The 72,089-nt window shown below is 45.0% G+C and overlaps 4 non-coding genes across 4 annotated transcripts in view; 1 reads left to right on the top strand and 3 right to left on the bottom strand.

Annotated features, from left to right (window-relative positions):
* The window catches only part of trnam-cau (transfer RNA methionine (anticodon CAU)), a 73-nt gene extending 47 nt beyond the window's left edge, over positions 1-26 (bottom strand). Inside the window, exon 1 of the tRNA in view lies at positions 1-26. This exon is cut by the window's left edge and continues 47 nt beyond it. This is a non-coding gene — a tRNA (tRNA-Met).
* A 36,422-nt stretch (positions 27-36,448) lies between these two features.
* On the top strand, positions 36,449-36,521 carry trnav-aac (transfer RNA valine (anticodon AAC)). Its single transcript has one exon. It is a non-coding gene; the product is annotated as a tRNA-Val (tRNA).
* Positions 36,522-38,951: 2,430 nt separating this feature from the next.
* trnal-cag (transfer RNA leucine (anticodon CAG)) lies at positions 38,952-39,034 on the bottom strand. The gene has a single exon. It is a non-coding gene; the product is annotated as a tRNA-Leu (tRNA).
* A 78-nt stretch (positions 39,035-39,112) lies between these two features.
* On the bottom strand, positions 39,113-39,185 carry trnak-cuu (transfer RNA lysine (anticodon CUU)). The gene has a single exon. It is a non-coding gene; the product is annotated as a tRNA-Lys (tRNA).
* Between the last annotated feature and the right edge of the window lie 32,904 nt (positions 39,186-72,089).

Genomic DNA, 72,089 nt, shown 5'->3' with positions numbered 1-72,089 from the left:
CGCGCTGCCAACTGCGCTAAGAAGGCACTTGATGTATAATGATCCAGGCAGCACTATCAAGTAGGACAGTTTGCAAGGTGTAAAATCATAAACTAATCGGCAGTTTGCAAAAACTCTCCATCCAGGTGGAAATCGAACCAACAATCTTCTGAATTTTGGTCAGACACGTTCCCCATTGCTCGACTGGCCAAAGGTGTGTCGAGTAAGTCGGAGCTCACACGCTCACAGCGCTGCGGTATGAGCAGGTACCGAGTCAGTCTCGGTCATGCCCACGCGACTCCACGAGTCCGGGAGTGTCAAAAGGCACACGGTGAACAATCATCAAAGAGAGGGACCTTTGCTGCTTCCCTTCGATAGCTCAGCTGGTAGCGTGGAAAACTTGTGGAGATTAAAACTTAAAAGCAAAATCACTCTTAAATCGTTGGTTTAATTCTGGCTCAAAATAGTGAACGTGCATTCGGAGTAAGCGGTATTGAGCTCAAGGCCGCTCTCTTAACTTTACAGACTGCTTGCTGCTTAAAATGTTGGCACTTTTCCTTTCTCAAACCTGAAAGCTGTTTTACTCGAACATTTGCTTCTGCTCACCAGCAGGGAGCGCGTTTGAGCAACAACACGTCAAACCGGACTCACTTTCAGGCAAAAAAGACTTCTGTCAGTCTTTCGGACAGGTCTCTCGCTGATCAAAGGAGTGCCGTTGAACAGCATTTTTTTAATTTTCAAAATATACATTATTTCATAAAATTTAATGATACGTAAAGTTCAGGGTTAAAGTTCGCAATTTCAATTCAAAACAATACAAAACAGATCGCACACGCTATGATCCCATTATTTCAATACAATACACAGTGTATGTCTTACAATACATTCTGTATAATAAAAGGTGGGATGGCTTTACACGGTGCTCTTTCCCCATAGAGCCCTTGTATAGGCCGCACCGTGCCTCAGTGCGTCCCGCAGCACATTCCCCTGGACCTTGGAGTGTGTCAGTCGGCAACACTCGCTCCTGCACCGCTCCTTCAGCTGGGAGACCAGCAGGTTTCGGGAGGACCAAAGGGCCTCCTTCACCGAGTTGATGGCCTTCCAGCAGCTGTTGATATCTGTCTCGGTGTCGGTCCCGGGGAACAGCCCGTAGAGCACAGCGTCCTGTGTGACCGAGTTGTTGGGGATGAATGGGGACAGAGACCAACGCATCTCTCTCCACTTATTCTGCGTGAAGGACCAGTCCATCAGGAGACAGGCGATGGTCTCATCCCCGTTGCAGCCTTTAAGGCAGCTCGAGGTGGTGCTGAGAATTTGTCCATGTTGGAATGCCCACACTGGGAGCGCGGATCTCACCACCCTCCAGACCACATCCTGGTGCCTGTTGGTCAGTTCCGGCGACGAGATGTTCTGCCAAATGGCATCGACCGTCTGGTCGGGGAACTGCCCGATCGGATTCATCCTCTCCTTTTCCTGCAGGAACCCCAGAACATTCCTCGTCGACCACTGTCTGACGGCCTTGTGGTCGAAGTGGTTTCTCCTCAGGATCTTCTGCACCTGTGACAGGTAGGGTGGGGTCGTCGAGCTGGACGGGACGTCATCCGTCTCCTCGGCTAGCATGGCCAGACCCAGTTTTCTCAATGTTTTGGACAGGTAGCAGCTCAGCACGAAGAGACACTTGATGTTTGTGTACCGGGGCTCTACACACACCCTGAGGCAGCCACACACAAAGCTGGCCATCAGGAATGGGGCAGCATTGGTGACGCTTCTGCCCCCTTTGTCTGGAGGTTTGTACATGGTGTCCCTGTGGGCGCGTTCTACCTTGGATCTCCAGACAAAGTGGAAGATAGCTCGGGTGACTGTGGTGACGGAGTTGTGGGGAATGGGCCAGACCTGGGCCACATAGAGCAACACCGCGAGTACCTCACACCTTCTCACCAGGTTCCTGCCCGTTATTGAGAGAGACAGCGTCCCCCCAACATACCAAGCTTCTGTTTCGCTTTGGCGAACCGCTCCTCCCATTTCTTGGTGGAGGCCTGGGGCCCCCTGAACCAGCTCGCAAGTACCATCAGTTAGTCGGACCTGACGGTGAAGGGGACAAAGGATCGGGTCTCCCACCTGCCATAGAACATGGCCTCACCCTTACGATAGTTCACTCTGGACACCGAGGCTAGTTCGAAACGATCGCAGATGCCCATCAATCTGTGGACCGACTGCTGATCGGAGCAAAAGGCAGTGACGTCATCCATGTACAGGGCGGCCGTCACCTGAGAGCCTCCGCTGCCTGGGATCGTCATCCCCCTGATACTTGTGTCCTTCCTGACGGACGGGGCAAACGGCTCGATACCACATATGAACAAGACCATGGAGAGAGGACAGCCCTGCCTGACTCCAAATCTGATCAGAAAACTCTCCGACACCCGCCCATTGATTGGGACTGCGCTATGGATGTCCGCGTGGAGCAGTCAGGTCCAATTGGACATTTCCTCCCCAAAGCCCATTTTGGACAGCACGTCCATCATGTATGTGTGGGATATTCTGTCAAAGGCCATCTCCTGGTCCAGGCTGATGAGGCAGGTGTTCACCCCTCTTTCCTACATATAGATGATCGTATCCCTGGGCAGTACAAGGCTATCAGAGTCCTTCCTGCCGAGTACAGTACAGGTCTGATCCGGGTGGATCACCTGCTCTAGAGCGGACTCGAGCCTGTTGGCAATGGCCTTCGACAGAATCTTGTAGTTGACATTTAGCAAGGAAATGGGTCGCCAATTTCTGATTTCCCCCTCTCCCTCTTCTGCTTGTAGATGACAGTGATGATGCCTTTCCTCATGGACTCTGAAATGCTGCCTGCCAGAAGCATACCCCCGTACACATCCAGTAGCTCTTGGCCAGTCCAATCACACAGAGCCGAGTACAACTCAACCGGTAAGCCATCGCTCCCCGGAGTTCTACTCTTCTCCAAAGACCGGACGGCCTTTGTCAGCTTCTCCAAGGTCAATGGCCGATCCAGGCGCTCCTGTTCGCTGTCCTCTAAGACCTCCGTAATAGAGGACAGGAAGGGTTGGGAGGCCGTGGTGTCTCTGGGCTTTGCGTCATACAGACCGGCATATAAAGATTTTCTGATACTCAGTATGTCGGTCTGTCAAGGCGTCACCGAGCCGTCTTCCTCCTTCAGGCTGCTGATCACCAGAGGTCTCTCTGTGCAGCTTCTGGACGAAGAAACGCGAACACTTCTCGCCCTGCTGCACGGAGTGGACTCTGGACCGAAAGGTGATCTTCGAGGCCTCGGAGGTGAAGATCGAGACTTGCTGGCCCTTCAACTCCCTGAATCCTTTCCCGACATCGATCCCCATCGACTGCAGCTGGAGCAGATCCTGCATGCTTTTCTGGATCTGGGACAATTTCCTCTGTCTCTCTCTCGTCCCTTTAACTGGACGGGTCAAACCGTGAGATCAGAGGGTGAGGCCCCTTTAACTGGACATGTCAAACCGTGAGATCAGAGGGTGAGGCTCATTTAACTGGACGGGTCAAACCGTGAGATCAGAGGGTGAAGCCTCTTTAACTGGACGGGTCACACCGTGAGATCATAGCGTGCGGCCCCTTAAACTGGAGGTGTCACACCGTGAGATCACAGGGTGAAGCCTCTTGAACCGGACGGGTCACACGGTGAGATCTCAGGGTGAGACTGCTTTAACTGGACGAGTCACAACGTCAGATCTCAGGGTGAGGTCCATTAAACTGGACGAGTCACAACGTTAGATCTCAGGGTGAGGCCCCTTTAACTGAATGGGTCACCCCGTGAGATCTCAGGGTGAGACCGCTTGAACTGGATGTGTCACACCGTGAGATCATGAGGTGAAGTCCCTTTAGCTGGATGTGTCACAACGTTAGATCTCAGAATGAGGCCCCTTTAACAGGACGGGTCACACCGTGAGATGACAGGGTGATGCCCCTTTAAATGGACAGGTCACACCGAGCGATATTCGGATAAGGCTCTGTGATTCGAGGTGGTATTTCCTAGCTCGGCTAATTTAAATATGTGAGGTGACGAGAGTGTTGGAGAAATGAAGGCTTGAGATGGCAGAAGCACAGGGTCTCAGCAGCAGTGGGACCAGGACTGTACTTTGTAACTGGTGCAGGGAAACAGCAGTGGGAACGGAAATCACAAAATCACAAGAGACTTCGAGGTCCATGTGTATGGATCATTAAAATATTATGGACAGGGACAGAAAATAATCAATAAAGGATAATGGAATGCTGGCCTTTATATATAGAGGACCAGAATACAATGGGGTAGAAGTTATACTACAAATATACAAAGCCCTCGTTAGACCACACCTGGAGTACTGTGTTCAGTTGTGGGTACCACACTTTAGGAAGGTCACATTGGCCTTGGGAGTGCAACGCAGATTTACTGGAATGTTACCTGGACACTGAGTGGGGAAATTGGATAGGACCTGTTTTTGGGCGGGAGCAGCACGATCCGCTATTACGCCGCGCCCAATGGGCCCTGTGCAGGCAGGACGAGATTTTCGTCAGCCCTGAGGACTCACCTGCAATCTGTGTTGGCAATCAGCGTTGAACGAGGATTCCATGCAATTCGCACTTTCCACCAGCAGGGGGAAGCTCCTATCTCTTAATGGCAGGCTGTCTGTTGGAAATCTCTCAAAGGTAGCGAGTACCTGTTATTTGCTGAATATAACAGACTGCTGTCTGCACGGAGTCTGAATGGAGATCAGACTTCGCACATATAAAGCACAGAAGCATGTCCCATCCCTATTTTTAAATACAGATGAGTTAATTTAAAATATTGAATAAAGGTTGCACACCACTAAATCCCACATCCTCCAATCTGCAGGCCAGACCTCACCAATGTGCCGGCCTGAGACTCCGTGCACCAAGGTTCTCTGCTGATGCACCAGAGGCCTTGGTGTAAGAGGTGGACTGAAGGAGGGACATCCCATATCCGCAGTGGGCAAGATGTCCTCCATACATACACCCAAAAGGTAGTGGGAGGCAGTCGGGGATGAGGTCAATGCCAGGTGCACAGTATCATGAACATGGATGCAGTACAGGAAGAAATTCAATGCTTTGACATGAGTGGTCAAGATGAGTGAGGTCAACTGTCAAGTAGCGCCTCCTTACAAATACACCACCAGCCGCACCCATTGCTCCATGCACTACACCCCCCATCACCCACATAGCAACAAACTCTTTCCTTCAGTACTCAACCCTCTCACCCTTACACATTATCACCGTTGCAAGCAGCACACCCACAACTCACAGGCCACACACACTGGCAGCTATTCAACAATGATAGGAACATCACCCGCTTTCTTGCAGGAGAAGCTGACACATATCAGGAGACAGCGAGTGGCGGTGGCATTTTGCCCCTCGAGGCTTTTCTGCCACTCGATCAGATCAGGGTGGACCTGTAATCTGACTCCATATACCCGCCTTAGCCCCATATCCCTTAATATCCTTGGTTCACAGGAATCCATCAATCTCAGATTTAGAATTCTCGATTGAGCTAACATCAACTGCCGTTTGCAGAGGAGTATTCCAAACTTCTCCTACCCTTTGTGCGTAGAAGGATTTCTTAATTTGACTCCTGCACGTCCTGGCTCTAAATATTATGCTAACTCCCTGCGTCCTAGCTGAGGTACTAAATGAGTACTTTGCCTGTGTCGTTACCAAGGAAGAAGATGCTGCCAAGTTACAGAAAAAGGGAGGTAGTTGAGATACTGGATAGGCTAAAAATTGATAGAGGAATTACAAGAAAGGCTGGCTGTACTTATATAAATAAGTCACCCGGTCCGGCTGGGATGCATCCAAGATTGCTGAGGGAAGTAAGGGTGGAAATTGCACAGGTTCTGGCCATAATCTTCCAATCATCCTTAGATATGGGGGTGGTGCCCGAGGACCGGAGAATAGCAAATGTTACGCCATTATTCAAAAAAGGGTGTAAGGATAAACCCGGCAACCACTGGCCAGTCAGTTTAAGATCGGTGGTGGGGAAGCTTTTAGAAACGATAATCCGAGACAACATTAATGGTCACTTGGAAAAGTGTGGAGTAATAAAGGAAAGCCAGCACGAATTTGTTAAAGGCAAATCGTGTTTAACTAACTCGACTGAGTTTTTTGATGAGGTAACAGAGGGTTGATGAAGGCAATGCAGTTGATGTGGTGTATATGGGTTTTTAAAAGTTGTTTGATAATGTTTCACATAAAGGCTTGCCAGCAGAATTGAAGCCCAAGGAATTAAAGGTGCAGTGGGAGCATGGATACGAAATTGACTCAGTGACAGTAAACAGAGAGTAGTGGTGAACGGTTGATCTTCAGACTGGAGGAAGTGTTCCCCGGGGGTCGGTGCTGGGACCACTGCTTTTCTTGATACATATCAATGACTTGGAATTGGGTGCACAGTGCACAATTTCAAAATTTGCAGCTGGCTCAAAAATTGGAAGTGCAGCGAACAGTGAGGAGGATAGTGATAGATTTCAAGAGGACATAGACAGGCTGGTGGAATGGGCGGACACGTGGCAGATGAAATTAACGCAGAGAAGTGCGAAGTGATACATTTTGGCAGGAAGAGGAGAAGCAATGTAAACTAAATGGTACAATTCTAAAGGAGATGCAGGAACAGAGAGACCTGGCAGTATATGTGCACAAATCTTTGAAGGTGGCAGGATAGTTTGAGAAATCGGTTAAAAAAGCATGTGGCGTCAAGGGCTTTAAAAATACAGACATGGAGGACAAAAGCAAGGATGTTATGTGGAACCTTTATAAAGCATTGGTTCTACCACAACTGGAGTATTGTGTCCACTTCTGGGCACCAGACTTTAGGAATGATGTGATGAAGATAGAGAGGGTGCAGAAAAGATTTACTACAATGGTTCCAGGGATGAGGGACTTCAGTTACGTGGAGAGTCTGAAGAAGCTGAGGTTGTTCTCCTTGGAGCAGAGAAGGTTAAGAGGTGATTTGATAGAAGCGTTCAAAATCATTTCAGGTGATTGGCAAAATAACAAAAGGCGACATGAGGAAAAACTTTTTTTTACACAGCGAGTTGTTATGATCTGGAATGCGCTGCCTGACAGGGTGGTGGAAGCAGATTCAATCATTGCCTTCAAAAAGGAATTGGATAAATACGTGAAGTGAAAAACTTTGCAGGGCTATGGGGTAAAGCGGGGGATTGGGACTAATTGGATTGCTCTTACAAAGAGCCGGCACGGGCTCGATAGGCCGAATGGCCTCCTCCTGTGCTGTAACCATTCTATTATTCTCTGATTTTGAAGTGTAGTCATTGTGGTAATGTTGGAAATGCTGCAGCCAATTTGTACACAGCAAGATCCCGCATACTGCAATGAGATGAATAACCAGAAAATCGGTCTTAGTGATGTTTGGAGAGGGGTAAATATTGCCCAGTTCACCGGGGAGAACTCGCCTGTACTTTTTCGAATCGTGCCGTGGGATCTTTTACATCTACCTGGGAAGGCAGATGGGGCTTCGGTTTAACGTCTCGTCTGCAAGGCGGCATCCACAACAGTGCAGCACTTCCTCGATGCTACCCTTCGACAGTGCAGCGCTCCTTCACTACTGACCCTCCGACAGTGCAGCACTTCCTCAATACTACTTCTTCGACAGTACAGCACTCCTTCACTACTGACCCTCCGACAGTGCAGCACTTCCTCACTACTACCCCTTCGACAGTACAGCGCTCCTTCACTACTGACCCTCCGACAGTGCAGCACTTCCTCAATACTGCCCCTTCGACAGTTCAGCACTCCGAAACTACTGACCCTCCAACAGTGCAGCACTTCCTCAATACTGCCCCTTCAACAGTGCAGCACTCCCTCAATACTACCCCTTCGACAGTGCAGTGCTCCCTCAGTACTGACAATCTGACAGTGCAGTGTTGCCTCAGTACTGCCGCACCGACAGTTCAGCACTCCCTCAGTACTGCCCCTCCGACAGTGCAGCACAACCTCAATACTGCCTCTTCGACAGTACAGCGCTCCCACCGTACTGGTCCTCCGACAGTACAGTGCTCCCTCAGCACTGACCCTCTGACAGTGCAGCGTTGCCTAAGTACTGCCCCTCCGGCAGTGCAGCACTCCCTCACTACTGACTCTATGATAGTGTAGCACTCCTGCAGTACTGCCCCTCTGACAGTGCAGCACTCCGTCCATACAGCCCTTCCGGCAATGCAGCCCTCCCTTAGTACTGACCCTGCGACAGTGCAACACTCACTCAGTACTGACCCTCCGACAGCACTGAGCTCCCTCAGTACTGATCGTCCATCAGTAGTGTGTTCCCTCAGTCCAGCACTCCATCAGTACTGCCCCTCCGACAGTGCAGCACTCCCTCAGTACTTACCCTCCAACAGTACAGTGCTCCCTCAGAATGGCACTGTGGTGTCTGCCCGGATTATGTGTTCAAGTCTCTGGAGTTGGACTTGAATTCACAACCTTCTAAATTAGAGGCGAGACTGCGACCACTGAGCCACGTCGGACACCTGAAAGGGGGAGAGGCAGATGGAGGAGCTCAGGTTGTGCTTTCTGGAACGTGGATATGGCTGTAGGCACGGCCGTCAAAATTGCGGCAAATGGACTGCGGATGCACAAGCGACCACAGGTGGAGGAGCAGAGTGTTTGGGAAGGGGTGTCGGACTGGAGGAGGTAACAGAGATAGGGAAGGGTGAGGCCCTGATAGATTTAAATGTAAGAAGGAACAAAAATATACTACAGGCTTTGGAGGTTGGAATCCAATGCAGGTTAGTAAGGGCTTTGGTGATTGGTTAGCCGCTCACCAATCAAAAAGCAAGGGGTAGGGATGGAATCTGTGGCAAGGATGTGGAGATTTGGGGGCCAAAGTTCATGACTTCCCAATTTTTACCTGCAGGAAATTGAGGCTCATCTAAAACAGAAAGTGGGTCTGACAACGCAAAGATATTGGAAGGGTCAAGAGAGGCGGTGGTTTTGTCAGCGTCCATCTGAAAGCTGGTCCATGTCTGCGGACTGTGTCACCAAAGGGCAGCATGTCGACGAGGAAGAGGAGGAAGCCACGGATTGAACCTTTAGAAACATCAGAGAAAACGGTGATAGGGTGGGAAGAGAAGCTTCTTCTGGCTCTGATCAGATAGGTGAATGGGACCAAGCGAGGGTAGTCCCAGCAAAAGACGCCAATGGCCAATGAATGAGGAGGTGACCGGTGGGTTGTGTGTAGGTTTGAAGATGTGCAGTAGTGGGCCATGGGGGGTTTTAAACCCAAGGATGAGTAATTTAAATTTAAGGGATATGGAACTGGGAGCCAGTGAGGGTGAGTGAGGCCGAGCAGGACCTGGTGCTTTTTGGACACGGACAACAGAGTTTTTGACGAGCTCACGTTTATGGAAGGTGGATGTTGGGTGTCCGGCCAGGAGTGCATTGGAGGAATGGAGTCTGGAGGGGACAGAGGCATTGATGAGGGTTTCAATGGCAATGGGCTGAGGAAGGAATGGAGGCGGGTGAGGGAATCACAGGGCCTTTGTGATGGACGTCAAATTGGGTCATGAGATGAGCTCGGTGTTACACGGGACCAATTTTACTGGAGCCGTTAACCAATGTGGAATAAACGGGTAAACATCTGCAGTAAAATAGCGGAGAGAGGAATGTCAAAGGGACACGTTCAGTCTCCGTCCCCTAATATCACCCACAGTCATTTCTAGGCTGCAATCCTCAACCTGCCCTTTAACTGTCCTCGTATCAGAGACTCGCAATTCATATTTTAACCGGGAAACAGCAGGAACAGAGTGAAACGGGTCTGCTTGTGTCCCTGGATTCAGTCTGCACTGCGGAGAATCGGTAACATTTATAAATGAATCACCAGGAGTGAACATGGTCAATACAATTATATAAAAACTGTAAATGGACCCGTTCATTATTATTGGATCAGTCCTGCATGAGAACAGATTTAAACTTTATTCCTGAGAGAGATTTGATTAAGATAATAAGCTGGGCTTTGAGATCTTTGTCTTTTATTCACCACATTATTTACATCGGAGTCAAAGCTGCTGATATAATGTGTTTGTTAAACTGACTGTAACTAATAGCAATGATCAGGAGTATAACCGTGTCAGTGGAGACGTATCCCCTGTATAAATCAGGGCTTGTTGGAATGGATCAGCTCAGAGTGCCTGCCGAAGCTGTGGTTTCCCGGCCAACAGAAGTCAGTGCTTCTCACAGAAATGGAATATCCAGTAATAATTCGGATAGAACGTATTTATTATCCTGTTCTTGCAGCCATTGCTGTTCCGGGTAAGCCGTTATCTCAGCTGTTAAAGGTATAAATCGGTGTTAACTCTGCTGCTGTACTTGGCAACTTGTTTTTTGTCCCTACATATTTTACACAGTCATTTGTTCTGTTGTAATGGTTGAATTATAGAATGTGTTAAGTCTCTGCTCTTTCGGTATTGAAGCGCTGCATTAAATCTGTCATGAATTTGTCTATCCAACCCTGGCAATGCTACTGCATTATTCTCTGTACTGAATGTATTGGGCTAAGAGTTGGTATCAGACCATCAGGAGATGATAACAGTTTCTTGTTGTGGAACTACCCTGTCCTGGAATATGTTTTCATCAATGTGTTTGCAGTGATTGATAATGAGACAGCTCACGGTCTCAGTGTTACAAGGAGGCAGTGCAGTGTCTTCCCTCCCCAATAATATGCTTCAGTTTAACTGGGATTTCAATGTATTTATTGGTGATCACTGTTATGAAATATTATTTCATTATGTGTGTATCTGACGCCGCCTCAGATGTCTGGTTACTGAACTGAGTTTGCTGCTGACTCTTTCACATCTCCTTCTCTGCTTCACTGTGGATGAATTCACTGACTGTCACTGGACTTCACTGTGAAATGAAATGTTTTGATGTTTTGTGGTCTCAATTTGCACTGTCCCTGTTGGAATCAGCAGCCCTTCTATGTACCTGTAGGTTATAAGTGTGATGTTGGCGTTTTGATAATTGAACAGTCCCGCCATCTATCCCTGTACCCTATAATTACTGGAGAAGGAATCTCAATTATTGTGAGATCTGCCTGGGACAGGGATTCGATTCTGTTTATTCCATGATTTGTAGATGAAGAGAACAGTGTTGGTGGACAGGTGGAGAATTGGATGATCTGTAGAAACATTAAACTATGCCACAGAGGCTTCACTATTTAGCAAACTAACACTGATAATAGGATCGGTGGAACACGGGGCTGGTGAACAGAATGCAGGCACAGGATGATAGGATTTAATCGGATATGAAAATGGACTTGAGAAAGAGAGTGAAGTGAGTGATAGAGAGGGAGACTGAGAGCGAAAGCGAGAGGCTGTGGTGTAAATAATTCATCAGAATGAACTGCTGAAACTTCCAGTACAATTAAACAGAGAAAAAATGACTTGAATATGTTATTATGATGTGGTCAGTTTGGGTGAGTTTTTATTGTGGGACTCGCTCCTCATGTTTCTATCCCTGTCAGGTCCTCAGTCTGTTTTTGTGAATGTTCTTTGTTTTCCAACTTAACACTAAACATAATTAAAATTTGCTGAAAAAAATATAATCAGAAATATCTTGATCGTAATGAATTGTTCAGATACAGTACGTTGAAGTTAGGTGAATTCAATAAACAACGAGGTGGATTTAATTAATACTTTTAAATTTAATTTCAAGTGAATTACAAAGTAAATTTATTGTACACATTGTATAACTACACAGGTTCCGTGATATCAATAACCACAGAAATGAACTATTGAATGTAATAGTTGGATTGTGTTAGTGGGACCTATAGATTAGATTTCGTCTAACATTCTGCTGCAGTCTCTCCTCATGCATCCCAGCCTCTCCTCTCACTGCATTGAATCCTCTGTCTCCTCATCCGTTGCTTCAATTTGTTCGCTTTCCCAAACCATCTGCTCCTGACTCCCGTTCAGCTCCTACATGTCCTTTTACTTGTCTCCCTCCCAATCTCACTCACTGGCTCGGGCTCCAACTGCCTTTCCCATTTAGTGCCAGCCGCTGTCGGCTCACTTAACCCAGAGCAAGAAACCAACTGTACCTCCCCCTGTACCCTCACATTCCCCACCCTTCCCCCTTTTTCCCATCAGTCTGGAACCCAAATCCGGCTTTAATCAGCTGGATTCCGGGTGTGCAAAACCCCTTCTCCATTCCCCACCGGCACTGTGCCCTCACCCAGCCCTTCCAGTGGATCCGGTGCTCACTTTATTCACTTTCTGTATCCATCTCTTAATTCATTACTGATCATTGTGTTTAAAAATATCCCTTTGACCGAAAGTGCTGCCCAGGTCAATCAATCACTTTCCACCGTTTGATGCAGCAACAAAGCTGGAAATTTCACCTCAGATCCTCTCAAAGTGCTGCTTTCACTCCAGGTCAGATCAATAATTTCTCTGCTTCCTTTTCTCTCTCTTACAGTTAACTTGGTGGCGATTGTGATCCTGTCCCGAGGAAAGTGCGGTCTCTCCAAATGTATCAGTAACTACCTGGTGGGAATGGCAGTGGCCGATCTTCTGGTCGTTATCACTGATCCGATATTGAGTCAGATTACTTCGATTTATTTCACAATGTCATTCCTGGACATCACTCCCGTGTGTAGTTTTATTATAGTCTTGAGTTTTGTAACCACGAATGTTTCTGTCTGGTTCACGGTCGCTTTCACCTTTGATCGATTTGTGGCCATTTGTTGTGAGAAGCTGAAAGCTAAATATTGCACCGAGAGAACGGCGTCTGTGGTTCTGGGAACAGTGAGTGTGCTGGGCTGTTTGGTGAATGTCCCCTGGTACTTTACCAATGAACCTTTATATATAATTGATAATGCTCCCTGGTTTTGTGTGAGTAAACTGAGCTTCCGTACTTCCCCCGCATGGGCCGCATTTGACATGTTTCACCTCATTTTAACCCCTTGTCTCCCGTTCTGTTTGATTTTTCTGCTCAATGTTCTGACGATCAGGCGTATTTTAATGTCCAGTCGAGTCCGCAGGGGACTCCGGGGCCGCAGCAATGGAGAGAATCGGAGTGATCCAGAGATGGAGAACCGAAAGAAGTCCATCATTTTGCTCTTCAGTATCTCGGGTAGTTTTATACTGTTGTGGCTGACATATGTTGTATTTTTCATTTATGTGCGAATTGCAGACATTCGGTCTTATTACTCCTTCACTGACCCTGGTTATATCTCAGAACAGACATCAAAGATGCTGCGGCTTCTCAGTTCCTGCACAAACACGTGTATTTATGTCCTGACCCAGACTAAATTCAGAGAGGAGCTGAAGAACGCGGTGAAATACCCATTCAATCAAATTGTTAATTTAGTGAAATCATCGAAAGCGCTGAAGGGTTTCAAGCACGAGAACTAAATCCCATTTCATTCTCCATCCCCTACACTTCCCGGGGGATGGAAAGTACATTTTATATTAGCAGCACAGAGCCCTGAAATGATCTTAAATCTGATTCTGAGATTATATTTTATTGATAATCTCACCTATTGAGGCGGGCTTTGCTTTGCAGACAACACGTGAATTGTTGTTCAAAACGACGGCACCAAAGAGCTCAGCTGGACTTTAATTAACTGACCGCAAGACAAAATGGGCAAAGCTGGAAATCAAAGTCACTTCTGTGGACCTGATCAGGATGTGTGTACTTCACATAAATGGTGAGAGAGAGGGAGAGAGGAAGGGAGAGAGGAAGGGAGACAGAGGCAGAGAGAGAGAGGGACAGAGAGAGAGAGGGAGGGGGTGAACGGGAGACAGAGAGAGAGTGAGAAAGAAGGAGTGAGGGAGCGAGAAAGAGGGAGAGAAAGGGAGAGGCAATTAGAGAGAGACAGAGACAGAGAGAGGGAGACAGAGAGAATGAGAGAGGGAGAGTCAGAGACAAAGAGAGATTTGGAGAGAGACAGAGAAAGAGAGACAGAGAAAGAGAGACAAAGGGGAAGAGAGAGGGAAAGGGCGAGAGAGGGTGGGAGAGAGAGATGGAGAGAAAGAAGGAGAGGCAGAGAGACAGAGAGGGAGATATAGAGAGAGGGAAGCGAGGGAAAGAGAAAGACAGAGAGAGAGAGACAGAGAGAGTGGCACATAGATGGACCGAGAGAGAGACAGAGAGAGAGACCAGGAGAAAGACAAAGAGAGAGGCAGGGAGAGAGAGACACAGAGAGAATGAGAGACAGAGAGGGCAGAGAAAGGGAAATAAACAGATAGATAGAGAGGCAGAGGGAGAGAGACGAGAGACAGAGAGAAGGATAAACAGAGAGAGAACACAAGGACAACATAAATGTACCAATTAGAAAAGTGCAGAAATAAAGTGAGGCAGAGACAGAGTTATTCAGAGACGGAGAGAAATAAAGAGTAAGTTATTAAGACAAGAGAGAAAAATAAAGAGAGAAAGAAAGTATATATATATACATATATATATATTTATACTTTCTTTCTCTATATATAATGAGAGAGAGACACTGCCAAATAATTACAAAGGAGAGGAGAGGTTAATAGACAGAAGAAATCAATTCAAAATAACTAGAGACTGAGCAAGATTCAGAGCAAGAGAGTGTCAGACATAAAACGACAAAGAGAAAGAGAAAAAGAGGAACAGAAAGCAGGGAGAAAATGGAAAACAGGAGAGATGGGGAGAAATACAAATATTAAAACAGAGACTGAGAGAGATGGAATGAAATACAGAAACAGATGCAAAGAAGAGTTCGAGAATTCAAATCGAAACAGAGAGAAAGAAGTAGACAGAAGCAGTGCTGGAGAGAGTGAGAAGCAAACAGAATGATATAAAGACAGATGGAAAGGGAAGGAGGAAGAGACAGATAGAAGGAAGGAAAACGGAAAAGTAGATCCACAGAGAGAAACAAAGAGAGAGGTGATGCCGGGAGGCTGCACAACAAAGTCACCCAGCCTTGTGTACCTGACCCTGACCATTACTTACTGCAGGAGTTTCCCAGCTGCTCTGTGTCGTAAAAAAATCATCTGATAAACGAAAGCCTGAGATTAAATCGGCTTCAGCATGTCTGAAGGAAAAGGACGATTAAAAGGAGAAAGGGCTGTTAGAAGGATTGTTAATGACACGTTGTGAAAGATCACACAGCAGAGGATAGATCACCAGAGCAATAATAACGATTCCAGAAGGGCTGGAGATGGTTTGAACTCCTGCCGGCTTGACTTGGTAACGTTGTGGACACTGAGAGAAAACGAGTGAAGTGTCAATCAATCATGGGTTGTATTTGTAGGAAACTATTTTTGATAATCTAACGCCCCAGAGGTGTGGTTCTATGTTACAAAGAAGCTGGGCAGAAGTTGAGTGGGGAGAGACGCAGATCCACCACTGCTGCTCCAAACTCACATTTCGCTTCCTGGCAGCACCACCTCACCTGGAATCTTCATGACTGCTCGCAACCTCCCAGCTTGATGCCTCGATGCTGGTTTACAGGTTGCCTGTGAAGCAGATGACCTGGATGCCAGAGTAAGGTAGGCGACACTACAACAGGATCCATCAAAACGCCTGGAATCTTCCAGGCAAGCTTGAGTCAACCATAAGGATATAACTTTCGTTATCAGCTTAGTCGAAGATAGATATTGGATTTCCAAACGGTTATGCATTTTGGGAATTCAGAATGTGTAGTTTCATTGGTGTTAAAGCAATTCTAAATCGGGTATAATCCCAAGATGTTGATTAAATTCAAATGTAAAATTTTCTAGTGCATTAAGAATAATAAATGATTGTTTTGTTCATAAAGCCATGGTTTGTGCCTGAAGTTTCTTGAGGAGAAAGAGCCCATTATTTAAATATAAATTTTAACCTTTTGGAGATAAAAAGGCACTGCCCCAAATTAAAGTGTAAAATCACTTTGCACATTTTTATTCCTCCATCTGTACCATGTGTAACTTTCCCAGTGAGCTGCTGGGACTCTGTAATAAATCATAATGTACTCTTACCCCTTCTGCTGTCTTACTAAACTGGGCAGAGTCCCGCAGCGCTCTCCTGTTATGTTACTGTTACAAGTCCGGTTATTGTTTCAGATTAAAGAAAAATATGAATAATGGAGAAATGAACCAAATCCTAGATCAGAACTGCATTCAGATTGAGACCAATTTTACTCTGATTTATTTAATAGAAGCTAGAATTGCAAACACGACACAAAATGACTCATTTGACCTTTCCTCCGAATGTCTGGTCTTTCCTTCTCCAGGACCATTCCGTCCAAATAACCAAATGTTAATCCATTTTTTTGCAGATGTTCACATTTTGGTCCTTGATTTCCTCACCGCTCCGCTGTCTTTGTGTTAAACACCAGCTGGTGCCAGTCTCACTCCGTTTGTATCTTTAACTATCGTTCAACAGTGATTTAACAGGAACAGCAAATGAACCCTCTCCGGGTCTCACAACACAGCTCGCTTCATCTTGCCCCTCAGTAAGATGGCTGCCTTATTGGTGGCCATTAGGTTTCAGGATCAAGGCGCCCAATTTGTTTAAGCTTCATGGCGGCCAATTTGTTCAATATGACCATCTTGTCCCCCAGTAATTTGGCCGCCTTGCCCCTCAGTTAAATGGCCGCCTTGCTCCTCAGTTAAATTGCTGCCTTGCCCCTCAGTATGATGTCCAGCTTGCCCCTCAGTAAGATGACTGCCTTACTGGTGTCCATTTTGTTTCAGGTTCATGACATTGAAGTTGTTGTTCATCGATTTAAGGTTTCATGGTAGCTATGGCACAAGAGGAGGCCTTTCGCCCCACTGTGCCTGTGCCAGCTCTTTGAAAGGGCTGTCGAATTCGTCCCATTTCCCCCTTTGCTCTTTCCCCACATCCTTTATGGAGGCTTTGTAATAGTAGTTGTATTATGCAAATACATATATATGTAATAATGCAAATTGATGTTGTAGTAGTTGCTGTAAGAAATAAATACAAGTTGTTATCGATTAAGATTGTCTCTCAATCTTTTACGACTTAGATTCTTCTCCTTTATAAACTGGGCTTTGTTTCTGTGTAATTGAATGTTGCTGAGAGATTGTCCCTGTAATTGATGAGGGATCTTGCCGTGCGTTCGGTTTTTTAAAAAGCTTTTTGCTTTGACTCTTTTGAATGTCATGAATTTGTTTGAACTCGTTGGCTGATTGGAAAAAGCCACAAACTGTAAGTTAACCACAAACTACAGGCTTTCTCTCCACAGGGCACTGACCGAGGCCTTTAACACAGGCTGCACCCAATGGGACTCACGTGAGTTTTGTCTGGGTCACTGTGGGATCAATGGGAGCACTGTGGGATCACAGGTTGCTGTGGGATCACTGGGACACTTCAGGTTCACTGGGGTATTTTGGGATCACCGGGACACTGTGGGATCAGTGGGACACTGTGGAATCATTGGGTTAATGTGGGAGCACTGGGACACTGGCGACCACTTTGTTTAAGTTGACCGCCTTAATGGCCGCCATTTCAATTCAGCTTCATGGTGTTACAGGAGGAATTTAATTACCCATTCTATGTAATATGAAATATATATATATAAAACACGTTATTTCATAAGCACAAGTTGTTGTATGTAAAGAAAGTCTCTCCAACGTTTACACAAATGCAGTTTGGATACTGGTACCTCTGGGTGCACCGTGGAATCACTGGGTGCACGGTGGGGACACTGGGGGCACCGTGGAATCACTGGGTCACGCTGCGTGCACTGTGGGATCACTGGGTGCACTGTGGATCACTGGGACACTGTGTATGACTGGGGCAATATCACGAATGCACTGTGGTATCAATGGGTCACTCTGCAATCACTGTGGGACCACTGGGTGCACTTTAGATCACTGGGATACTGTGGATCAATGGGACACCATCACTGGGTGCACTGTGGGATCACGTGGTCACTGTGCGAACACTGTGGGATATTTAATTACCCAGGTGGGCCGAATGGCCTGTTTCGGTGACGTGCTGAATTCTATGTAATATATATATAAAGATATATTGTATTGTATTTTATATAAAGAAGTGGTGTTGTAAAACAGAAATAGTAGTCAGGCCGAATGGACACTGTACTGTGCAGTACTGTACATTCGATGTTAAATATACATACATATAATATTTGATTATATATTGTATTATATTTTCTACTCCAGAAGTTGTTGTCAAATAAGAAATTCAGAGGAACTTCTTTACCCAGATGGGCTGAATGGACTGTTTCTGTGCCGTGCTGTATTCTATGTAAAATATATATACAGATATGTACGGGGTTAAATTCGATAACCCCCAGAATCCGGGCGCGGGGGTCGATTAACCCCCACGTCATTAACCTGCACCCGGTCATTGAGATGAAGACAGTCCGTGAGATTGGTGCTGCCTGGTGATTTCCTTGATTCCTGCGAGCAGTCAGGCCTGGCTGCGCTGTTGAGCGGCTTCTCACCAGCAGGGGGCCACGATATTGCGTAAGTGGCCAGCACCTCTGAAAGGCAGGCTGCACCTCTTAAAGGCAGGCTGCACCTCTTAAAGGCAGCCTGACCTCACAAAGTCAAACATTTGATTCAGATACAAACCTCCGGGGTCATTTCTTCTCCTCCAGTTCTGATTGGAAGCTTCAGTTGAATTAAACAGACCATTGCTTAAAATGACTGGCGCCCAGTCACTGTTTTGAAACCATTTGTCAGCCTGTCTTTTTCAAACTGGTGAGTCTGTTTGGAATCTCTGAGAATGTTCATCAAGTCGTCAGTTTCCATAGTTAGTGAAAAAATGACAACAAAGAAACCAGGATGTTCGAAAGTTCGCTCACAGTTTCGTACAGTATTTGTGAATTATTTATTATTTTCTTTTCCAGTAAGGATCTCGTTGAACTTTACAGTAAAACTGTTGTCTTGCTGCTACTATTTGTTTGTTCTCTTATTGTTTCATCAATTTGTTTGGCAGTTCAAGTCTAAAACAAGATCTAGTGTAATGTGAATCTTTCACCCTCTGAAGAGCAGGCACTATTAGGCACTGGATAGAACGAGTGGGCTGAGATAATCTGAAGTGGTTTCACTGTTCATTACCTGGAGCCCTTCAAATGTTACATTGATATCAGGACAAGCGTAAACGCTGATAAATTGGGAGTGAAGCCTCAACTAACAGAGGAGCTGCTTTTTCAAGCTTAGAAATACAGCTGATTTGAAATCAGCAAAATCTCACTTCATGAAAGTCGGCAAAAAGGCAACTATCTCTGAACTGTCGCCACGATTTGAAAAACAAGGACATTTTACTGATCGGGGAACAATGATCTTGTTCAAACCATACAAATTAAAAATCAATCCTAATTTTTTTAAAATAACGATCTGATATAAATCATTCTCCAACCAAACATTCCCAGGACATTGAGAGATTAAGTGAGTGGGTAAAACTGTGGCAAATGGAGTTCAATGAGGGGAAATGTGAGGTCATCCACTTCGGATCTGAGAAAGATAGATCAGAGAGTTTTCTAAATGGTGAGGAGGTCGGAACTGTGGAGGAGCAGAGAAATTTAGGGTCCAACTACAGAAATCATTAAAATCTAGTGGACAGTTACAGAAATAATTAAAAAGACTAATAGAATGTCGGCCTTTATTTCTCGAGGGCTGGAATATAAAGGGGTGGAAGTTATGTTCCAGCTGTACAGAGCTCTGGTTAGAGCCCATCTGGAGGACTGCATTCAGTTCTGGGCACTGCACCTCAGGAAGGATATATTTGGCTTGGAAGGGCTGCAGCGCAGATTCACCAGAATTATACCGGAGCTGAAAGGGTTAAATTATGAGGACAGGTTGAATAGACAAGGCTTGTATCCCCCTGACTATAGAAGATTATGGGATGATCTAATTGAGGTGTTTAGGATGATTAAAGGAATTAATAGGGTAGATAGAGAAAAAAACTATTTCCTCTGGTGGGGAATCGACAACAATGGTGCATAACCTTGAAATTAGAGGTCGGCCGTGCAGGGTTGATGTCAGGAATCACTTATTCACACAAAGGGTAGTGGGAATCTGGAACTCCCTCCCACAAAAGTCGATAGAGGCGGGGGGTCAATACGAAATTTCGAAACATAGATTGCTAGATTTTTGTTCGGCAAAAGTATTACGGATTTAGGAACCAAGGCGGTTGAATGAAGTTAAGATACAGATCTAATTAAATGGCGGAACAGGCTCAAGGAGCTGAATGGTGTATTCCTGTTCCTATGTAACTTTCTCGAGGGGCTGAATGGCCTCCACCTGTTCCAATGTAACAGGATCGAGGGACTGATTGGCCTCCTCCTGTTCCTACCTAACATGCTCGAGGGGCTGAATTTCGTCCAATTCCTGTATAACAGGCTCGAGCTGCTGAACGGCCTCCGCCTGTCGCTATGTAACAGGCTTGAGGGGCTGATTGGCCTTCAGTTCCTGTGAAACAGGCTCGAGGGACACAATGTAACAGGACCATGATTCTGAATGGCCTTCAGTTCCCGTATAACAGTATCGAGGGGCTGAATGGCCTCCTCCTGTTGCTATCCGACAGGCTCGAGAGGTTGATTGGCCTCCAGTTCCTGGAAAGAAGGGCTGAATGGCCTCCTCCTTTTCCTGTGTAACAGCCTTGAGGTGCTGAATGTTCTCCAGAATCAGGAACTGTCGCTCTCGATTGGAAAATTGCACATATCACTCCGCTTTTTAAGAAAGGAGAGAGAGGGAAACCTGGGAATTATCAACCAGTTAGCCTAAGATCTGTTGTGGGGAAAATGCTGGAGTCTATAATTAAGGATAGGGTGACTGAACACCTCGAGAATTTTCAGTTAATCAGAGAGAGCCAGCATGGATTTGTGAAAGGTAGATCGTGCCTGACAAATCTGAATGAATTTTTTGAAGAGGTGACTAAAGTAGTGGTCAGGGGAATGTCAATGGATGTTAATTATATGGACTTCCAGAAGGCATTTGATAAGGTCCCAAATAAGAGACTGTTAGCTAACATAGAAGCCCATGGAATCGAGGGAAAAGTACGGACTTGGTTCGGAAGTTGGCTGAGCGAAAAGCGACAGAGAGTAGGGATAATGGGTAGGTCCTCACATTGACAGGATGTGACTCGTGGAGTCCCGCAGGGATCTGTCTTGGGGCCTCAATTATTTACAATATTTATTAACGACTTAGATGACGGCATAGAAAGTCTCCTATCTAAGTTTGCCGATGACACAAAGATTGGTGGCATTGTAAGCAGTGTAGATGAAAACATAAAATTATAAAGCGATTTTGATAGATTAGGTGAATGGGCAAAACTGTGGCAAATGGAATTCAGTGTAGACAAATGTGAGGTCATCCATTTTGGATCAAAAAAGGATGGAACAGGGCACTTTCTAAATGGTAAAAAGTTAAAAACAGTGGATGTCCAAATGGACTTCGGGTTCAGGTACACAGATCATTGAAGTGTCATGAACAGGTGTATAAAATAATCAAGAAGGCTAATGGAATGCTGGCCTTTATATCTAGAGGACTAGAGTACAAGGGGGCAGATGTTGTGCTGCAGCTATACAAAACCCTGGTTAGACCGCACCTGGAGTACTGTGAGCAGTTCTGGGCACTGCACCTTCGGAAGGACATATTGGCCTTGGAGGGAGTGCAGTGTGGGTTTACTAGAATGATACCCGGGCTTCAAGCATTAAGTTACAATGAGACATTACACAATGTGGGTTGTATTCTCTAGAGTTTGGAAGGTTAAGGGGTGATCTGATCGAAGTTTATAAGATATTAAGGGGAACTATTTCCGCTGGTTGGGGAATCTAGGAGTAGGGGGCACAATATAAAAATTAGAGCCAGACCTTTCAGGAGTGAGATTAGAAAACATTTCTACACACGTAAAGGGTGGTAGAAGTTTGGAACTCTCTTCTGCAAACGGCAATTGATACTAGCTCAATTGCTAAATTTAAACGTGAGATCGATAGCTTTTTGTCAACCAAAGTTATTAAGGGATATGGGCCAAAGGCAGGTGTATGGAGTTAGATCACAGATCAGCCATGATCTTGTCAAATGGCGGATCAGGCACGAGAGGCTGAATGGCCTATCCTGTTCCTATATTCCGATGAATGTCCTCTTTTATCTGTGAAGCAGGCTGGAGGGGCTGAATGGCCTCCTCCTCTTCCTGTCGAACAGCCTTGAGGTACTTGCCGCTATTACGTCCAACGTGGCTGCCGTAATCACCTCCATTTTATCCAAGATCGCCGTCGTGCTTACCGCCATTTTGTCCAATATGGCCGCCGTACTTACCGCCATTTTTACCAAGATGGCCGCCGTACTTGCGACCATTTTGTCCAAGATGGCCGCCTTACTTTCAGCCGTTTTGTCCAAAGTGGCCGCCATACTTGCCGCCATTTTGTCCAAGATGGCCGCCGTGCTAGCCGACATTTTGTTCAATATGGCTGCCATACTTACTGCCTTTTTGACCAAAACGGCCACCGTACTTGCCGCCATTTTGTCCAAGATGTCCTTCGTACCTGCCGCAACTTTGTCCATGACGGCCGCCGTACATGCGGCCATTTTTTTCAAGATGGCCGCTGTAGATTTAGTCTGGATGGAGTTAAGAAGCAGCAAGGGGCAGAAAACACCGGTGGGAGTTGTCTATAGGCCTCTAAACAGTAGTGGTAATATAGGGGTCGGCATCAAACAGGAAATTAGAGATGCATGTAATCATGGGTGCCTTTAATCAACATATCGACTGGCCAAACCCAATTACCAATAATACTGTGGAGGATGAATTCCTGGAGTGTGCACGAGATGATATTTTAGACCAGTGCGATGAAGAGCCAACTGGGGAACAGTCTATCCTTGATTGGGTATTGTGCAATGAGAAGGGGTTAATTAATAATCTTGTTGTGCGGGGTCCTCTTGGCAAGAGTGACCATAACATGATAGAATTCGTCATTAAGATGGAAAGTGAAGTAGTCCAATCCGAAACTAGGGTCCTAAATCGAAACAAAGGAAACTACGAAGGTATGAGGAGTGAGTTGGCTATGATAGATTGGGAAACTTCATGAAAAGGCATGACGGTGGATAGGCAATGGCTAACATTTTAGGAACGAATGCATAAATTGCAACAGTTTTTGGCATGAAAACACAAATGGGTAAGTGGCCCAACCATGGCTAACACAAGTAATTAAGGATAGTATTAGATCCAAAGAGGAGTCATATAAAGTGCCAGAAAAAGTAGCAAGCCTGAAGATTGGGAACAGTTTAGAATTCAACAAAAAAGCAACAAGCGATTGATTAAGAGGGTAAAATAGAGTATGAGAGTAAACTTGCAAGGAACATAAAAGTGGACTGTAAAAGCTTCTACAAGTATGTGAAAAGAAAAAGATTAGTGAAGACAAAAGTAGGTCCATTACAGTCAGAAACGGGAGGATTTATAATGGGGAACAAGGAAATGGCAGAACAATTAAACAAATACTTTGGTTCTGTCTTCACGGAAGAGGACACAAATAACTTCCCAGAAATGCTCGGGACTAGTGAGAAAGAGGAATTAAAGGAAATTAGTATTAGTAAACGAATAGTGCTGGAGAAATCAATAGGACTGAAAGCTGATAAAACCCCAGGGCCTGATAATCTGCATCCCAGAGCACTGAAAGAGGTAGTCATGGAAATAATGAATGCATTAGTCGTCATCTTCCAAAATTCTATAGAATATGGAACAGTTCCTACAGATTGGAGGGTGGCAAATATAACCCCACTATTTAAAAAAGGAAGGAGAGAGAAAACAGGGAACTACGGACCGGTTAGCCTAACATCAGTAGTAGGGAAAATGTGAGAGTCTATTATAAAGGATGTGATAACAGGACACTCAGAAAATATCAACGGGATTAGACAAAGTCAACATGGATTTATGAAAGGGAAATCATGTTTGACAAACTTACTGGAGTTTTCTGAGGATGTAACTGGCAGAATAGATAAGGGAGAACCAGTCGATGTGTTTTATTTGGATTTTCAGAAGGCTTTTGATAAAGTACCACATATAAGTGTGCAAAATTAAAACACATGGGATTGGTGGCAATATACTTTGAGCCAGAATTAAACCAGCGATTTTCCTTTCAAGTTTTAATCTCTACAAGTTTTCTGCACTACCAGCTGAGCTATGGAAGGGAAGCAGCAAAGGTCCCTCTCTTTAGTGATTGTTCACCGTGCGCCTATTGACACTCCCGGACTCGTGGAGTCGTGAGGGCATGACCGAGACTGACTCGGTACCTGCTCATACCGCAGCGCTGTGGGAGCGTGAGCTCCTAATTACTTGCCGCACCCTGGGCCAGTGGAGAAATGAATAACGTGCCTGACCAGAATTCAGGAGATTGTTGGTTCGATTTCCACCTGGATGGATGGTTTTTGCAAACTGCCAATGAGCTTATGACTTTACACCTTGCAAGCTGTCCGACTTGGTAGTGCGGCCTGGACATTTATGCGTTAAGTGCTTTCTTAGCGCAGCAGGCAGCGCGTCAGTCTCATAATCTTAAAGATCTTGAGTTCAAGCCTCAGAGAAGGCATCATTAAGCTTTTTCCCCCCATCTTTGCTCAAGACCAAAATCAAGAATTTTTGCTTCCTGCAGCACACCAAAAGATTTGCTGCCCCTTGACCTCTCTGTACCATAGCACGCAGTGAAGCTTAAGAAGTACATGGACCATGGGCTCGCTGAAAACTGACGCCACTTTTGTTTCTGGACAATTGACCCAAGTCAAAATGTGAGTGGAGAATGCAAGAATCGATCCTGCTATCTCTCACATGCTCAGCGAGCAGTCAACCAGAATCATACAAAGGTTCGAGCACGGAAGGAGGCCATTCGGCCCATCGAGTCCGCATTGGCTCCATGCACGAGCAATGCAGCCAGTTCCACTCCCCCGCCCCATCCCCGTAGCCCTGCATTCTTTTCCTCTCCACGATTAAATCACCCCCTCGGGCAATGCATTCCAGATCCGAACCACTCGCTGTGTAAAAAAGTTTTTCCTCATGTCACCTTTGGTTCTTTTGCCAATCACCTTAAATCTATCTCCTCTGGTCCTTCACATTTCCGCCAATGGGAACGGTTTATTTCTATCTACTCTGATTGGACTCTTCATGGTTTTGAATACCTCTATCAAATCTCGCAACCGTCTCTGTTCCAAGGAGAACAACCCCAGCTTCTCCAGTCTATCCACGTAACTAAATTCCCTCACCCTTGGAATCATTCGAGTAAATCTCTTCTGCACCCTTTTTAAGGCCTTTACATCTTTCCAAAAGTGCGGTGCCCAGAAGTGGACACAATACTCCAGTTATGGGCGAACCAGTGTTTTATAAAGGTTCATCATGAATTCCATACATTTGTACTCTATGCCTCTATTTATAAAGCCCAGGAACCCGTATGTTTTTTAACTGCTTTCTCAACCTGTCCTGCCTCATTCAACGATTTGTGCACATACACCCCCAGATCTCTCTGTTCCTGTATCCCTTTTAGAATTGTGCCCTCTAGTTTATATTGCCTCTCCTCATTATTCCGATCGAAATGCATCACTTTACATTTTTCTGCGTTAATTTTCATCTGCCACATGTCCGCCCATTCAACCAGCCTGTCTATATCCTCTTGAAGTCTATCACTATCCTCCTCTTTGTTTACTAATCTTCCAAGATTTGTGTCATCTGCAAATTTGGAAATTGTGCCCTGTACACCCAAGTCCAAGCCATTAATATATATCAAGAAAAGCAATGGTCCTCGCACTGACCCCTGGGGAACAACATTGAACACCTCCCTCCAGTCCGAAAGAACAACCCTTCACCACTACTCTCTGTTTCCTGTCCCTTAGCCAATTCTGTATCCATGTTTCTACTGCCCGCTTTATTCCATATTTGAGGTTGTTCCTTGTAAATTGCCCTTCACAGTAGTTGCTTCGCACTCGCCTCCAAGCAGCTCCACGACCAGCCTTGCCTTGGGTTGGCCCCTCCCTGAATACAATCAATACTTTGCTCCAATCGGCGATATCGAGTATCAGCAAGTGAGCAACAGCAGAACGGGAAGCCCCAGTAATCGTGAATGATGCTGAGAAGGGCCCGAGTTTGCTGAACGCAGACGGGGTCGCCGGGAAGGAAAACTTGCCCCGAGCTTGAGGAAGAAGCGAGAGCCCAGTCTGCCTCTCTGTCTGTCTGACTGACTGACTGATTGAAGGCTTTCTTGCCTGAAAGCGGTTTGAAGCGTTGTTCAAAGGCACTTCCTGCTCGTGAGCAGAGGCAAATGCTCGAGCAAAACAGCCATTTTCGGCAGACACAGAATGCTTTAAGGTTTGGGAAAGGAGAAGTGGTCTCCTGTGCCTCAGCACCAACATGTTAAGCTGTCGGCTGCCTGGAAAGTTAAGAAAGCGGCCTTGAGTTAATTGCTGCTTACAACAATAGCACGTTCGCTACTTTGAACCAGCAAACTAAGGATGACTTTGATCTATTATTGTGTGATACTCCTCCGCTTTACCAACTGAGCGATTGAAGGGAAGCTGCAAACATCCCTCTCTTTGGAGATTGTTCACCGAGCACCTTTTGACTCTCCTGGACTCGTGGAATCGCGTGGCCATGACCGAGACTGACGTGGTAGTTGCTAATACCGCAGCGCTGTGGGAGTGTGAGCTGCAATGTATTTTATCAAACTGCAGTTAGTGGAGCAATAGATAACATATTTATTTAGAAATCAACCCATTATAGGTTCGATTCCCGTTTAACTTGAAGGTTTCTGTACTTTGTCAATACAAAACATATCTCACCACTTAGAATTTAAAAATACACAGAGTTAAAATTAAATATCACAATTTCGAAGCAATACAACCCAATACAGACCGTATCTCACGCTAGGTCCCTTCCAGTAAAAGGGGCCTCACCCTGCAATCTCACGGTGTGACCTGTCCAGTTAAAGGGGCCTCACCCTGCGATCTCACGGTATGACCCGTCCAGTTAAAGGGGCCTCACCCTGTGACCTTATGGTGACACCCGTCCAGTTAAAGGGGCCTCACCCTGATATCTCATGGTGACAACCTTCCAGTTAAAGAGGCCTCACACTGTGATCTCATGGTGACACCCGTCCAATTAAAAGGGCCTCAACCATTATCTTCCGGTCCAGAGTCCGTGGAGCAGAACGAGAAGTGCTCGCGCTTATTGTTCCAGAAGCTGCACAGAGAGACTTCTGTGATCAGCAGCCTGAAGGAGGAAGAGGGCTCGGTGACGTCTTCAGAGACCAACATACTGAGTCCACCCGACCTTGTATTGTACAGAATGTAATATAAGATATGTACTGAGTCCACCCGACCTTGTATTGTACAGAATGTAATATAAGATATGTACAGAGTCCACCCGACCTTGTATTGTACAGAATGAAATATAAAATATGGACTGAGTCCACCCCAACTTGTATTGTACAGAATGTAATATAAGATATGTACTGAGTCCACCCGACCTTGTATTGTACAGAATGTAAAATAAGATATGGACTGAGTCCACCCCACCTTGTATTGTACAGAATGTAATATAAGATATGTACTGAGTCCACCCCACCTTGTATTGTACAGAATGTAAAATAAGATATGGACTGAGTCCACCCCACTGTGTTTTGTACAGAATGTAATATAAGATATGGACTGAGTCCACCCCACTGTGTATTGTACAGAATGTAATATAAGATATGTACTGAGTCCACCCCACTGTGTAATGTACAGAATGTAATATAAGATATGTACTGAGTCCACCTCACCTTGTATTGTACAGAATGTAATATAAGATATGGACTGAGTCCACCCCACCTTGTATTTTGCAGAATGCAATAAAAGATATGTAGTGTGTTTTGTGTTGAAATAATGGGATCATTGTGTCTGCGATCTCTTTTGTATTGTTTTGAACTCAAATTGCGTCTTTTACACTGAACTGTATGTATGCTTAATATTCATGAAATAAAGTATATTTTGAAATTTTAGAAAAGTTGCTGCTCAATGGCGCCCCCTGCTGGTGAGCAGAGACAAATGCTCGAGTGAAACAACCGTCTTTGGTCAGACACAGAAAGCTTTAAGGTTTGAGAAAGGAAAAGAGGTGTCAACATGTTGATCTGTTGGCTGCCTGGAAAGTTAAAAGAGCGGCCTTGAGCTAATTGCTTCTTAATCCAAAAGCAGACATGTTCCTTCAAACCGGAATTAAAACAGTGATCTGAGGATGAATTTGCTTTGTGCTGCGCTGGAATAATTCCACCAGCTGTGCTATCCTCCACTCTACCAGCTGTGCTATCCAAGGGAAGCAGCAGAGGTCCCTCTCTTTGGTGATTGTTCATCGTGCCCCTTTTAACACTCGCTGACTTGTGGAATCGTGTGGGCATGACCGAGCCTGACTCAATACCTGCTCATACCGCAGCGCTGTGGGAGTGTGATTTGCTACTTACTCTGTGCACCCTGGGCCAGTGGAGCAATGGATAACTTGTTTAATGACAAATCAGAAGATTGTAGCATCTGCTCCTACCTGGCTGGATGAATTTTGCAAACTGCCCATTACTTTATGACTTCAGATAGCTTGCAAACTGTCCTACTTGGTAGTGCTGCCTGCTGGTCTCTACCATACGTGCGGTCTTATCACAGCAGGTAATACATCAGTCTCATAATGTTGAAGGTCCTGGGTTCACTCCTCGGCAAAAGGTAGCAGGGCTTGTGAAGCTTTTTTTTCATCTTTGCTGAACACCAATCTCAAGAACTTTTGCTGACTGCAGCAAACCAAAAGATTTGCTGCCCCTTCACCTCTCTGTATCGAAGCTTAGGATTTTCGTGGGTTATGGGCTCGCTGACAACTGACACCATTTTTGTTTCTGGACATTTGCCCCAAGGTTTAAAAAAATGGAGAATGCAGGCATCATCCCCGCTACTTTGCACATGTTAAGCGAGCGCTCTGCTAATTCCCCAGTTGCTTTAGATAAATTGTCCTTCACAGTAGCCACTTCACACTCGCCTCCAAGCAGCGCCATGAATTGCAGATTGGCCCCCTACCTGAATATATTCAATACTTTGCTCCAATCGGCGGTATCGAGCATCAGCAAGTGAGCATCAGCAGAACGGGAAGCCACAGCAATCGTGAATGATGCTGAGAAGAGCCCGAGCCTGCAGAAGGCAGACGAGGTCACCGGAAAGGAACAGCCGCCCCCGAACTTGAGGGAACAGCGAGAGCCCTGTCCATCTGACTGACAGAAGCCCTTTTTTGCCTGAAAGTGAGTGTGATTTGAATTGTTGTTGCTCAAAGGCGTTCCCTGCTGGTGAGCAGAGGCAAATGCTCGAACAAAACAGCCGTGCGAGGGCAGACACAGATCGCTTGCAGGTTTGAGAAAGGGAAAGAGATCTCCTGTGCCTCAGCGCCAACATTTTAAGCTGTCGGCTGCCTGTAAAGTTATGATCTTGAGCTAATTGCTGCTTATTCCAAAAGCACACTGGCTTCTTCGAGCCAGAATTAAACCAACAATCTAAGGATGACTTTGCTTTGTTTTCGACATTCGTCCTCTGCACTACCAGCTGAGTAATCGAAGGGAAGCAACAAAGATTGCTCTCTTTGGTGATTGTTCACTGTACGTCTTCTGACACTCCCTGACTCGTGGAGTCACGTGGGCATGACCGAGACTGACGCGGTACCTGCTCATACCGCAGGTGTGTGGGAGTGTGAGCTCGAAATTACTCGGCATACCCAGGGCCGCTGGAGCAATGGGTAACGTGTCTAACGACAAATCAGAAGATTGTAGGTTTGATTTCTAGATCGCTCGAAGGTTTCTGCACACCTTTTGTTGTTACAAAATATACTTTATTTCATAAAATTTAAGAATCCACAGAGTTCAAACTAAATACCCCAATTTCAAAGCAATACAATTAAAAAAAAATCGTACCCAATATGATCCCAATATTACAATTCAACCACAGTATATATCTCATAATACATGGTGGCCAATAGCACGTGGGATGGCCTTACTCGGTTCCCGTTCCGCATAGAGCCCTTGTGCAGGCCGCACCTCGCTTCAGTGCGTCCCGCAGCACGTACTGCTGGACCTTGGAGTGAGCCAGTTGGCAACACTTGGTCGTGGGCTGTTCCCTCAGCTCGAAGGTCAAGACATTTCGGCCAGACCAATGGGCCTCCTTCATCGCGTTGATGGCCTTCCAGCAGCAGTTCATATCGGTCTCGGTATGTGTCCCGGGGAACAGCCCGTGGAGCACAGCGTCCTGTGTTACCGAGGTGTTGGGGATGAACCGTAATAGATACCAACGCATCTCTGTCCACACCTTCTGCGTGAAGGGGCAGTCCATCAGGAGTTGGATGATGGTCTTGCCGCATTGTAGCTTCGAGTGCAACCCGCGGTGGTGCTGAGATTCTGTGCATGTTTGAAGGTCCGCACTGGAAGGCCTTTCTCACCACCATCCAGGCCACATCCCGGTGCCTGTTGGTCAGTTCTGGCAACGAGACGTTCTGCCAAATGGCATCGACCGTCTGGTCGAGGAACTGCCCGATCGGAGCCACCCCCTCCTTTCCCCGCAGGACACCCAGAACGTTCCGTGCCGTCCACTGTCTTGGGGCTTTGTGGTCAAAGGGGTTCCTCCTCAGGGACTTCTCCACCTGGGACAGGTGGTGTGGGATGGTCCAGCTCGACGGGACGACCTGGATCTGCTCAGCCAGTGTAGAAACTGAGCACGCAGTGATCATTCCGCAGGCTCGGCCGCTTCTCAGAATCATTCCTGATTACTGAGTCTTCCCGTTCTGCTGTTCTGGGGAATGAGGTGGGTCAAGTTTCAATGGGGGAACAGTTAGGGAACGGCAATCGTAATATCATGAGGTTTCGATTAGTTATGGACAAGGGCAAGGAGCAATCTCAATACTTAATTGCAGGAGTGACAATTTCAGTGGGTTGAGATCGGATCTGGCCCGGGTAAATTGGAATCAAAGATTGGCAGGCAAAACTGTAATTGAACAATGGGTGGCCTTTAAAGAGGAGATGGTTCGGGTACAGTCTAGGTACATTCTCACGAGGGGGGAAGGTAGGTCAACTAAAGCCAGATCTCCCTGGATGACGAAAGAGATAGAGAGTAAGATGAAGCATGTGGATGGCCCGACTAGAGAGGGGGCAAAACTTGACCTCCTCTTGGGAAATAAGGAAGGGCAGGTGACAGAAGTGTTAGTGAGGGATCACTTTGGGACCAGTGATCATAATTCCATTAGTTTTAAGATAGCTATGGAGAAGGATAGGTCTGGCCCAAAAGTTAAAATTCTAAATTGGGGAAAGGCCAATTTTGATGCTATTAGACAGGAACTTTCAGAAGTTGATTGGGAGAGTCTGTTGGCAGGCAAAGGGACGTCTGGTAAGTGGGAGGCTTTCAAAAGTGTGTTAACCAGGGTTCAGTGTAAGCACATTCCTTATAAAGTGAAGGGCAAGGCTGGTAGAAGTAGGGAACCTTGGATGACTCGGGAGATTGAGGCACTAGTCAAAAATAAGAAGGAGGCATATGACATGCATAGGCAGCTGGGATCAAGTGGATCCCTTGAAGAGTATAGAGATTGCCGGAGTAGAGTTAAGAGAGAAATCAGGAGGGCAAAAAGGGGATATGAGATTGCTTTGGCAGATCAGGCAAAGGTGAATCCAAAGAGATTCTACAAATACATAAAGGGCAAAAGGGTAACTAGGGAGAGAGTAGGGCCTCTTAAGGATCAACAAGGTCATCTATGTGCGGAACCACAAGAGATGGGTGAGATCCTGAATGAATATTTCACATCGGTATTTACGGTTGAGAAAGGCATGGATGTTAGGGAACTTGGGGAAATAAATAGTGATGTCTTGAGGAGTGTACATATTACAGAGAGGGAGGTGCTGGAAGTCTTAACGCGCATCAAGGTAGATAAATCTCCGGGACCTGATGAAATGTATCCCAGGACGTTATGGGAGGTTAGGGAGGAAATTGCGGGTCCCCTAGCAGAGATATTTGAATCATCCACCGCTACAGGTGAGGTGCCTGAAGATTGGAGGGTAGCAAATGTTGTGCCTTTGTTTAAGAAGGGCGGCAGGGAAAAGCCTGGGAACTACAGACCAGTGAGCCTGACATCTGTAGTGGGTAAGTTGTTAGAGGGTATTCTGAGGGATAGAATCTACAGGCATTTGGAGAGGCAGGGACTAATTAGGAACAGTCAGCATGGTTTTGTGAGAGGAAAATCATGTCTCACGAATTTGATTGAGTTTTTTGAAGGGGTAACCAAGAAGATAGATGAGGGCTGTGCAGTAGACGTGGTCTACATGGACTTCAGCAAAGCATTTGACAAGGTACCGCATGGTAGGTTGTTACATAAGGTTAAATCTCATGGGATCCAAGGTGAGGTAGCCAATTGGATACAAAATTGGCTTGACGACAGAAGACAGAGGGTGGTTGTCGAGGGTTGTTTTTCAAACTGGATGCCTGTTTCCAGCGGTGTGCCTCAGGGATCGGTGCTGGGTCCGCTGTTATTTGTTATTTATATTAATGATTTGGATGAGAATTTAGGAGGCATGGTTAGTAAGTTTGCGGATGACACCAAGATTGGTGGCATTGTGGACAGTGAGGAGGGTTATCTGGGATTGCAGCGGGATCTTGATAAATTGGGCCAGTGGGCCGATGAATGGCAGATGGAGTTTAATTTAGATAAATGTGAGGTGATGCATTTTGGTAGATCGAATCGGGCCAGGACCTACTCCGTTAATGGTAGGGCGTTGGGGAGAGTTATAGAACAAAGAGATCTCGGAGTACAGATTCATAGCTCCTTGAAAGTGGAGTCACAGGTGGATAGGGTGGTGAAGAAGGCATTCAGCATGCTTGGTTTCATTGGTCAGAACATTGAATGCAGGAGTTGGGATGTCTTGTTGAAGTTGTACAGGGCATTGGTGAGGCCACACTTGGTGTACTGTGTACAGTTCTGGTCACCCTATTATAGAAAGGATATTATTAAACTAGAAAGAGTGCAGAAAAGATTTACTAGGATGCTACCGGGACTTGATGGTTTGACTTACAGGGAGAGGTTAGACAGACTGGGACTTTTTTCCCTGGAGAGTAGGAGGTTAAGGGGTGATCTTATAGAAGTCTATAAAATAATGAGGGGCATAGATAAGGTCGATAGTCAAAATCTTTTCCCAAAGGTAGGGGAGTCTATAACGAGGGGGCACAGATTTAAGGTGAGAGGGGAGAGATACAAAAGGATCCAGAGGGGCAATTTTTTCACTCAAAGGGTGGTGAGTGTCTGGAACGAGCTGCCAGAGGCAGTAGTAGAGGCGGGTACAATTTTGTCTTTTAAAAAGCATTTGGACAGTTACATGGGGAAGATGGGTATCGAGGGATATGGGCCAAGTGCAGGCAATTGGGACTAGCTTAGTGGTATAAACTGGGCGACATGGACATGTTGGGCCGAAGGGCCTGTTTCCATGTTGTAACTTCTATGATTCTATGATTCTATGAAGCAGAGAAAGGGGGAGTATGACAGATGTCGGGTTAATAATACAAGTCATAACCAGGCTGAATATAGAAAGCTCAGAGGAGAAGTGAAAAAGGAAATAAGAGGGGCAAAGAGAGAATATGAGAATAGACGGGCAGCTCACACAAGAAGGGAATCCCAAAGTCTTCGACAGGCATATAAATGAAACGGGTAGTAAGAAGTGGGGTGGGGCCGGTTTGGGACCAAAAATGAGATCTACACATGGTGGCAGAGGGCATGGCTGAGGTACTAAATGAGTCTGTCATAACTAAGGAAGAAGATGCTGCCAAATTCTCAGTAAAAGGGGAGGTAGTTCATCTATTGGATGGGCTAAAAATTGACAAAGAAGAGGTACGAGATAGGCTGGCTATGCTTAAAATACATAAGTCACCCGGTCCAGATGCGATGCATTCGAGGTTGCAGAAGGAAGTAAGGATGGAAATTGCTGAGGTACTGGCCATAATCTTCCAATCATCCTTAGATATGGAGGTGGTGCCATAGGACTGGAGAATTGCAAATGTTACACCTTTGTTCAAAAAAGGGTACCAGGATAAACCCATCAACTACAGGCCAGTCAGTTTAACGTCGGTGGTGGGGAAGCTTTTAGAAAAAATAATCAGGGATAAAATTAATAGCCACTTGGACAAATGTGGGTTAATAAAGGGACTAATTTGATAGCCCTTTTTAAAGAGCTGGCACAGGCACAGTGGGCAGAATTGCCGTCTCTTGTGCCGTACCTACTATTAAAATATGAAACTATGAACAAAACAACTTCAACAACTTCAACGTCATAAACCTGTAAAAGAATGGCAGCCAGTATGGCAGCAATCTTACTGAGGGACAAACTGGACATCTTACTGAGGTGCAAAGCGGCCATCTTACTGAGGGGCAAGGCAACCAACTTAGCAGCGGGCAAGGGGGCAATGTCAAACAAATTGGCCGCCATGAAACTTAAACAAAATGGCCGCCCTGATGCTGAAACAAAATGATCAGCAGGAAGGCAGCCATCTTACTGAGGGGCAAGGTGGAGCTTGTTATGATGAGAGAGATGGAGAGGGTTCATTTGCTGTTCCTGTTAAATCACAGTTGCACATTAGTTAAAGATACAAACTGAGTGAGACTGGCACTAGCTGGTGTTTAACACAAAGGCAGTGGTGCAGTGAGGGAATTAAACACCAAAACGTGAACTTCTGCTGAAAAAAAAGGATTAACATTTGTTATTTTTTAAGTAATGTTCACGGCGAAGGAGAGACCAGACAATCGGACGAAAGGTCAAATTAGTCATTTTGTGTCGAGAATGCAATTCTAGCTACTATTAAATAAATCAGAGTAAAATTGGACTCAATGTGACTGTAGTTCTGATCTGGGATTGTGTTTATTTCTCCATTATTATTTAATCTGAAACAATAACAGTATTTGTAACTGTAACACAGCAGAAGATTACTGCGGGACCCTGTCACACAGTAACACAGCAAAAAGGGGTAAGAATACAGTGCGATTTATTACAGAATCCAGCAGCTCACTGGGAAAGTTACACATGGTACAGATCGAGGAGCAAAAAGGTACAAAGTGATTTTACACTTTAATTTGGGGCAATGACGTTTTATCTTCACCACGTTTAATTTTATAATTAACTTAATGGTCTCTTTTTCCTTAAGAAACTTCAAGCACAGACCACGACTTCATAAAGAAAACAATCAGTTATTATTAATACACAAGAAAAAATGACATTGGAATTTAAACAACATCTTGGGTTTATGCCCGATTTAGAATTGCTTTAACACTAATAAAACAACACATTCTGAATTCCAAAAATGTCTAACCGTTTGGAAATCAAATGTCTATCTTAGACGAAGCCCATAACGAAAGATATATTCTCATTTGAGGCTAATTCGGGAGTTTAATGACTTTGACATTTTTTCCCTGTGACTTGTATAGTTTCGATCGATGAAATGTTCGTGAAAAAGGTCAGTGTCAAGAGAGTCAGCAGTTCATGTTTTCCCGAGACACTTCCTTCAGACCTGAGACAAAAGACCGAAACGTTTGTCGTTTCCGTAGTGTAGCGGTTATCATGTTCGCCAGTTACACGCAGAAAGTCCCAGATTTGACCTCGGGGGAAGCATTTTGTTGTGATTTTCACGCCATAAACCTCCAGGGTCGAGTTTCTTCAAGCGTGAAAGGGGCTGCAAACCTTTTTTAAATTTAACAGCGGCTGCACCAGATTCCTGGTATAATAAGCACTAAACATTTTTAAGCAGACTCCTAAAATACATTATATAAAATGGGAAGCGATAAAAGTTTATGACATGCAAAGCACAAAGATTTATTAACGTTTTAATTGTCACTTGGCAAACAAGTAAGTATTTCCTTCAGTGTGCAAGAGAATGTATTAATGTTGATTAAAAAAACAATAAGTGTCTCACAGACTTGAATTAGTTTTGTGCAATGAACTATTCCCAACCACGAGGGAACACAGCATCAAATATATATATTTAAGTACATAATACGTATATGTACATATATAATCTATGCCCTGAGGAGACCTTATGGCGGTAGCCCACCCAGGGACAAAAATTGCAACTTTTTTCCAACTTTCGGATTCATTGCCTCATTCTGATGGCCCTGAAGCCGGTGCCATGTTTTAATTCCTGATCTGCAGTAACTGGGAGCACTTTTAATGGCTCCGATCTCTTAATCTTATTTCAAGTTTTCTAATGTGTGATTTGGCTGCAAGAAAACACTCTGTGAACAATGTTATCTGAGCATGCCTGATTCGCCATAATTTACACTGAGGTCGGATATCAGGCACATGAAAAAACACAGTGAAATGTTTGTGTGGGCGCGATGCTCTGGGATTCCCCGCCTGACCATCGCCACCGATCCTTCTCTGCAGCCTTCCGAAATACAGCGCAGTAAATGCATTCCTGTGAAATCAGCTCCTGGACAGTAACACGGAAGTTAGTTTGGCTGAGGGGGTTTGCTCCTAGCACGGAGCGTCAAGTGTCAGGTTTCTGTCGTGTAGTGGTTATCACGTTCGCCTAACACGCGAAAGGTCACCGGTTCAAAACTGGGCAGAAACATTTTGAAACGTTGTCCCCATTAAATATGAGTAAATATTTAACGATTCACATTGCTGAATAATGTGAACGAAGTCCATATCTCCCAGCCCTGTTATTGCAGTCCGCTGTGAGCAGGCGATGAAAGCCAGCGTGATATTTGGGGTGAAGGTTGCTTACAATTCTGTCTCATTCCCGGTGGGATCTGGCGGAGATTTGAGAAGCCCTATCTATTCAACCAATATATGAAACGGTGTTTGAGAAACATTGATATATATGATAACATCCAGGATCCTGTTTTCAGAGTGCGTGGCGCAAAGGTCTGACTCCAGATCAAAAGGCTGCGTGTTCACATCACATCGGGGTCAGTGTTTCTTTCACCGCTCACATGAGACTGGATAATTCCCGAATGAAGGTTTTAATTGCTTTTTCACACAAAACAAAACAGATGTTTGGTCTAAACCCTGACGAAGTACCTACCCAGTGACAGGGAGGGGAGCGACTGATACCCTCATTTATTTCATGCAACAAACTGACACGAATACTGGTATTGATTCAAAATCGACCTGCAGATGGAGACACACAGAAAGAAGACAACCACAGAAACAGACAGCAATTACTTGCATATATATTTATATATATATATATATATATATATATATATCGCCTTTAACGTGGTCAGACGATTTAAACTCGGTGAACTTGCTTCAGTTTTCTGAAATGTACTTGTCCATCCTTCAGAGGTCACGGGAAATATATTCGTTTGCCTTTCGAAAAAAGACGCGAAAAGCAGAGACATGTTTTGTTTTCAACACGGCTGGTGAAATGGTCGGACTATCATAAATTAGGAGTCGCCTTTGAAACATGTAAAGGCGACTACCTAAAAATCACTTGGTGCAAATTTGAAATCACGGTTACTATTTATTTAGGTCTGAAAGAAATAACAATAAACATGTCAGTCAGCGCCCGCGGTGAGACGGTGTCGAACTTGTTTGCTGCGAAGTTCACCGCTGGGTTAAAGCTGACGCCGTTTAAAGGACGCGAACCCACTCAATGCAAAGGATGAGCTCATAACCAACAGGTCCCGTCAACGTCAAACACCTCTTTTCTTGTTCAATGGAGGGAGCAGAGGCGTGTACATCATCAGACACCAGCAACTTTAAGAAATGGAACAGACAAAGGCACAGATGCAAGTTCCAAATCTTTTCAATGCAAAGTTATTTGACTTTATTTAAAGTGCCGTGAGGCTGAAAACGGGTCCCAGATGATTTGCGTTCACTCGTGACTTGTTTTCCAATGATTGTCCGCCAGGTTTGCAATTCAATTTGTATTGGATATTGAAGATATTTCAGGATGATTGCACATCATACCATGTGTAAAGCAACCATCTTGATAACTTCAATCATCACACACTCTACATCGACGCTGCAGAGGCCCCAGCACCCCTTTCAATATTGTTTTTTTTTAACTCACAGTTTTCAAAAGGGAATTGGATAAACGCTTGAATGGAAACATTATCAGGGCTATGGGGAAACAGCAGGTGAGTGGGACTAACTGGACAGCTCTTTCAGAGAGCTGGCACAGGCACGATGGGCCGAATGTCATTCGAATGGCGCTGTCCTATTCTATGATTCTATTAATAGATCAATTTCCGCCTTTCACTGAGCCTCTCTAAATGGTGCGCAGTAATCGTGTCCCTGTGAAATGAGCTCCTGAACAGTAATATGGAAATTAGCGTGGCTGAGCGGTTTGAAACTCTGGTTAGGCTCCTAACAGGAAATTTCCTCTCTAAGTTTGATCAGTTTATCAATTATCTCCCCCCTTTCCATCTTAAATGTCTTTACATATTTTTTTGATCTCTTCTTCTACTGTCATGCCCACAATACTAGTCTCCCTGGTAAATACTGAAGCAAAGTGATTATTTAATATTTCTGCCATTTCGCTGTCATTGCCTGTGAGTTTGTCGTGTGTATCCCTTCGTGGCCCTATTCCTATCCTAAACTTTCTTTGGCTGTTGATGTGTCTTGAATACTTTGCTTTTTTGATATTCCTTTTTGCCTTTCTAATAGTTCTTTAGACTTCTTTCCCAGTCTTTTCACATTCCCCTCTCTCCTTTATTGTCCAGTGTGTGCCTTTTTCTTCAGTTTCAATTTTGCCCTTGTTTCTTTATTCATCCCTGGTGTGTCATTTCTAGCTGGTTTGTTCTTGCTTTTTAGTGGGATATATTTCTCCTGGACTCTATTGATCACCGTTTTAAATGTTTCCCACTGCTGTTCTATTTCTTTGCCCAGGTCATTAATATGTCAAACATTTCACCGTTTGAAACTTCTCAAGTCACATTTCCATCACAAAGCCAGTTGCTTTTGTGGGAGGAGCAAATCAACTTGGTCGAAAAATCAGCTGCAGGCCAATCCACAAATAATATACTTCCACGTCTTAGTAAAAAATAAGCAATGTCAGAAGTGGGATACGAACCCACGCCTCCAGAAGAGACTGCGACCTGAACGCAGCGCCTCAGACCGCTTGGCCATCCTGACTACAAATTTAACGTTTCATTCTGCATCAATTCTGCACCGTTGGCCAGTGAACGCATCATAAAACTTTAAAATGATACTCGCCCAACGTGGGGCTCGAACCCACGACCCTGAGATTAAGAGTCTCATGCTCTACCGACTGAGCTAGCCGGGCCTGAATGCACATAACCGCCTTATCTTTAATTGCAGCAAGCAGGCGAAAGACTCCATTTCAAATTATTGGAATCAGTTCTGAGGGACAGGATGAACTGTCACTTCGAAAGGCACGGACTAATCAAGAACAGTCAGCATGGATTTGTTAAGGGGAAGTTGTGTCTGACTAACCTGTTTGAATTTTTCGAGGAGGTGATAAGAAGGATCGATGAGGGTAGCGCAATTGATGTCGTCTCCATGGATTTTAGCAAGGCTTTTGAAAAGTTCCCACATGGTAGATTGGTCAAAAAAGGAAAGGACCATGGGATCCAAGGGAATGTGGCTTATTGGATCCAAAATTAGCTCGGTGGCAGGAAGGAAAGTGTAATGGTCGACGGGTGTTTTTGTGGCTGGAAGGCTGTTTCCAGTGGGGTGCCGCAGGGCTCGGTACTTGGTCTTTTGCTTTTTGTGCTCCACATTAACGATTTGGACCGAAACTTAGGGGACATGATTAAGAAATTTGCGGGTGACACAAAAATAGGCCATGTGGTTGACAGCGAGGAGGAAAGCTGCAGACTGTGGGGGGACAGGCAATTTTCTGATAACAAGGCACTCAATCCATCTCTGAACGAATTTTGAACGAATACGTGTGTTTGACCCAGCACAGGCACGATGGGCCGAATGATCTCCTCTCATGGACTCACAGAATACAATGATACTAAGTGTTATCAGTCGGAAAAGCAACACATTGCAAATAAGAGCAGAGAGAGGAAACTCGTCTAACAGCGTAACAGCACGGTGAGATATTGTATTTGAGAAGGATGAGGAGGGATAGTTTATCATGGTGGTAGTCACATGGAGTATCATTTGTGACTTTGATAAGGACCATTTCATGCTGCGACTGGGGCGGAAACCTAATTGGAGATATTCAGCCCGGGCGCGGCCCCATCGTGCGCGGTGAGACGGAGGGGGGTGGGGGATGTGTCAGAGCTGGGGCTCACCGGTGGAAGCAGCATAACAGTTTAAAACGGTACTCGCCCAACGTGGGGCTCAAAGCCACTACCCTGAGAGTTTTTAAAGAAAAGGCGGAGCAGCCACTGTCTGAATCTCTTGCTGTGCTTGAAAGAACACATTCCAAGTACGAGCAGAGAGAGGACACCATTCAGTTGCCCATTGCGTTGAACACGATGCCATCGGTTTCTGTCGTGCAGCGGTTATCACATTTGCTTAACATGCGAAAAATCCCCGGTTCGATCCCGGGCGGAAACATTATGTTGGAACTTGGTCTCCATAAACATCCAGGTTGATTTTCTTCTCCTGCCAAAAAGGGAGACAGTGGCTGCTCCCTTATTCTTTGTAAGCTGCATCTTTTACTTCATTAAGCAGATAACTTTGAGTGAGAGAAAACTGATCCTCAGTGACGCTCATTTCAAGTTTTATTCCCTTTTACTCCAAAAGGGTATATTGGCCTTGGAAGGAGCGCAGCCCAGATTTACCAGAATGTTAGCAGGGCTCGAAGGGTTAAATTATGAGGAGCGGTTACATACTTGTATTCCCTGGAATATAGAAGGCTTTTTAGGATTTTGAAAGGGAGATAGGAAAACCCTTTCCGCTGGTGAGGGAGTCAAAGACAATATCACAATATCACAAAAGCTGTTTTACGAGTGAAAACAGCCCAACGCATCACTGTGAGTGTCAGAGACGAGTCTCTCGGTGCCGCGTCCTGTGCAGTGAATGTCAAAACTTTTAAAAGTTGCAGAAAGTGTTAGGGATTCCGTTTCACAAACCTTTAATGGGAATGAGATTTTGTCAGAGGTTGCAGCCTTCCCTACTTCTCTTGCCCTTTGCGAGTCACCTGTTCCGGTTTAAATTCACAAACTGGATGAGTTGGTGATCACGGTGTAGCAGACTCAGCGGTCCCGGGTGAGAGAGAGAGAAATCAGCCCGGGCGCGGCCACAATGTGCGCGGTGACACTGCACGGGATGTCGGGGGGAGTCAGAGCTTGGGTTCACCCCTGAAAGCAACATAAAAAGTTTAAATCAGAGCACGCCCAACATGAGGCTTGAGCCCACACCCCTGAGATTTAGAGTCTCACACTCTATCGACTGAGCTAACCGGGCCTGAACAATTCAGCCGCTCTTGTCTATCATTGCAATAAACTCGCCCCTGGGTATGCATGTGCAGCAATCCCAACATAACGACCATATCATTGGCTGTGTTTATCTCTGTGTGTGTGTCCACCTTCAGGTTGATTTTGAACGAATACGAGTGTTTGTCTTCTGTTTCTAACATCAAATAAAAGAGGGCATCAGACACTTCCCTCCCTGACACTGGGGAACCAGTGAGACAGACCTGTTATTGTGAAAACGCAAATGAAACATTAATTGAGGAATTATACAGACTCTTATCAGCGCCAGAAGTAGATTTAGAATCTATACACCCCAATAAATAAATAAATAATACAGATTCATGTAAATACATTTGCAACTAACAGTCACTAAAGCATAAATATTATTTGTACCTAATACAAACACTCCCAGATATATTTAGAAACGTTCCACACATTCCCTCGTGGTCTAGTGGTTAGGATTCGGCGCTTTTAAAGCTGCGACCCGGGTTCGATTCCCGGTCAGGGAATTTGCTCTTACAAAAAACACTTGCCACTTTTGCAGAATCATCGCAAATTGACGGCACAGAAGGAGGACATTCGGCCCATCGCGTCCGCGCCGGCCGAAAATGAGCCACCCAGCCGAATCCCACTTTCCAGCAATCGGTCCGTCGCCTTGCAGGTTGCACCACTTCAGGTGCAAATCCAAGTATTTTTTAAATGTAACGAGGGATTCTGCCTATACCACCCTTTCAGGCAGTGAGTTCCAGACCCCAAACACCCTCTGGGTGAAAAAAATTCTCCGCAGCTCCCCTCTAATCCTTCTACCAATCACTTTAAATCTATGCCCCCTGGTTATTGACCTCCCTGCTATGGTAAATAGGTCCTTCCCATCCACTCTATCTAGGCCCTTCATAATTTTGTACACCTCAATTAAATCACTCCTCAGATTCCTCTGTTCCAAAGAAAACAAACCCAGCCTCTCCAATCTTTCCTCACAGCCAAAAATCTCCAGCCCTGGCAACCTCCCCGTAAATCTCCTCTGTACCCTCTCTAGTGCAATCACATCCTTTTTTGACCAGTCTGCCAAATGGGACCTTGTCTAAAACCTTGCTAAAATCTATGTAGACTACATCGAAGTACTCCAGGTGTGTTCTTACCAAAGCCCTATTTAATTGTATCAAGACTTCCTTACTCTTATACTCCAACCTCCTTGCAAAAAGGCAAACATACCATTTTTCTTCCTAATTGCTTGCTGTACCTGCATGTAAACTTTCTGTGATTTGTTTACAAGTGCAACCAACTCCCTCTGAATACCAACATTTATTGGACTCTCACCTTTTAAAACATATTCTGCTTTTCTATTCTTCCTACTAAAGTGGACAATTTCGCATTTTCCCACCTTATACTCCAACTGCCACCTTCTTACCCAATCCCTCAACCTGTCCACCTCCCTTTGCGTCCTCCTCACGGCTTACTTTCCCACCTACCTTTGTACCATCAGCAAACTTGGATACATTACACTCGGTCCCCTCATCTAAGTCATTAATATAGAATGTAAACAGCAATTGCAACATAAATTGTCCGCCCAGAATCGAAAGCAGGGCCGTTCGCGTGTAAAGCGAACTGATAACCACTACCCCACAAAAAACCGCTGGTGACTTTTGCTGGACAGGGGAACTGGCCAGTCACCTCTCTCTGCTCTGATTGGGACAGTTTTACTTGTCTTTAAACAACATCTCTCTTGTCCCACACTAAAATAATGGAATTGAATCATAGAATATTACATCACAGAAGGAGGCCATTCGGCCGTGCTGCCCTGCCTACTGTTTGAAAGAGCTGTCCAATTTCATCCAAAAAACCCAGCCTTTTCCCTTTAACCTTGCAAATCAGTCCTCTTCAAGTACCTGTCCAATTGCCTTTTGAAAGTTCCTATGAAAGCTGCTTCCACCACCCGTTCAGGGAGTGGCTACCAGATCGGAACAACCCCCTGTGTGAAAAGAAATCTCCTCATTTCCCCTCTAGTCCGAAAAAGCTCTCAATCCTTTTCCACGGATGCCTTTTTACAAACATTTCATTCATTAAAACCACACAAGCTACACAGGAAAAAGACTTCATTTTCAAGTCATTAACGTTCCGAAGGAGCTCCCTAATTTCCCTCCCCTAACCTTATAAATAAGATCATTCTCGTCCGGATCCTTTTCCACATGAACCGGCCTCCCCCGCTCTGGAAGTCGCCATTCTGATTCTGTGACTGTGGCCAGCTCCACAGTTGTTGAATGACCGCCTTGTGTTTCCAGCATATTTTCGTTTACAGCTCGGTTTAGGGATGAGCCGGTGGGCGTCAAAACGTGCCGTGGATCGAGACCGGGTTGGTTATTGCGGGAAGAGCAAATCAACTGGGCCGAAAAATCAACTGCAGCTCAAGGTAAAAATAAAACAGGAGTCAAAATAACCAATGTTAGAAGTGGGATTCAAACCCACGCCTCGCGAAAAGAAAGCGACCTGAACGCAGCACTTTGGACTACTCGGCAATCCTGACCACCAAATGCCTTCTTCACTGGCCACACTTTGCACGCTGAGACACCCCCCCCCCCCCCCCACCAGAGAAAGTTTCACCCACTCCAGTGCTTGGTAAGATAAATGCTGCTGGAAAGGCTCGGTGAGCGGGATGCCACCTCCCCGGGTTTTCCTGAGCCTATTGTACTTTATTCCTGTTTAATCACGGGAATATCCGCAATCAGGAGCTAAAAAGGATTAAAAGCTGAATCACAGAGAAAGGGCAATCCATGTTCCATCTGATAAGGATGGAAACTGAGCTCTCTGGTGATCCAGTGGTTTGGATTCGGCGCTCTCATTGCCGATTCCCGGTCAGAATAGCAACTTTTGAACACTTGTTTTATTAATTGCATGGATTCTTCATACTCTGCGGGAAGAAAAAAAACAATTATTGTTTTAATTACCATTAATTAAACGATAACGTTATTTTGCAGAATGAAAGGCTACTGAGGGAAGTTGAAAAAGTTTAATAATTTCTTTTGTGCGATGAACTTTTTATCCCTTCTCATTTTACACACTGTATTTTTAAGGGCTCGGTTGAAAATGTTCAGTGCTCGTGAGACCACGAATTTGTGTTCAATTTAACAGGACCGGCTATTGCACAGAGAAAGAAAAAATTCTGCCCCAACATAATGGCCCCACCTGGGATCGAACCGGGGATTTTTCGTGTATGAGGTGAATACGATAACCACGAGACTACGAAAACCTCTGCTAGATTTATCAGCCAGAAGTTAGAATGACTGCATTGATTCTCTTTCATAACTATTCAATTGATCGAAGTTGCACAAGTCACAAAAGAAAAATGTTCATTTCAAAGTTATTAAACTCCCAAATGTGACCTGCCTTGTTTGGACAGGGGTTGACCCTGACGTCACAGCCTCAACAAAACATATTCTCAACATTTCCACTGGGAACAGGAGGGGGCCATTTCGCCCCTTGAACCTGTTCCGCCCTTCAATTTGATCACAGATGATCTGTACCTCAAATCCATTTCTCCGCCTTTACTCCCTATCCCTCGATACCCTCACACAACAAAAATCTATCGATCTCAGTCTTGAAAGCTTCAGTTAACCCCCAGCATCCACAGCCTTTTGGGGGACAGAGTTCCAGACTTCTACTGCCCTTTGTGCAAAGAAGTGCTTCCTGATTTCGAACCTAAATGGCACGGTTCTAATTTTAAAGTTATGTCCCCCTCGTTCTTGATTCCCCAGAGGAAATTGATTCTCTCTCTCTATTCTATCGAATCATTTAAACATGTTAAACACCTCGCTCAGACCGCCCCTCAATCTTCTGTACTCGGGGGAATACGAGCCCAGTCTATGCAGCATGTCCTCATAATTTAACCTTTTTAGCCCCGGTAACATTCTGGTGAATCTGCTCTGCACCCGCTCCAAGGCCAATCCTGAGGTGCAGTGTCCAAAACTGAACGCAGTTACTCCAGACGCAGTCTAACCAGAGCTTTATATAACTGGAACATAACCTCCACTTCTTCAGATTCCAGCCACCTGAGATAAAGGCTGACATTCCGTTAGCCTTTTAAATTATTTTTGGACTCGTCCGTTAGCTTTTACTGATTTATGGAAATGAACCTTTAATTCTCTCTGCGTCTCCACAGTTCCGAGCTTCTTACCATTTGGAAAATACCCTGACCACAGGTCCAACGTGGATTACTCCACATTGAACTCCATCTGCCATAGTTTTGCCCACTCACTTAATCTATTAATGTCCCTTTGCAACTTTCCAATCGTATTCCACATAACTTACTGTACAACCTAACTTAGTGTCATCAGAAAACTTGGATATACGACTCTCTGTTCCTTCATCTCAGTCATTGATAAATATGGTGAGAAACTGAGACCCCAGTTACAGATCCCTGGCGGACACCACCAGTCGCATCCTGCCAATTGGAATATGTATCCATTATCCCTACTCTCTGACTCCTATCTCATAACCAATTCTCTATCCATGTCAATACATTGCCTCAAGTTCCATGCGCTTTCATTTTTGCCAACAGTCTCTTGTGTGGAACCTTATCAAATGCCTGTCGGAATTCCATATTAATAATATCATAGGAACATAGGAACAGGAGTAGGCCATTCAGCCCCTCGTGCCTGCTCCGCCGTTTGAGAAGATCATGGCTGATCTGTGATCTAACTCCATATACCCGCCTTTGGCCCATATCCCTTAATACCTTTGATTGCCAAAAAGCTATCTATCTCAGATTTAAATTTAGCAATTGAGCTAGTATCAATTGCCGTTTGTAGAAGAGAATTCCAAACTTCTACCACCCTTTGTGTGCATAAATGTTTTCTAATCTCGCTCCTGAAAGGTCCGGCTCTAATTTTTAGACAAAATGGTGGCAAGTTCGCCGGACATCTTGGACAAAATGGCCGCAAGCACGGTGGCCATCTTGGACAAATTGGCCACACTCCTTCACGGCTGTTCGACAGGAACAGAAGGAGGCCATTGAGCTCCTCAAGCCTCTTATATGGGAACTGAAGGCCATTCAGCCTCTGAAGGCTGTTACACAGGAAAAGGAGGAGGCCATTCAGCCCCTCAAGCCCGTTACATCGTTACTGGAGGCCGATCATCTCCTCAAGCCTGTTACATAGAATCAGGAGGAGGCCATTCAGCCCTTCGAGCCTGTTATACAGGAACTTGAGGCCAATCAACCCCTCAAGCCTGTTAAATAGCAAAAGGAGGAGGCCATTGAGCCCCTCGAGCCTGTTATCTGGGAACTGAAGGCCATTCAGCCCTTCGACCCTGTTATACAGGAACTAGACGCCAATCAACCCTTCAAGCCTGTCAGATAGCAACAGGAGAAAGCCATTCAGCCCCTCGAGCCCTCTACACCAGATCTGGTGGCCAATCAGCCCCTCAAGCCTGTTACATAGGAACAGGAGGAGGCCACTCAGCCCCTCGAGCGCGTTATACTGGAACTGAAGGCCATTGAGCCCCTCGAGCCCGTTACACAAGACCTGGAGGCCAATCAGCCCCTTAAGCCTGTTCCATAGGAACAGCAGCAGGCCATTCAGCCCCTCAAGCGTGTTATACTGGAACTGAAGGCCATTCAGCCCCTCGATCCTGTTACACTGGAATAGGACTCGGCCATTAAGCCCCTCGAGCTTGTTGCACTGGAACAGGAGGAGGCCATTCATCCCTTCGAGACTGAGAGGAGCCGAGCCGAGGGGAGGGAGCGTCCGATAAAAGGCGGGATTTCAGAGCGCTGAGAGGAGCCGAGCGGAGCTGCGACCGAGTTCGAAGTGACGTCAGGAATCAGATCGGGACGCGACACAGGGGAGGCACCTGATTGGGGAGTAGGTTCAGGTGAGTATTTCTACTTATCTAAAGTCACGAAAGTAAAAGGAAAGGGAAGGTCTGCAGGTCTTATAGGAAGTCGCGTTTATTTTTTAGTGAATCAAGGTCCCTAGTGTAGTTAACATTCTCTAAATTGAGAACAATTTAAAGGAGTAAACTCCTTAAAGGGAGTGGTAAGTAGTTTTTCTTTCCTTTTTTTTCTCTTGACATTGTAGTTGTTCTTAAGCTAATTTAAGGGTTAAGTCATGGCAGGAGATCCCAGGGCCGTGTCATGTTCCTCTTGTGGGATGTGGGAATTCAGGGCTCCTTCCTGTATCCCTGATTCCTTCACCTGCGGGAAGTGTGTCCAGCTGCAGCTATTGTTTGACCGCTTGACGGCTCTGGAGCTGCGGATGGACTCACTTTGGAGCATCCGCGATGCTGAGAAAGTCGTGGATAGCACGTTCAGTGAGTTGGTCACACCGCAGATAAAAATTACTGAGGGAGATCGTGAATGGGTGACCAACAGACAGAGGAAGAGTAGGAAGGCAGTGCAGGGGTCCCCTGCGATCATCTCCCTCCAAAACAGGTATACCGTTTTGGATACTGTTGGGGGAGATGGCTCACCAGGGGAAGGTGGCAGTGGCCAGGTTCATGGCACCGTGGCTGGCTCTGCTGCACAGGAGGGCAGGAAAAAGAGTGGCAGAGCTATAGTGATAGGGGACTCGATTGTAAGGGGAATAGACAGGCGTTTCTGCGGACGCAACCGAGACTCCAGGATGGTATGTTGCCTCCCTGGTGCAAGGGTCAAGGATGTCTCGGAGCGGCTGCAGGACATTCTGGAGGGGGAGGGTGAACAGCCAGTTGTCGTGGTGCATATAGGCACCAACGATATAGGTAAAAAACAGGATGAGGTCCTACAAGCTGAATTTAGGGAGTTAGGAGTTAAACTAAAGAGTAGGACCTCAAAGGTAGTAATCTCAGGATTGCTACCAGTGCCACGGGTTAGTCAGAGTAGGAATGACAGGATAGCTAAGATGAATACGTGGCTTGAGAGATGGTGCAAGAGGGAGGGATTCAAATTCCTGGGCCATTGGAACCGGTTCTGGGGGAGGTGGGACCAGTACAAATTGGACGGTCTGCATCTGGGCAGGACTGGAACCAATGTCCTCGGGGGAGTGTTTGCCAGTGCTGTTGGGGAGGGTTTATACTAATGTGGCAGGGGGATGGGAACCGATGCAGGAAGTCAGTGGGAAATAAAGTGGTGACAGAAACAAAAGGCAGGAAGGGAGAGTGTACAGAACATGACCGGACAGATGGTCTGAGAAAGCAGGGCAAAGACCAAGGGAAGTCTAGATTAAACTGCATTTATTTCAATGCAATAAGTCTGATGGGCAAGGCAGATGAACTCAGGGCATGGATGGGTACATGGGACTGGGATGTTATAGCTATTACTGAAACATGGCTAAGGGAGGGGCAGGACTGGCAGCTCAATGTTCCAGGGTACAGATGCTATAGGAAAGATAGAGCAGGAGGTAAGAGAGGAGGGGGAGTTGCGTTCTTGATTAGGGAGAACATCACGGCAGTAGTGAGAGGGGATATATCCGAGGGTTCGCCCACTGAGTCTATATGGGTAGAACTGAAAAATAAGAAGGGAGAGATCACTTTGATAGGATTGTACTACAGACCCCCAAATAGTCAACGGGAAATTGAGGAGCAAATATGTAAGGAGATTACAGACAGCTGCAAGAAAAATAGGGTGGTAATAGTAGGGGACTTTAACTTTCCCAACATTGACTGGGACAGCCATAGCATTCGGGGCTTGGATGGAGAGAAATTTGTTGAGTGTATTCAGGAGGAATTTCTCATTCAGTATGTGGATGGCCCGACTAGAGAGGGGGCAAAACTTGACCTCCTCTTGGGAAATAAGGAAGGGCAGGTGACAGAAGTGTTAGTGAGGGATCACTTTGGGACCAGTGATCATAATTCCATTAGTTTTAAGATAGCTATGGAGAAGGATAGGTCTGGCCCAAAAGTTAAAATTCTAAATTGGGGAAAGGCCAATTTTGATGGTATTGGACAGGAACTTTCAGAAGTTCATTGGGAGAGTCTGTTGGCAGGCAAAGGAACGTCTGGTAAGTGGGAGGCTTTCAAAAGTGTGTTAACCAGGGTTCAGGGTAAGCACATTCCTTATAAAGTGAAGGGCAAGGCTGGTAGAAGTAGGGAACCTTGGATGACTCGGGAGATTGAGGCACTAGTCAAAAAGAAGAAGGAGGCATATGACATGCATAGGCAGCTGGGATCAAGTGGATACCTTGAAGAGTATAGAGATTGCCGGAGTAGAGTTAAGAGAGAAATCAGGAGGGCAAAAAGGGGATATGAGATTGCTTTGGCAGATCAGGCAAAGGTGAATCCAAAGAGCTTCTACAAATACATAAAGGGCAAAAGGGTAACTAGGGAGAGAGTAGGGCCTCTTAAGGATCAACAAGGTCATCTATGTGCGGAACCACAAGAGATGGGTGAGATCCTGAATGAATATTTCACATCGGTATTTACGGTTGAGAAAGGCATGGATGTTAGGGAACTTGGGGAAATAAATAGTGATGTCTTGAGGAGTGTACATATTACAGAGAGGGAGGTGCTGGAAGTCTTAACGCGCATCAAGGTAGATAAATCTCCGGGACCTGATTAAATGTATCCCAGGACGTTATGGGAGGTTAGGGAGGAAATTGCGGGTCCCCTAGCAGAGATATTTGAATCATCCACCGCTACAGGTGAGGTGCCTGAAGATTGGAGGGTAGCAAATGTTGTGCCTTTGTTTAAGAAGGGCGGCAGGGAAAAGCCTGGGAACTACAGACCAGTGAGCCTGACATCTGTAGTGGGTAAGTTGTTAGAGGGTATTCTGAGGGACAGGATCTACAGGCATTTGGAGAGGCAGGGACTCATTAGGAACAGTCAGCATGGTTTTGTGAGAGGAAAATCATGTCTCACGAATTTGATTGAGTTTTTTGAAGGGGTAACCAAGAAGATAGATGAGGGCTGTGCAGTAGACGTGGTCTACATGGACTTCAGCAAAGCATTTGACAAGGTACCGCATGGTAGGTTGTTACATAAGGTTAAATCTCATGGGATCCAAGGTGAGGTAGCCAATTGGATACAAAATTGGCTTGACGACAGAAGACAGAGGGTGGTTGTAGAGGGTTGTTTTTCAAACTGGATGCCTGTGTCCAGCGGTGTGCCTCAGGGATCGGTGCTGGGTCCGCTGTTATTTGTTATTTATATTAATGATTTGGATGAGAATTTAGGAGGCATGGTTAGTAAGTTTGCAGATGACACCAAGATTGGTGGCATTGTGGACAGTGAAGAAGGTTATCTCGGATTGCAACGGGATCTTGATAAATTGCGCCAGTGGGCCGATGAATGGCAGATGGAGTTTAATTTATATAAATGTGAGGTGATGCATTTTGGTCGATCGAATCGGGCCAGGACCTACTCCGTTAATGGTAGGGCGTTGGGGAGAGTTATAGAACAAAGAGATCTGGGAGTACAGATTCATAGCTCCTTGAAAGTGGAGTCACAGGTGGATAGGGTGGTGAAGAAGGCATTCAGCATGCTTGGTTTCATTGGTCAGAACATTGAATGCAGGAGTTGGGATGTCTTGTTGAAGTTGTGCAGGGCATTGGTGAGGCCACACTTGGAGTACTGTGTACAGTTCTGGTCACCCTATTATAGAAAGGATATTTTTAAACTAGAAAGAGTGCAGAAAAGATTTACTAGGATGCTACCGGGACTTGATGGTTTGACTTACAGGGAGAGGTTAGACAGACTGGGACTTTTTTCCCTGGAGAGCAGGAGGTTAAGGGGTGATCTTATCGAAGTCTATAAAATAATGAGGGGCATAGATAAGGTCGATAGTCAAAATCTTTTCCCAAAGGTAGGGGAGTCTATAACGAGGGGGCATAGATTTAAGGTGAGAGGGGAGAGATAAAAAAGGGTCCAGAGGGGCAATTTTTTCACTCAAAGGGTGGTGAGTGTCTGGAACGAGCTGCCAGAGGCACTAGTAGAGGCGGGTACAATTTTGTCTTTTAAAAAGCATTTGGACAGTTGCATGGGTAAGGTGGGTATAGAGGGATATGGGCCAAGTGCAGGCAATTGGGACTAGCTGAGTGGTATAAACTGGGCGACATGGACATGTTGGGCCGAAGGGCCTGTTTCCATGTTGTAACTTCTATGATTCTATGATTCTATCTGGACGCCATTCAGCCCCTCGCGCATGTTACATAAGAACAAGAGGAGTCCATTCAGCCCCTGGAGCATGTTACATGGGAACATGAGTTGACAATTCAGCTCCTCAACCTGTTCCGCCATTCAATTAGATCATGGCTGATCTGTATCTTGACTCTATCTACCCGCCTTGGTTCCTTAATCCTTAATGTCCTTGCCTAACAAAAATCTATCAATCTCCGTTTCGAAATTTCGGATTGACCCCCCGACTCAACAGAATTTTGTGGGAGAGAGTTCCAGATTTCCACTACCTTTTTGCGAAGCAGTGTTTCCTGACATCACACCTGGACGGCCGAGCTATAATTTTAAGGTTATGCCCCTTTGTTCTGGACCCCCCCAACAGAGGAAGTACTTTCTCTCTATCTGCCCTATCAACTCCTTTCATCATCTTAAACACTTCAATTCAATCACGCCTTAATCTTCGATATTCAGGGGAATACGAGCCTTGTCTATTCAACCTGTCCTCATAATTTAACCCTTTTAGCCCGGATTTCATTCTGATGAATCTGCGCTGCAGCCATTCCAAGGCCAATATATCCTTCCTGAGGTGCAGTGCCCAGAACTGAATGCAGTCCTCCAGATGGGCTCTAACCAGAGCTCTGTGCAGCTGTAACATAACATCCACCCCTTTGTATTCTAGCCCTCGAGAAATAAAGGCCGACAATCTATTAGTCTTTTTAATTGATTTTGTAACTGTCCACTAGCTTTTAATGATTTCTGTACTTGGACCCCTAAATCTCTCTGCTCCTCCACAGTTCCGAGCTCCTCACCATTTAGAAAACTCTCTGAGCTATCTTTCTTAGATCCGAAGTGGATGACCTCACATTTCCCCACATTGAACTCCATTTACCACAGTTTTGCCCACTCACATAATCTCTCAATGTCCTGGGAATGGTTGGTGCCTTTGTTTGGTTGGAGAATGCTTTACATCAGATCGTTATTTTAAAAGAAAATAGTATTGATTTGTAATTTGTATGTTTTGAACAAGATCATTATTCCCCGATCAGTAAAATGTCCGTGTTTTTCAGATGGTGGCGACAGTTCAGAGATAGTTGCCTTTTTGCCTCCGTTAATGAAATTACATTTTGCTGATTTTAAATCAGTTGTACTTCTAAGCTTGAAAAAGCAGCTCTTCTGTTAGGTGAGGCTTCACTCCCAATGTCTCAGTGTTTCCGCTTGTCCTGATATCAATGTAACATTTGAAGGGCTCCAGGTAATGAACAGTGAAACCCCTTCAGATTATCTCAGCCCACTCGTTCTATCCAGTGCCTAATAGTGCCTGCTCTTCAGAGGGTGACAGATTCACACTACACTGGACCTTGTTTTAGACTTTAACTGCCAAACCAATTGATGAAATAGTAAGAGAACAAACAAATAGTTGCAGTAAGACAACAGTTTTACTGTAAAGCTCAACCAGACAATTATTCGAAAAGAAATTAATAGATAATTCACAAATACTATACGAAACTGTGACCAAACTTTCGAACATCCGAGTTTGTTGTTATCTTTTTCCCACAAACTATGGAAGCTGTCGACTTGATTAACATTCTCAGAGATTCGAAACAGACTCACCAGTTTGAAAAAGACAGGCTGATAAATGCCTTCAAAACAGTGACTGGGAGCCAGTTATTTTAAGTAATCATCTGTTCAATTCAAAAGAAGCTGCCAATCAAAACTGTAGGAGAAGAAATGACCCCGGAGGTTTGTATCTGAATCAAATGTTTGACTTTCTGAGGTGGAGCCTGCCTTTAAGAGGTGCAGCCTGCCTTTAAGAGGTGTCGGCTGCCTTTCAGAGGCGCTGACCACGCAAGCAATATTGCCCCCCCCCCCTTGCTGGTGAGAAGCCGCTCAACAGCGCACACTTCCTGCTCGCAGGAATCAGGTGAATCACCAGGCAGCACCAATCTCACGTGCTGTCTGCATCTCAACGACCGGGTGCAGGTTAATCACATGGGGGTTAATCGACCATCGCGCCCGCATTCGGGGGTTATCGAATTTAACCCCGTGCATATCTTTATATATATATTTACATAGAATACAGCACGGCACAGAAAAAGGCCATTCAGCCCATCTGGGTCAAGAAGTTCCCCTGAATTTCTTACTTGAAAACAACAGCTTCAGGAGTAGAAAATATAATACAATATATAATCTAATAATATATTGATATATGTTTAACATCGAATGTACAGTACAACACAGTGCAGAGGCCATTCGGCCCGACTGCTATTTCTATTTTACAACAACTACTTCTTGTATGTATAATACAATATCATATATCTTTATATAAATATTACATAGAATGCAGCACGTCACAGAAACAGGCCATTCGGCCCATCTGGGTAAATATTTTCCCCTGAATTCCTTATTTGACAACAACAACAAATTCTTGAATATGTAGTATAATACAATATATAATAGAATTATATAGTTATATATATTTTACATTGAATGTACAGCACAGCACAGTATAGCACAGAGGCCATTCGGCCCGATTGCTATTTCTATTTTACAACAACATCTTCTTGTATATATAATATATATTGCATAGAATACAGCACGGCACAGAATGAGATCATTCGGCCCATCTGGGTAAAGAAGTCTCTCCAGGATTCCCTGTTTTACTACAACAACATTATATATATTTGTATACTACATAGAATTACATCGAATGTGCAGCAGAGAAACAGGGGCCTTTCGGCCCAACTGGGTAAATAAATATCAACATGTTCGCACAGTGACCAAGTGATCCACAGTGCACCCAGTGATAGTGCCCCATTGATCCACAGTGTCCCAGTGATCCACAGTGATCACAGAGTGACCCGATGACCCCACAGTGCACCCAGTGATAGTGCCACAATGATCCACAGTGCCCCAGTGATCCCGCAGTGTCCCAGTGATCCCACAATAACCCAGTGATCCCACAGTGTCCCAGTGATCCCACAGTGTCCCAGTGATCCCGCAGTGTCCCAGTGATTCCGCAATAACCCAGTGATCCCACAGTGCTCCCAGTAATCCCACATTGCCCAACAGTGATCCCATAGTTATCCAGTGATCGAACAGTGTCCCAGTGATCCAAAAGTAACCCAGTGATCCCACAGTGCTCCCAGATTGTCCCACAGAGATCACAAAGTAGCCGGGTGATCCCACAGTAACCCGGTGATTCCAAAGTGCTCCCAGTGATCCCACAGTGTCGCACACTGATCCCACAGTAACCCAGTGATCCCATAGTGTCCCATGGTGATCCCATAGTAACCCTGTGATCTCACAGTAACCCAATGATCTCACAGTGCTCTCAGTGATCCCACAGTGACCCAGACACAAGACCCCTCCATTGGGTGCAACCTGTGGTGAAGGCCTTGATCAGTCCCCTGTGGAGAGAAATCTTCTTGTCCAAGGAATCCTCCTCCTCCTCCCAAAAATTCTCTTTCCACATCTTCATGTTGCAGCATTTCGACAATAATTTCCTCTGGAGAGAGAAAGAAATAAGGAATTGATTAAAAACAAAGGAAGTGTTTAAAAAGGCATAACAAGAACCCAGAGCTCCCTCACACTCACACGCATTCATACTCACTCAATCATTCCATTACACAGGCAGGCAATCTCTCAACAAACATCACTGACAAACAAAATCCAAAGTTACAAAGCAGTGAATCTAAAGAAAAGAGAGAAAAGTTGGGAGAGGGAGAGATAGAAAGACACTCAGGGCAGACTGAAGAGCAAATGTTGCTTCTCTCTCTCTAATACATGTTTGCAGAGTTTTCTCTCCTGCTTTGCCACTCATTCCTTCACTCACCCCCCTCCCCATCCCTCCCCTAAAAGTTGCTGGTCTGTCTGTCTCTCCTGGTTAGTGTTTGCTGCAGGGTCCAAATAGCCACTGTGCTCATTTTATCTTCTGTTCCTGGAGCAAGGGACTAAAACCCTGGGCATTTTTTGCTATTCACCATTTTTGTTGCAGTTTGCAAAGGTGAACGAACTTTCCCTTTGCTCTTTTCTCTTGTTTTAATTAGCAGTGGATAAAAAGCCTGTAGTTTGTGGTCAACTTACAGTTTGTGGATTTTTCCAATTAGCCAAAGAGTTCAAACAAATTCATGACGTTTAAAACAGCCAAAGTAAAAAAGTTTTTTTTAAAAACCTAATACACAGCATGATCCCTCACTCAGTTACAGGGACAATCTCTCAGCAACATTCATTTACACAGAAACAAAGCCCAGTTTATAAAGGAGAAGAATCGAAACAGTAAAATATTGAGAGACAATCTTTATCAACAAGAACCTGTTGAATGTATACATTACAGCAACGACTACAACATCAATTTGCATATATGCATATATATATGTATTCCCATAATACAACTACCATTACAAAGCCTCCATAAAGGCTGTGGGGAAAAAGCAGAGGGGGAAATGGAACTAATGCAACAGCTCTTTCAAAGAGTTGGCACAGGCACAATGGGCCGAATGGGCTCTTCTTGTGCCGTACCTACTTAGGAACCATGAATCTGTGAACAACAACTTCAATGCCATGAACCTGAAACAAAATGGACACCAGTAAGTCAGTCATCTTACTGAGGGACAAGCTGGACATCTCACTGAGGGGCAAGGCGGACATTTAACTGAGGGGCAAGGCAGCCAACTTGCTGGTGGGCAAGATGGTCATATTGAACAAATTGGCCGCCATTACATTTAAACAAAATGACCGCCCTGATATTGAAACCTAATGGCCGCCAATATGGCAGCCATCTTACTGAGGGGCAAGGTGGAGCTTGTTCTGGTGAGAGACACGGAGAGGGTTCATTTGCTGTTCCTGTTAAATCACAGTTGCACTATAGTGAAAGAAACAAACGGAGTGAGACTGGCACTAGCTGGTGTTTAACATAAAGACAGCGGTGCAGTGAGGGAATTAAACACCAACATGTGAACTTCTGCAAAAAAAATGGGTTAACAATTGGTTATTTTGACGGAATGTTTACGGAGAAGGAGAGACCAGACATTCAGAGGAAAGGTCAAATGAGCCATTTGATGTCGAGAATGCAATTCCAGCTTTGATTCAATACATCTGGGTAAAATTGGACTCAATCTGAATGCAGTTCTGATCTGGGATTTGGTTCATTTCTCCATTATTCATATTTTTCTTTAATCTGAAACAATAACAGTATTTGTAACAGCAACAGATCAGGAGAGTGCTGCAGGACCCTGTCCAGTTTAGTAACACAGTAGAAGGCGTAAGACTACATTGTGATTTATTACAGAATCCAGCAGCTCACTGGGAAAGTTACACATGGTCCAGATGGAGGAGCAAAAAGGTGCAAAGTGATTTTACACTTTAATTTGGGGCAATGACTTTTTGTCTCCACGAGGTTTAATTTTAAATTTAACTTAATTGGCTCTTTTTCCTAAAGAAACTTCAGGCACAAACCATGGCTTCATAAAGAAAACAATCATTTCTTATTATTAATAGCGCAGAAAAATTGACATTACAATTTAATCAACACCTTGGGTTTATGCCCGATTTAGAATTGTTTCAACCACAATAAAACAACACATTCTGAATTCCTAAAATGGATAACCGTTTGGAAATCAAATGTCTATCTTTGACTAAGCCCTTAACGAAAGTTTTATACTAATGGTTGGCTCAGTCTTGCCGGGAAGATTCCAGTTATTTTTGTGGATAATGTTGTCGTGTAGCGTGACTTTCTCTTGTATTCGGGTCATCTGCTTCACAGGCAATCTGTAAACCTGCATCGAGGCATCAAGTTGGGAGGTAGCGAGCAGTCATGAAGATTCAAGGTGAGGTGTTGCTGTCAGGAAGCGAAAGGTGAGCTTGGAGCAGTCGTGGTGGATCTGCGTCTCTCCCCACTCAACAACTGCCCAGCTTTAAAGACCGTTTCTACACAGAACAACACCTCTGGGACGGTGACATGTCAACAATAGGTTCCAACAAATACAACCCAGGATTGATTGACACTTCACTTGTTTTCTCTCAGTGTCCACAACGGAACCAAATCAAGTCGGCAGGAGTCCATACGACCTCGAGCCCTTCTGGAACCGTTATTATTGTTATGGTGACCTATCATCTGCTGTGTGGTGTTTCACAACGTGTCAGTAACAATTATTTTAATAGTCCTTCTATCAGCCCTTCCTCCTTTTAATCGTCCTTTTCCTTCAGACATGCTCAAGCCGATTTAGTCCCAGGCTTTCGTTTATCAGATGAATGTTTACTACACAGAGCAGCTGGGAAACTCCTACAGTAAGTAATGGTCAGGGTCATGTACACAAGGCTGAGTGACTTTATTGTGCAGCCTCCAGGCATCACCTTTTTCTTTGTTCTTCTCTGTGGATCTACCTTTCGTTTTTCATTCTTTCTATCTGTTTCTTCCTCCTTCCCTTCTCATCTGTCTTTATTTCATTCCGTTTGTTTCTCACTCTCTCCAGCTTCACTTCTGACTACTTCTTTCCCTCTGTTTCTATTTCACTTCTCGATCTTTTCTTTGCATCTGTTTCTGTATTTCATTCCATCTCTCTCAGTCTCTGTTTTAATCTTTGTGTTTCTCCCCTCTCTCCTGTTATCTATTATTTTCCTTTTTTCTGTTCCTCTTACTGTCTGTTTATGTTTGACACTGTCCTGCTCTGCCTCACTCTCAGTCTCTAGTTATTTTGAATTGATTTCTTGTGTCTATTTACCTCTTCGCTCCAAACACTTTGTAATTATTTGTCAGTGTCTCTCTCTCGTTCCATCCATGTCTGTGTTGTCTATCTCTCATTATATATATATATATGCTTTCTTTCTCCATTTATTTTTCTCTCCATCTCCGAGTAACTCTGTCTCTGCCCCTCTTTGTTTCTGCACTTTTATAATTGGTACACTTATTTTGCTCTTGTGTTCTCTCTCCGTCTGTCACACTCTCTGTCTCTGTCTCTCCCTCTCTCTGTCTCTCTGTCATCCTCTACCTGCCTCTCGCTTTCGGTCTCTGTATGTCTGCCTCTGTCTGTCGCTCTCTCTCTGTCTCTCTATTTCCCTTTCCCCCTCTCTGTCTCTCTGTCTCTTCTTCTCTCTCTCTCCCTCTCTCTCTCCCCCTCTCTCGCACTCTCCCACTCTCTCCCCCTCTGACTCTCTTTCTCTGTCTCTCCGTCTGTCACTCTCCATCTCCCTCTTTGTCTTTGCATCTCCATCTTTCATTCTCTCTGTCTCCCTCTCTCTCCCTCTCTCTGTCTCTCTCTAATTGCCTCTCCCTCTCTCTCCCTCTTTCACTATCCTGCTCATCTTCTTTCTCTCTCTCTCTCTGTCTCTCACGCTCTCTCTCTCTATCTCCATCTCTCTCTCTCCCCCTCTCTGCCTTCCTCTCTCCCACTCTCTCATCATTTACGTGCAGTACACACATTCTGATCAGATCCACAGAAGTGACTTTGATTTCCAGCTTTGCACATTTTGCCTTGATTTCAATTAGTTCAAGTCCAGCTGAGCGCTTTAGTTCCGCCATTTTGTACAGCAATTCATGTGTCATCTGTAAAGCAAATCCAACCTCAATAGGTCAGATTATCAATAAAATATAATTTCAGGATTAGATTTAAGATCATTTCAGGGCTCTGTGCTGCTAATATAAAATGTACTTTCCATCCCCCGGGAAGTGTAGGGGATGGAGTATGAAATGGGATTTAGTTCTAGTGCTTGAAACCCTTCAGCTCTTTCTATGATTTCACTAATTTAACAATTAGATTGAGTGGGTATTTCACTGCGTTCTTCAGCTCCTCTCTGAATTTAGTCTGGGTCAGGACATAAATACACGTGTTTGTGCAGGAACTGAGAAGATGCAGCATCTTTGCCGTGCGATCTGTGAGATAAACAGGGTCGGTGTAGGAGTAATAATACCGAATGTCTGCAATTCGCACATAAATGTAAAATACAACATATGTCAGCCACAACAGTATAAAACTGCCCGATATACTGAAGAGCAAAATGATGGATTTCATTCGGTTCTCCATCTCTGGGTCCTTGTGATTCTCTCCATTACTGCGGCCCAATAGTCCCCTGCGGACTCGACTGGACATTAAAATACGCCTGACTGTCAGAACATTGAGCAGAAAAATCAGACAGAACGGGACACAAGGGGTTAAAATTAGGTCAAACATGTCAAATGCGGCCCATGCGGGGGAAGAACGGAAGCTCGGTTTAATCTCACAACCCCAGGGAACATTATCAATTACATAGTCAGGTTCAAATGTAAAGTACCAGGGGACATTCACCAAACAGCCCAGCACACTCACTGTTCCCAGAACCACAGCCGCCGTTCTCTCGGTGCAATATTTAGTTTTCAGTTTCTCACAACAAATGGCCACAAATCGATCAAAGGTGAAAGTGACTGTGAGCCAAACAGAAACCACGAAGGCTGCACCACTCAAGAATATAATAAAACTACACACAGGAGTAATGTGCAGGAATGGCCATGGCCGATATATCGCATTAATTATCACCAATATGACACGAATGATAACGACCATGAGATCGGCCACTGCCATTCCCACCAGGTAGACACTGATACATTTGGAGAGACCGCACTTTCCTCGGGACAGGATCACAATCGCCACCAAGTTAACTGTAAGACAGAGAAAATGAAGCAGAGAAATTACTGCTCAGACCTGGAGACAAAGCAGCAGTTTGATAGGATCTGGGGTGAAATTTCCAGCTTTGTTGCTGCATCGAAGGGTGGAAAGTGATTCATTGACCTGGGCAGCGCTTTCGGGCAGAGAGATGTTTTTAAACACAACGATCAATAATGAATTGGGAGATGGATACAGAAAGTGAATAAAGTGAACACCGGATCCACTGGAACGGCTGAGTGAGGGCTCGGTGCCTGTCAGGGAGGGAGAAATGGTTTTACACACCTGGAATCCAGCAGATTAAAGCCGCGTTTGGGCTCCAGACGGACGGGGAAAGAAAGGGAATGGTGGAGAAGGTGAGGAGACATGGAGAAGTGCAGCTTGTGTGTTGCTCTGGGTTAAGACAGCTGACAGTGAGTGAGGTTGGGAGGGAGACAAGGAAAAGAGTAGTGTACATAAACGTGTCGGAGTTGGAGGGGAAAGAGGGGCAGGTAGATTTGGAAAACGGAGAAACTGAAGGAACGGATGAGGAGACAGAGGATTCATTGCATTGGGCGGAGAAGCTGGGATTCACAGGGAGAAACTGCAGCAGAGTGTGAGAGGAAATCTAATCTACAGGACTCACTAACACAATCCAACTGATACATTCAACAGTTCATTTCTGTGGTTATTGGTGTCAGGGAACCTGTTGAGTATAAAATGTCTTTCATAAATTTAATTTACACATTCAATTAAACTTAAATTGAAAAGTATTAATAAAATCAACCACGTTATTATTGAATTCAGCAGAGCTTTAAAAATACAATGTCCGAATAATTCATTATGATCAAGAAATTTCTGATTCTATTCTTGAACTAAATTTTAATTATGTTTAGTGTTAAGTTGGAAAACAAGGAACATTCACAAAAACAGACTGAGGACCTGACAGGGATATAAACATGAGGAGCGAGTCCCACAATAAAAACTCACCCAATCTGACCACATCATAATAACACTTTCAAATCACATTTTCTATATTTAATTGTACTGGAAGTTTCAGCAGTTCATTCTGATGAATTATTCACACCACAGCCTCTCGCTTTCCCTCTCAGTCGCCCTCTCTATCACTCACTCTACTCTCTTTCTCAAGTCCATTTTCAGATCCAGTTAAATCCTATCATCCTGTTCCTGCATTCTGTTCACCAGCCCCGTGTTCCACCGATCCTATTCTCAGTGTCAGTTTGTTAAATAGTGACGCCTCTGTGGAATAGCTTAATGTTTCTACAGATCATCCAATTCTCCACCTGTTCACCTACACTGTTCACTTCATCTACAAACCATGGAATAAACAGAATCAAATGCCTCTTCCAGACAGATCTCACAATAATTGAGATTCCTTCTCCTGTAATTATAAAGTAAAGTGATAGATGGCGGGATTGTTCAATTAACAAAACGCCAAGATCACACTTATAATCTACAGATACATAGAAGAGCTCCTGATTCCAAAAGGGGCAGTGCAAACTGAAACATCATAACATCAAAACATTTCTTTCTACAATTATGTCCAGTGACAGTCAATTAATTCATCCACAGTGAAGCAGAGAAGGAGATGTGATAGAATCAGCAGAAACCTCAGTTCAGTAACCAGAGATCTGAAGCGGCGTCAGATGCACAGATAATGAAATAATATTTCATAACAGTGATAACCAATTGAAATCCCTGTTAAACTGAAGCTTGTTATTTGGGAGGGAAGACACTGCACTCCCTCCTTGTAACACTGAGACCGCGAGCTGACTCATTATCAATCACTGAAAACACATTGATGAAAACATATTCCAGGACCGGCGAGTTCCACAACATGAAACTATTAACAGCTCCTGATGGTCTGACATCAGCTCTTAGCCCAGACACCTGACTTCAATACATTCAGTACCGTGATTATTCCAATAACAATGCCGGGGTTGGATATAGAAAGGCCACTACAGATGTGATGTAACTCCTTCAAGACCGAACTTTTAGAAGTTAAGGACATACCATTGTTCAACAACACATTCAGTATAGAGAATGATCCAGTAACAATGCGAGGGTTGGATACACAAAAATCATTCCGGATATAATGCAGCTCCTACAAGATCGAAAGAGACTTAACACATTCCATCATTCAACCAATAGAACAGAAGAGGCGATTGTGTAAAACATGCAGGGAGAAAATATAATTTGCCAAGTACAGCAACAGAGTTAACACCGATTTACACCATTACCAGCTGAGATAACGGCTTACCTGGAACTCCAAATGCTGCAAGAACAGGATAATAAATTCGTTCTATCTGATAGATTACTGGATATTCCATTTCTGTGAGAAGCGCTGACTTCTGTTGGCCTGGAAGCCACAGCTCCAGCAGGCACTCTGAGCTGATTCATTCCAACAAGCCCTGATTTATACAGTGGATAAGTCTCTAATGACACGGTTATAATCCTGACCATTGCTATCAGTTACAGTCAGTATAACAAACACATTATATCTGCAGCTTTGACTCCGATGTAAATAATGTGGTGAATAAAACACAAACATCTCAAAGCCCAGGACATTATCTTAATCAGACCTCTCTCAGGAATAATGTTTAAATCTGTTCTCATACAGGACTGATCCAATAATAATGAGCGGCTCCATTTACAATTTTTATATAATTTTATTGACCATGTTCAATCCTGGTGATTCATTTATAAATGTTACCGATTCTCCGCAGTGTAGACTGAATCCAGGGATACGAGCAGACCCGTTTCACTCTATTCCTGCAGTTTCCCAGTTAAAATATGAATTGTGAGTCTCTGACACGGGGACAGTTAAAGGGCAGATTGAGGATTGCAGCCTAGAAAAGACTGTGGGTGATATTAGGGGACGGATGCTGAACGTATCCCATTGACATTCCTCTCTCCGCTATTTTACTGCAGATGTTTACTCGTTTATTCTATATTGGTTAACGGCTCCAGTCGAATTGTTCCCGTGTAAAACCGAGCTGAGTTCATGACCGGAAGTGACCTCAACCACAAAGCCCCGTGATTCCCTCATCCGCCTCCATTCCTTCCTCAACCCATTGCCATTGGAACCCTCATCAATGCCTCTGTCCTCTCCAGAACCCATCACTCCAATGCACTCCTGACCGGCCACCCAACCTCCACCTTCCATAAACATGAGCTCGTCCAAAACTCTGTTGTCCGTGTCCAACCAGCACCAGGTCCTGCTCGGCCTCACTGACCCTCACTGGCTCCCAGTTCCATATCCCTTAAATTTATAATTCTCATCCTTGGGATTAAATCCCTCCATGGCCCACCCCTTCCCATCTCCACACCGACAGCAAACCCACCAATGACCTCATTGTTCGGACTACACTCACTTGGTTCCACTCAGCTTTCTGATCAGAACCAGGAGAAGCTTCTCTTCCCACCCTATTGCCATTATCTCTGATGTTTCTAAAGGTTCGATCCTTGGCTCCCTCCTCTTCCTCATCTACATGCTGCCCTTTGGTGACACAGTCCACAGACATAGACCAGCTTTCAGATGGACGCTGACGAAACCACCGCCTCTCTTGACCCTTCCAATGTCTTTGTGACGTCAGACCCACATCCTGTTTGAGTTGAGCCTCAATACCCTCCAGTTAAAAATTGTCCAGTCCTGATCTGTGGCTCCACATCCTAGCTACGAATTCCATAACCACCCCTGTTTTTTTGATTGTTGAGTCGTTCACCAATCACCCAAGCCCTTTCTGAACTGCATTGGATTCCAGTCTCATAATCCTGTAGTTTATTTGTATCCTTTCTGACAACTTAAAATCCATCAGAACCTCACCCCTCCCTATCTCTGTCACCTCATCCAGTCCGACAGCCCCTCCCAACCATTCTGCTCCTCCACCTGTAGTCGCTTGTGCATCCGCAGTCCATTTGCCTTACTTTTGACAGCTGTGCCTTCATCCATATCCAACCTAAGCTCCTCCATCTCCCGCTCCTCCTTTCAAGTGTCAGCAGTGGCTCAGTGGTAGCAGTCTGACATCTGAGACAGAAGATTGTGGGTTCAAGTCCCACTCCAGAAACATGAACACATAATCCAGGCTGACACTGCAGTGCAGTACTGAGGGAGCGCAGTACTGTCGGAGGGAGCACCGAACTGTCGGAGGGTCATAAGTACATAAGACATAGGAGCAGGATTAGGCCATACGGCCCATCGAGCCTGCTCTGCCATTTAATAAGATCATGACTGATCTTCGACCTCAACTCCACCTTTCCGCCCAATCCTCGATTCCATTGGAATCCAAAAATCTATTGATTTCAGTCTTGAATGTGTTAAATGACTGAGCATCCACAGTCCTCAGAGGTAGAAGAAATTCCTCCACATCTCAGTCCTAAATGGCAGACCACTTATCCTCAGACTATGTTCTCGACTCTCGAACCAGGGGTAACGGCCTCTCTGCATTTACCCTGTCAAGCCGTCTAAGAATTTTATACCTTTCAATGAGATGACCTCTCATTTTTCTAAATTACCAGAGAATATGGAACCATTCTTCGCAATCTCTCCTCAGATGACAACCCTCTCACCCCAGGAATCAATCTAGTGAACCTTTGTTGCACCGCCACTAAGGCAAGTATATCCTTCCTTAGATAAGGAGACCAATACTATACACAGTAGTCCAGAAATGGTCTCACCAAAGCTCTAAACAATGGCAGCCAGACTTCCTTGCTCTTGTACTCCAAACATTTTTCAATAAATTCCATCATACCATTTGCCTTCCCAATTGCTTGTTGTACGTGCAGGTCAATTAACTTCCTGTGTTTCGTGGACAAGGACATGAAAATCTCTCTGAACACCAACATTTTATCGTTTCTCATCATTTCAAAAACATACGGTTTTTTCTATTCTTCCGACCAAATTGAATAACCTCACATTTCTCCACATTATACTCCATGTGCAACCTCTTGCCCACTCACTGAACCTGTCTATATCGCTTTGCGGACTCTTTATGTCCTCCTATCAGCTTACTTTCCAACCTAGCCTTGTAGCGTCAGCATAATTGGATGCATTGGTAAGTACTGAGGGAGCGCAGCACTGTCGGAGGGTCACTACTGAGGGAGTGCAGTGCTGTCGGAGGGTCAATACTGAGGGAGCACAGTGCTGTCGGAGGGTCACTACTGAGTGAGTGCAATGCTGTCGGAGGGTCACTATTGAGGGAGGCAGTGCTGTCGGAAGGTCAGTACTGAGGGAGCGCAGTGCTGTCGGAGGGTCAGTATTGAATGAGCACAGTACTGTTGGAGTGGCAGTACTCAAGGAGCGCAGTGCTGTAGATGGGTGAGTACTGAGGCAGCACAGCAATGTCGGATGTACCGACTTTTGTAGGACACCTGAAAGCGAGGGCCCATCTGCCCTCTCAGGTAGGTGTAAAAGATCACCGGGCAATATTCAAAATAGTGCAGGGGAGTTCTCCCCGGTGTCCTGGCCAATAATTATACTTCAACCAACATTACTGAAACTGATTTTCTGGTCATTTATCTCAGTGAAATGTGTGGGATCTTGCTGTGTACAAATTGGCTGTCACGTTTCCTACATTACGAGAGTGACTACACTTCACAATGTACTTCATTGACTGTTTTGTGACGTCCTGAGGCCTTGAAAGGCGCTATATAAAGGCAAGTTCTTTCCTTCTTTCAGACCTCCCGTGAAACCCATCTCTTGCTCCAAGCTTTTGTCATCCCTCCTAATATCTCCTTCTTTCGGGGCTTCTTTCGGGCACTATCGGGTCCTACTCTCCTCTGTCAAAGCTCAGTATTCCAGAATCACCCTGGAATGCTTCTCTTCTCCACCACAAACCATCTTCTCCAACCCCTCTCCCCCGCCCGCTCCATCCTCACCTTCAACGTAAAGTGTGAGGAGCTCATGGAATCCTTGTCACTGAGATTGAGACCATCCGTTCAGCTGCCTCCCTTCCCTCAGCCCACCAAGCCAAATTTCCGCTCCGGCTCCCCCTGCCCTAGCCCTGAACTCACATCTTTCTCTTGTTTCTCTCCTGTCTTCCCTCATACCCTCTCCGTGCTCATCTTGACCATGAGACCCACTTCCTGCTCCCTCGACTCTATTCCCACTAAACTGCTGACCACCCAACTTCCCTTCCCGGGCCCCATGTTTGCTGATATTGTAAACGGTTCCCTCTCCTTAGTAACTGTCCCCCTCCACTTCAAATCCGCCGTCATCAAGACTCTCCTCAAAAAACGACCTTGACGCTTCTTTCCTTGCAAACTACCGCCCCATCTCCAAACTCCCTTTCCTCTCCAAACTCCTAGAACATATTGTCACCTCTCAAATCCGTGCCCATCTTTCCCGCAACTCCATGTGTGAATCCCTCCCATCAGGTTTCCGTCCCTGCTACGTTACTGAAACGGCCCTTATTAAAGTCACAAATGACATCCTATGTGACGGTGACGATGGTAAAATATCCCTCCTGATCCTTCTCGACCTGTCTGCAGCCTTTGACATGGTTGACCACACCATCCTCCTCCAACGCCTCTCCTCCATCGTCCAGCTGGGTGGGACTGCGCTCCCCTGGTTCCATTCTTATCTATTCAGTCGTAGCCAAAAAATCACCTGTAATGGCTTCTCTTCCCTCTCCTCCACCGTTACCTCTGAAGTTCCCCAAGGATCTATCCTTGCTCCCCTCCTATTTCTCATCTACACGCTGCCCCTCGGCGACATCATCCGAAAACACAACGTCAGATTCCATATGTACAATGACGACACCCAGCTCTACCTCACAACCACCTCCCTCGACCCGTCCACTGTCTCTCATTTGTCACACTGCTTCTCCGACATCCAGTACTGGATGAGCAAAAGTTTCCTCCAACTAAAAATTGGGAAGACTGTAGCCATTGTCTTTGGTCCCCGCTGCAAACTCCATTCCCTAGCCACTGACTCCATCCCTCTTCCTGGCCACTGTCTGAAGATGAACCAGACTGTTCACAACCTTGGAGATCTGAGATGAGTTTCTGACCACATATCTGCTCCTTCACCTGTTTCCACCTCCATAACATCGCCCGTCTCCGCACCTGCCTCAGCTCATCAGCTGCTTGAAGCCTCATCCATTCCCTTGTCACCTCTAGATTTGACTATTCCAATGCTCTCCTGGCCGGTCTCCCATCTTACACCCTCCATATGCATTACCTCTTACAAAACCCTGCTGCCCATATCGTAACTTGCATCAAGTCCCTTTCACCCATCACCCCTGTGCTCGATAATCTACATTGGCTCCCGGTCGGGGAACGCCTCAATTTTAAAATTCTCATCCTTGTTTTCAAATCCCTCCATGGCCTCTCCCCTCCCTATCTCTGCAAACACCTCCACCCCTACCACCTTCCGAGATCTCTGTGCTCCTCCAATTCTGGCCTCTTGTGCATCCCTGTTTTTAATCACTCCACCATTGCCTGACGTGCCCTTAGCTGCCTCGGCCCCAAGCTCTGGAATTCCCTCCCTAAACTTCTCCGCCTCTCCACCTCTCTCTCCTCCTTTAAGACGGTCCTTAGAATCTACCTCTTTGAACAAGCTTTTGGTCACCTGTCCTAATATCTCCTTGTGTAGTTCGTGTTAAATATTGTTTGACAATCGCTCCTATGAAGCACCTTAGGACATTTTACTACGTTAACGGCGCTATATAAATGCAAGTTGTTGTTGTTATTGATCATGGTTGATCTGTATCTTAACTCTATCTACCTGCTTTGGTTCCAGACCCTTTAATACTCTTGCCTAACAAAAATCTATCAGTCTCAGTGTTGAAATTATCAATTGACCCCCAGCCTCAACAGCATTTTAGGGCGGAGAGAGTTCCAGATTCCCACTACTCTTTTTGTGAAGACGTGCTTCCTGACGTCACCCCTGACCGCCTTGCCTCTATTTTTAAGGTCATGCCCCTTGTTCTGGACTCTCCATCTACCCTAATTAAATCGTTTAATCATCTTAAACACCCCAATTAGATCAACCTTTAATCTTCTATGCTCAAGGGAATAAAATACTGGTTTATGCAATCTGTCCTTATAATTGAAACCTTTTAGTCCCGGTATCATTCTGTTGAATCTGTGCTGCACCCCCTGCAAGACCAGTCTATCTTTCCGGAGGTGTGGTGCCCAGAACTGAACACAATACTCCAGATGCTGTTTAGCCAGAGCTCTGTACAGCTGTAATATAACTTCTACCCCTCTGCATTCCAGTCCTCTCGAGATAAAGGCCAACATTCCCTTAGCCTTTTAATTTTTTTTGTATCTGTCCATTAGCTTTTAGTGATTTCTGTACTCGGACCCCGAAATCTCCCTGCTCATCCACAGTTCCGAGCTTATTACCATTTAGAACATTCTCTGACTGTCTTTCTTAGGTCCCACGTGAACTCTATCTGCCACAGTTTTGCCCACTCACTTAATCTATCAATGTCCCTTTGCAACTTTCTGCTCCCATCTGCACTATTTACTGTTACACCTCACTTAGTTTCATCAGCAAACTTAGATATACAGCTGTTCCTTCACCCAAGTCGTTGATAAATATAGTGAAAAGCCGTGGTCCCAGAATAGATCACCAAGTCACATCCTGCCAATTTGAGAATATATCCATTATTCCTATTCTCTGTCTCCTAATTACTAATCAATTCCCCATTCAAGCCATTAGGTTGTCTCACGTTCTATGTGCTCTCACTTTCTTTAACAGTCCCTTATATGGAACCTTGTCGAATGTTATCAGCATGATCTGTAAAAACTCCCACCAAACTCCCGCCTCCTGGGGGAGTGAGGCCTCCACATTGAGCAGCCTCCCACCTCGCTTTGACTCTGAAAAAAACTCCAAGCCAGGCCAGCCCGGCAATTGACTTGTGGGCTCCTTCAAATATGTGGCCCCATGAACGGGCACTGCAAGATCATGCGGGGAGCGACAACCATTTCTCTGAGGCTGAATTTGATAAATCTACCGCATTGACTATTTTACATATTGTGAGCTCTAAGGTTGGTTCAGTGAGAGCGCATTTCATTCAACGAGAATGCTGAGAGTGACGTCATTGCAAGCGGTCACTAACGGAGCCGTAGCTTTTAAACACGCGCTGAGAGTGAAGTCATCAGGTGGCACGGCGCATGTGACGTCACGGGTTGAACACAAACCGGAAATATCCGCATTGTCACTAATCACTCCCATCAAACTAAAGAACAAAAGAACGTTAGATATAGGAGCAGGGGTGGGCCATACAGCCCCACGATCCTGCTCCGTCATTCAACCAGATCATGGCTGATGTTCGACCTCAACTCCACTTTCCCGCCCAACCCCCACATCCCTCAATTCCCGAGAGTCCAAAAATCTATCGATCGCAGTCTTTGATATATTCAATGACTTAGCATCCACAGCCCTCTGGGGTAGAGAATTCCATATATTCTCAACGCTCTGCTTGAAAAAAATCCTCCTCCTCTCAGTCTTAAATGGCCAAACCCTTATCTTAAGACTAAGCCGCCTAGTTCTACACTCTCCAGCCATGGAAAACATCTTCTCAGCATCTATCATTTCAAGCCTTCTCAGAAACTTATATGTTTCAATGAGATCACCTCTCCTTCTTCTAAACTCCAGAAAGTATAGGCCCGTTCTACTCAATCTCTCCTCATCGGACAACCCTCTCATCCCTGGAATTAATCGAGTGAACCTTCGTTGCACCGCCTCTAAGGCAAATATATCCTTCCTTAGATAAGGAGATCAAAACTTCTCACAGTAATCCAGTGTGGCCACACCAACGCCCTGTGCAATTACAGCAACAGTTACTTACTCTTGTACACCAAAGCCTTGCAATAAAGGCCAACATATCATTTGCCTTCCTAATTGCCTGCTGTAACTGCATGTTAACTTTCTGTGTTTCATGCACAAGGACATCCAAATCCCTTTGAACACCAATAGCTTCTAACCATTTGAAAAATATTCTGTTTTTCTATTTTTGCTCCCAAAGTGAATATCCTCACATTTCCCCACATAAAACTCATTCTGCCACCTTCTTGCCCACCCACTGAAGCTGTCTATATCTCTTAGCAGACTCTTTGTGTCCTCCTTGCAGTTTACTTTCCCACCGAGCTTTGTATCATCAGCAAACTTGGATACATTACACTCGGTCCCTTCATTTAAGTCATTAATATATATTGTAAATAGCTGAGGCTCAAGCACTGATCCTTGCATCACCCCAATACTTACATCATTCCAACCTGAAAATGACCCGTTTATCTCAACTGTCTGCTTTCTGCTCTTCAACAAATCCCGTTCCCTCCGCTTCTCCGCTGCTCCCTGCTCCTCCCCTGCCGCCTGCTTCTCCCCTTCCCCCTGCTCCGCTCTTTCTCCCTGCTCCTCCCTTCCCCTGCTGCTCCCCTCCCCTCTTCCTCCTGTTTCTCCCTTTCCCCCGGGCTCTTCTCTCCTCCCCATGGTTCTTCCCCCTTCCCCCTGCTTCTCTCCCCTTCCCCCGGCTTCTCCCGTTCACCGGCTTCTCCCCTTCACCTGCTCCTGCCCTTCTCCTCTTCTCCCCGTTTCTCCCCTTCTCCCCGTTTCTACCGTTCTCTCTGATTCTCGCTTTCCCCCTAGCTCTGCTCTCCTCTCACTGCTTCTCTCCCCTTACCCCTGTTTCCGTCCTTTCCCCTGCTTCACCCCTTCCCCCTGCTTTTTCCACTTCCCTCTGTTCCCCTTCCCCCTGCTACTCTCCTTCCCCACTTCTTCCCCCCTTCCCCCTTTCGCTCCTCCCTTCTCTCCTCTCCCTCTATGCTTCCGCGCTCACCTGTTCCGCCTCTTTCGTCTCCCCTGTAGAGTGTGTGCGAGTGTGTCCGGTTAATCTACGAGATAATGTAAAGCATAACAAGCTGTTTTCATCTCGTTCATAACAGTAGAACCAGAGGACAGGGCCTGCGCTTGAAGGGGGTAAATTCAAAACTAAATTGTGGAAATATTATTTCAGTGAGTGAGTGGTCGATCTCTGCAAATCTGTGGAACAGGCATTTTTCCCAATCCGTATCAATAAAACTGGAGGATAGACGAATTTAATTGAACACAGCAATTGTTTAATTGCAAGAAGAGGGCAGTGGAATTTAGGGCAACACAATAACTGTTCAATAGGAAATTGAATAAATTGGAATAAAGGGGGAACACAGTAAGTGTTTAATCAGAAACACAACGAAGTGGAATATAGAGGGAACACAGTAACTGTTTAATTAGAAATAGAATAAAGTGGAATAAAGGGGGAACACAGTAACTATTCAATTTGAAATAGAATAAAGTGGAATATAGAGGGAACACAGTAACTGTTTAATTAGAAATAGAATAAAGTGGAATATAGAGGGAACACAGTAACTGTTTAATCAGAAATAGAATAAAGTGGAATATAGAGGGAACACAGTAACTGTTTAATCAGAAACACAATATAGTGGAATATAGAGGGGACACAGTAACTGTTTAATTAGAAATAGAATAAAGTGGAATATAGCGGGAACACAGTAACTGTTCAATTAGAAATAGAATGAAATGCAATACACGGGAAATAGTAACTGTTCAATTGGAAAAAGAATAAAGTGGAAGATAGAGGGAAAGCAGTAACTGTTGAATTAAAAATAGAATAAAGTGGAATATTGAGGGAACACAGTAACTGTTCAATTAGAAATAGAATAAAGTGGAATATTGAGGGAACACAGTAACTGTTCAATTAGAAATAGAATAAAGTGGAATATAGAGGGAACACAGTAACTGTTCAATTAGAAATAGAATAAAGTGGAATATAGAGGGAACACAGTAACTGTTCAATTAGAAATAGAATAAAGTGGAATATGGAGGGAACACAGTAACTGTTCAATTAGAAATAGAATAAAGTGGAATATAGAGGGAACACAGTAACTGTTTAATTAGAAATAGAATACAGTGGAATATGGAGGGAACACGGTAACTGTTCAATTAGCAATAGAATAAATTGGATTGTAGGGAGAACACAGTAACTGTTTAATTAGAAATAGAATACAGTGGAATATAGGGGGAACACAGTAACTGTTTAATTAGAAATAGAATACAGTGGAATATAGGGGGAACAC

The sequence above is a fragment of the Heptranchias perlo genome, unplaced genomic scaffold (assembly GCF_035084215.1).
Source record: "Heptranchias perlo isolate sHepPer1 unplaced genomic scaffold, sHepPer1.hap1 HAP1_SCAFFOLD_59, whole genome shotgun sequence".
In the NCBI taxonomy this organism is placed as follows: Eukaryota; Metazoa; Chordata; class Chondrichthyes; order Hexanchiformes; family Hexanchidae; genus Heptranchias; species Heptranchias perlo.
This window is presented reverse-complemented; position numbering and strand designations above follow the sequence as displayed.